Source organism: Phodopus roborovskii, unplaced genomic scaffold (assembly GCF_943737965.1).
Source record: "Phodopus roborovskii unplaced genomic scaffold, PHOROB, whole genome shotgun sequence".
NCBI classification, from domain to species: Eukaryota; Metazoa; Chordata; class Mammalia; order Rodentia; family Cricetidae; genus Phodopus; species Phodopus roborovskii.
Genome location: NW_026126571.1, coordinates 2,300,884 through 2,367,914, shown reverse-complemented (window position 1 = coordinate 2,367,914; position 67,031 = coordinate 2,300,884). Strand labels below are relative to the sequence as shown.

The 67,031-nt window shown below is 46.1% G+C and overlaps 1 protein-coding gene across 1 annotated transcript; it reads left to right on the top strand.

Moving 5' to 3' along the window:
• Window positions 1-12,235: 12,235 nt before the first annotated feature.
• On the top strand, window positions 12,236-66,614 carry M1ap (meiosis 1 associated protein). The gene is made up of 9 exons (XM_051203174.1): window positions 12,236-12,475; window positions 16,825-17,010; window positions 25,148-25,316; window positions 40,069-40,242; window positions 44,292-44,457; window positions 45,084-45,225; window positions 62,860-63,066; window positions 65,072-65,212; window positions 66,393-66,614. The coding sequence occupies exons 1-9, from the start codon at window positions 12,236-12,238 to the stop codon at window positions 66,549-66,551; spliced, it is 1,584 nt and encodes a 527-aa protein (XP_051059131.1). The 3' UTR covers window positions 66,552-66,614.
• The last annotated feature ends 417 nt before the right edge of the window (window positions 66,615-67,031 follow it).

Genomic DNA, 67,031 nt, shown 5'->3' with positions numbered 1-67,031 from the left:
TTAGTATGAGCTTATTATGCAATTTGTATGATTACCGAATAGCACATTTAAATTCAGCAGTTTTAATACATTTAACTTGATATGATGCTTCGAGTTACTTAAATGGCATACAATTACAAAAAGACTTAGCTATACTTAGTTTCCCAATAAAGCTTTTTAAAATTCCCACATGCGTCATAATAAACATAGACGATGGTCTAGTTAAGAGGTTTGAGAGATGGCTCAGTGGTCAAGAAAATTCGCTGTTCTTCCAAAGGACCTGGTTCGCTGCATCCATGTTAAGCAGCTCACAACTGCCTGTAACTCCAGCTCTAAGGGATCCCACATGTCTTCTGGCCTCTGCTACCACGTATGTATATATGACATTTGCTCATACATACACATAGATAACTTAAAAGGAGAGAGAAAGAACTTAGGTTCCAAATAATTTGGGTGTAAACACCTATCAACTTACTAAGGGCTAACCAAATAACTCACAACAAATTTGTGACATCATCTAATTATGAATAATTACTAAGAATTTATAAAAATTACATAATTATTGTGGTGGCTTGTATGAGAAATGTCCCCCATAGGCTCGTGTGTCTGAACACTTTGTTCCCAGTTTGTGGCATCATTTAGGGAGGTTATTGAAGCTGGAGGAGGCACTTTCTAGTGGAGGAAGTATGTCCCTGGGCGTGGGCTTTGGGAATTTACAGCCTCACTCCATGCTGCCCTCTCTGTTTCCTCCACCATTATAGATTCTCCCTTTGGAAACAAGAGCCAAAATAAACTCTCCCGTAAGTCACTTTCAGCCATGGTATTTTATCACAAGAACAAAGAGTGACTAATATAAGTATAAATCAAGAACAACAGGAAACAGAGGCCGGCTGGATGCACCACTACTGCCCATTATAAAACGGCAGGATTTTATTCCACTCGTGGTGTGCACACAATCGGTGTTTTACAAACCAACGTCACATCCCACAGTGACTGGATAACATACCCGGCCATCCAGAAATGCACTGGCCTGTTTTGGTACGCTAGTGTTAATGCCTAACGGCTGAGTTGGGATGATGAGTCAGCAGCAGCCCTTAGTCACCTGTAGAATGGAAGTCTGGGATGGCATTGCCTGTGGTTTGTGAGCAATGGGGACTTGCTTTGTGTTTATTAACTCAAGCCGAAGACTATTTCGGGTCATCATATGCTGTTCTGTCTCCTAAGGAGGCCTTTGTGTTAGTAAGCATTTGCTTTCTACAAAGAAATCTGGAACAAACCCTGACCAACCCTCTAGTCCTGGTCACATTTCTATTGGGCGCACATTTCATGTTGGAAGACAATTGTGCCTGTCATGGATTTCTTCTAGCAGCCTCATTTCTTTTCTATGATCAAGACTTCAATCAGCCCAGTTCTAGATCATGACATTTGTGGGACTGGAGACTTGGCTCAGTGGCTAGGAACGCTTGTTCTTGCAAAGGACCCAGGTTCCGTTTACAGCACCCACGCGAAGGCTCACCGCTTCCTCGGGCACCAGGAATGCCATGTGGTTGGTGCATATCATACATGCAAGTGAGAACATCCATACAGACAAAACAAACTGAAGCTAAAAATAAATAAATAAAAAATTTTAAAAGAGAAGGGAAAAATGATCTTTGTGAATTCGGGAGTTGAATAGTAATATTTGGTGTGTTCATTTCTCTCTCCCAGGGTTGACAGAGTAAGAAGCACACTTCAATTATGCCATCTGTCATCATGAATTCTTTACCTGTACGAACACTTCCAAATATAATTGCTTATGTCCACGGATGCTTCTGACATTTTGATGTATATGTCCATAAGTTTGCACAGAGCTTTACTAATCTTTTCCCTTTTTCCCAGGTCTCATCACCTCATGTCTACCTCTATGTCTTTTGAGGACTGGGTTAGGTTTCAGTCCTTGGCCATCCATCTCATTTGCTTCCTTCATGGTGTCGCTAATGTTACTCCATGGTGTCACTAATGTTACTCCATGGTGTCACTAATGTTACTCTATGGTGTCACTAATGTTACTCCATGTTGTTACTAATGTTACTCCATGGTGTTAGTACCCAAAAGAAAGCAAAAAACTTTAAAAATTGGAGAAAACAAGCATTTGCTTTTGTCTTGAGACACCACAGCCAAAGCTACCCTTATGAAAGGAAGCATTTAACTGGGGGCTTGCCTGACGTTTCAGATGCCTAGTCCGTTGCCATTCTGGGCATGGAGCATGGCAGCATGCAGGTACACTTTGCAGCAGTAGCTGAGAGCAGAGAGCCTAGGCCTGGCTGGGGCTTCTGAAACCTCAAAGCCCACCCACCCCCCAAGTGACACACTTCCTCCCACAAGGCCACACCTCCTCCTAATCCCTCCAAACCCTTTCAAATACTCACTCCCTAAGCATCCTAATATGAGCCTCTGGGGGCCATTGTTATTCAGTCCACCACAGCTTTGATGATCCATTCGGTATTATTAATATCTTGAGCCTTACTTCCTCACAAAAATACTCATACCTCTTATTCCTTCTCAGATTTTAGCACAGTTTGCATAGTTTCTTCTGCTCTTAGTTTTCTTGACGTTAATACTGTCACTCCTCAGCCAATCTAGCCAACATTCAGCCCTCTCCTTCCTTAAACATTTCTTTCTTTATTTTATTATTTTATGTGTTTTGCCTGCATGTATATTGTATACCTGCACTTGCCTGGTACCCAGTGAAACCAGAAGATCCCCCGGAACTGGAGTTACAGACAGTTGTGAGCTGCCATATGGGTGCTGACAATCAAACCCCAGGTCCTCTGGGAGAGCAGCCAGTGCTCCTAACCGCTAGCCATATCTCCATCCCCTCTACTACACCCTCCAAGTTCAACAGTTAGCGGCTTTGGAGAATGACAGTTGGTTGTAGTGGAAAGAGTTCGGAATTATTCAGAGTTAGAATGAACTGGTTAAGGTACCAGTTTTTGTCATTCTACAAGCCTAGAAAAACTATTAATCTTAGCTACTCAAAGTATGGTCTGAGGACCAGCAGCATTGGGTGTTCCTAGAGAACTTACAGTGTTTCAGACCTGCTGGATCAGAGTATGCATGTTAGTGGAGAGGCCCATTACGTAGCTCTTCTGGAGAAAAGAAACTCAGGTTCTGTATATGTAAAGTATGGGTGATACGTGCTGCATTTATTAACTTTCTTGCGAATATCTCATATGCTATGTTTTCACGTGTTTATTCTGGCTGACTCCTCCCATTAGCATATAAACTTTGTAGTAAGGTTATAGGTTTTATTGTTGTTGTTCCATATCTTTCATGTCTAGCACAGAACCTGCATAGAGTAAACTTCTTATTGTTTTGTTTGTTTCTTTTGTTTTTCAAGACAGGGTTTCTCTGAAGTTTTGGGACCTGTCCTAGAACTCCCTCAGTAGACCAGGCTGGCCTCGAACTCACAGAGATCCTCCTGCCTCTGCCTCAGAGCGCTGGGCTCAAAGGCGTGTGCCACCACTGCCCAGCCAGCATTCCTATTTTTGAATGGGTGAATAAGTAAATGCACAATTTGTCAATCCCTGCCATTTCTTCCTGCTGCCATTTATCAACACTGCTATTCAGAATTGCTCTCACTTGGAGTTACTGTGTTGGACGCTCGCGATATAGCATTTCTATTATCGAGGAAAGTTCTATGGGATTGAGCTACTTAAGAGTTTCACGTTTCCTTTCCGGATACTGTGAATTAATATTTCTGCCTGTCACTCTTATCCAACCTGTGAGCAACCCTGAATACTATACAAAATTAAGTTCATACTTCTCAGTGCAAACTTTAGACATTTACAGTTACATACATTCATGTAAACACATCCATACTAGTTATGGATAATGTATATTACATGTATGTACACACACAATATAGGGAGGGCCATTCAAGTCCACTGCATGCGTAGCAGTCAACCGTTCCACGGTGTTTGACTCCTGCGGGACTTGAGGACCAAAGCAATGCCTCAAAGTAATCTGATGAATCTCTGCTGGGCCACGGATAGTAAAGTCTTTTGTTTCCGACTGAGAGTTTTACATCGCCATGGCACGGTAAGAGATTGTTAAGTTTGCAGAGAGGCTGAAATCCAATCCCAGACTCATTTCCATCCTGTCAGCTCAGGATCGGTTGCTTCGGTGTGGGATCAGTTGTTCTGAGTAGAGAATAATTCTGCCCTCCACTTCCTTTTGTCTGTGCATCACCCAGATCAATCCCAATCTAACACATCCCCCTGGAAGTTCCCTTTACAAATCCAGATTTTTTAAGGTCTATATTGTATTCTACAGGTGGGTATTGGGTTTTGGTGATATTTTTAATTTTGGTTTGGTTTGGCAGGCGTTTGTTGTTGTTTGTTTTTTGATTTTGGTTTTTGTTTGTTTTTTCTTTGTTTGTTTTCTGAGACAGGGCTTCTCTGTGTAGCCCTGGCTGACCTGGATGGAACTCACTCTGTAGACCAGGTTGGCCTCAAACTCAGAGATCCAGCCACCTCTGCATCCCGAGTGGTGTGTGCCACCACCCCGGTGTAATACGTTGTTATTTTCAGGCCGTTGCTCTATTTTGATTATTTTTACCTTAGTTTGTGCTGTAATTGATGATTTTGTGTACATTTTTGTCTCCTTTGGGAACTCTCATAGAATTAATTTCTAAAAGCTTGAAGACTCAAGCTAGGGCATGGGACTAGCCAGTGGGAGAGATCTGGGGGGAAAGCAGAGAGGGGGGAAGGAGGGAGGGGAGAGGAGAGGAAAGAGGGGAAGAGAGGAGGGAGGGGGAGGAATTGGCGCTTTATGCCAGGCAGTGTAGCTCACACTTGTAATCCCAACACTCCGGAGGCTGAGGATTGCCTGAGCAGCGTGAGTTCAAGGCCAGCGTGCAGTGCACAGAGACCCAGTCTGGAAAGGTAAGGGCAGGGTTCAGCTGGCTCAGCCGCTAAGAGCACTTGCACAGAGGCCTGGGCTTCTGCACAGCACCCACGCTGTGGGCCAGAGAGGACCCAGCGTCCCCTCCCGGCCTCCAGGAAGGTCAGACACTCAGCACCGTCAAATAAGACTAATAAATGTTTTTTAAAAGGCTAAATGAATGAATGAATGAATGAATAAATAAATAAATAAATAAAAAGGAAGACTTTCCAGACAGACCCTAACTGTGTTACCTTTGACTCCTTAAACTCTTCGCGCCTGCCTCGGCTCCCAGCTAGGACTCCTGCTCATTTTCCTTAGCTATTCGGTAGACACCCATGAACGATGAAATAAAAACAGTTCTGGTCCGTCTGCAGCCCGGCCTAGGACAAATGCAGTGCAGCGGGCTGCAGGGGCGCTCAGCGGGTGAGAGCCCCAGCTCTCCCAGTGTGCTGATTTCAGTTCCCAGTGACCACAGCGAGGCTCACGGCCTCCTGCAGTGAGGTCTGCGCCCTCTTCCGGCCTGCGGGACACATGCACTGTGTGTATAATAAATAAATACATTTAAGCAGCAGCCGGCAGTCAGAGCGTGCCTGTGTGCATAATAAATAAATACATTAAAACAGCCGCGCGTCAGTCAGAGCGTGCACTGTGTGTACAATAAATAAATACATTTAAACAGCTGCATGTCAGTCAGAGCGTGCACTGTGTGTGTAATAAATAAATACATTTAAACAGCCGCGCATCAGTCAGAGCGTGCCTGTGTGCATAATAAATAAATACATTAAAACAGCCGCACGTCAGTCAGAGCGTGCACTGTGTGTACAATAAATAAATACATTTAAACAGCTGCACGTCAGTCAGAGCGTGCACTGTGTGTGTAATAAATAAATACATTTAAACAGCCGCGCGTCAGTCAGAGCGTGCACTGTGTGTACAATAAATAAATACATTTAAACAGCCGGGGGAGTCAGAGCGTGTCTGTCTGTCTGCAGTGAGGCCTCCTGATGGCTCCGACCCAGACTATAGCGAGGGGAGGGACTGTGAGAGGAGGAGCCTCGGGAGGGGCGGTCCTTCCGGGGGAGGAGCCTCGGGAGGGGCGGTCCTTCCGGGGGAGGAGCCTCGGGAGGGGCGGTCCTTCCGGGGGAGGAGCCTCGGGGAAGGGGCGGTCCCTGTGGGGGAGGAGCTCTTGCCCCTGTGGGAGCAAGGGGAGGAGGCAGAGCTTGAGGTAGGGGCGGAGCCTGGCTGAGGTGAGGGCGGGGTCTGGATGAGGTGGGGGCGGGGCCTGGATGAGGTGGGGGCGGGGCCTGGATGAGGTGGGGGCGGGGCCTGCTGAGGTGGGGGCGGGGCCTGCTGAGGTGAGGGCGGGGCCTGCTGAGGTGGGGGCGGGGCCTGGCTGAGGTGGGGGCGGGGCAACAGAGAGGGGTGGGGTCAGGGCGGCCCCAGAGGTCACTGAGGTCATCCCGGCGGGCGAAGGCGCCGAGCTGAGAGCTGCAGGGGTGAGTGTGGGGGTGCGAGCAGTGCGAGCCCAGCCCCCGCCATGAGGGAGGACAGGAGGGAGTGTGTGAGTGTGTGAGTGTGAGTGAGTGTGTGTGAGTGTGAGTGTGTGAGTGTGAGTGTGAGTGAGTGTGTGAGTGTGAGTGAGTGTGTGAGAGTGTGAGTGTGTGTGTGAGAGTGTGTGAGAGTGTGTGTGAGTGTGTGAGTGTGAGTGAGTGTGTGTGAGTGTGAGTGTGTGAGTGTGAGTGTGAGTGAGTGTGAGAGTGTGTGTGAGTGTGTGAGTGTGAGTGAGTGTGTGTGAGTGTGAGTGTGTGAGTGTGAGTGTGAGTGAGTGTGTGAGTGTGAGTGAGTGTGTGAGAGTGTGAGTGTGTGTGTGAGAGTGTGTGAGAGTGTGTGAGAGTGTGTGAGAGTGTGAGAGAGTGTGAGTGTGTGAGTGTGTGTGTGAGAGTGTGTGAGTGTGTGAGTGTGAGTGTGTGTGAGTGTGTGAGAGTGTGAGTGAGTGTGTGAGTGTGAGTGTGTGAGTGTGAGTGTGTGAGTGTGCGTGTGAGTGTGTGAGAGTGTGAGTGTGTGAGTGTGTGTGAGTGTGTGAGTGTGTGAGTGTGTGAGAGAGTGTGAGAGAGTGTGTGAGTGTGTGAGTGTGTGTGAGTGTATGAGAGAGTGTGTGAGAGAGTGTGTGAGTGTGTGAGTGTGAGTGTGTGTGAGTGTGTGAGAGTGTGTGAGAGTGTGAGTGAGTGTGTGAGTGTGTGTGTGAGAGTGTGTGAGTGTGCGTGTGAGAGAGTGTGTGAGTGTGTGAGTGAGTGTGTGTGAGAGTGTGTGAGTGTGTGTGAGTGTATGAGAGAGTGTGTGAGAGAGTGTGTGAGTGTATGAGAGAGTGTGTGAGAGAGTGTGTGAGTGTGTGAGTGTGAGTGTGTGTGAGTGTGTGAGAGTGTGAGTGAGTGTGTGAGTGTGTGTGTGAGAGTGTGTGAGTGTGTGAGTGTGTGAGTGTGTGTGAGTGTGTGAGTGTGTGAGTGAGTGTGTGTGAGAGTGTGTGAGAGTGTGTGAGTGTATGAGAGAGTGTGTGAGTGTGAGTGTGTGAGTGTGTGAGTGTGTGAGTGTGAGCGTGAGAGTGTGAGTGTGTGAGCGTGAGAGTGTGTGAGTGTGTGAGTGTGTGGGTGTGAGTGTGAAAGTGAGTGAGTGTGTGTGAGAGTATAAAAGTGTGTGTGAGTGTGTGTGAAAGTGTGAGTGTGTGTGAGTGTATGTGAGTGTGAGAGTGAGTGAGTGTGTGTGAGTGTGTGAGTGTGAGTGTGTGGGTGTGAGTGAGTGAGTGTGTGTGTGAGAGAGAGAGTGTGAGTGTGTGAGAGAGTGTGTGTGAGAATGTGAGCGTGTGTGAGTGTCTGTCTCTGTCTGAGTGTGTGAGTGTGTGAGAGAGCGTGTCTGTGTCTGTGTGTGATGTGCGTTTCTGTGTGTGATGTATGTGTGTGCATACACGTATGCATGTTCATTTGTGTGCAAACACACTGCTTGCTATGAAGACCAGGGAAGAACGGCAGATGTGGGCTCCTGCGCCCGTGTGTGGCTGAGGGTGGCGGGCCTGGGCTGGCAGGAGAGCTGCGTCTGGCTTCACGCGGCCCCACCGAGTGAGTCATCCCCACCCTCACATCTACACTTTGCGTTTGTCTGCAGTGCTTTCCGTACTTTACAACATTTTACTTGCAATGAAATGAATCACGATCCATTTCCGAATCCAGAGCAAGATAGATGTGTGAGAAGACATATAAATTTTTATCAGAATGGTTTCCCACTGACCTAAAAGAACAAGCTACAACCCGAAACGCAAAGCCATCCTCACCAGTGGGAAAAAACTGAAGGGTGTCTGCATTAGGAGAATGTAGAGTTCATATTCTGCTTGCTATAATTTAAAACACCAGTAACATTGGAAACGTTTTGTTTGCATTTAAAAGAGGAGGAATATCTTCTGGGCATTGGGTGTGATGGCACATTTCTGTAATTCAGTACTTCAAAGGTATTAGACAAGGGTTCAGTGCCAACCTGGGCTATAGAGTGGGATCTGTCTCAAAAACAACAACAAACAAAACTGTTTTTAAACGAAACCTCAGTGGTTTGAACAGTGTCTTGTGCTTTCTTCGCACAGAATAACTTATGGTAGATCACACTTTCTTTCTATGTCTCAGGAAATTGTCAGGCTCCTAAGTTTGGATCTGTTAGGACATTTTCCTGAGAGTCCCTTTAATGGCTGCTTTGGCTAGCGGCACCTTCCACTGGGATGTCTGCAGCCTTTTTGTCATAACTAATTTCCTGTAAAATGCCACACAGAGTAGTCACAAAGAGAAAAAGAAGCAGCACACTCACTTACTTTGCTGTCTGGACTCTGCAGTGACCATTCACCGAGAGACTTTTAAAGGGTCTATATAATTGCTCGATGACCATCAGAATTGATATACATCCATTATTTCCATAATGGCTTGTGTAATTATTGGATTAGTTTTTCCACAGCATCCTGAAATCTGAATTGTTCTCATGGACTAGTGTTAATTTCCAGCCCTGCAGTAGCTGAAACTAATATGTAGTGGAACTATGCAAAGTGAAAACTGCTCTGTCTAAAATGATGTTTTCAAGCTGGACATGGTGGCTCACCTCTGTAACCCAACGTTTGGGAGACTGGGGTGGGAGAAATAATGTGAATTCCAGGTCAACTTAGACTACATAACGAGTTCCAGCCTAGCCTGGACTACAAAGTGAGACTTGCCTCAGATAGATAGATGATAGATAGATAGATGACAGATAGATAGATGATTGATAGATAGATGACAGATAGATAGATGATAGATGATTGATAGATAGATGATAGATTGGTAGATGATAGATAGATAGATAATAGATAGATAGACGATATGATAGATAGAGGATAGATAGATAGATAGATAGATAGATGATAGATGATAGATGATAGAAGATAGATAGATAGATAGATGATAGATAGATAGGAGAATAAAGTGATGTTTTCATGTATATGAAGGAAAATAGACATATGGGGTGGTAAATAACCCTTTTGCGTGCCCATTTTTTCTCTGTCAATATGTGTGTCACCTTCAGAGTATTCCATTTAGAAGTTGACCTTGTACACTTGTACTTGTCCACCTTCGTTTACTCCTCCACCTACAAATACAATGATGTTTGCTCCAGGGGGTTTTGTTTTGGTGTTGGTTGTTTTTATTATGCAACGTCTCACTCTGTATCAGAAGACTAACATAGACCCCAATGCAAATCCCAAGCTGGTCCCAAACACATGATCCCCCTGCCTCTGCCTCCTGATTACAGGTATACTCCGTTAGCCTAGGTTACTCTAGACTTTCTTTTTGAGACTGAGTCAATATTAGATTAGTCTGGCCTAAAGCTCACAATATAACCCAGACAGGCCTCAGCTTTCCTGCCTCAGCCTCACAACTGGTAGGTAGGATTACAGGCGTGAGTCACCATGACCCTCTGCTCTAAGTAAGATATTTTAATCAGATCACTCTATTCCAAGTTACTAAGGGACTTCATTGGGTATGGACATTGGATTTTAACAAAAGTTTTTGTACATCTACAGATCATATAATTTTCTCATTTAATCTTCTAATGTGATAAATTATTATGATTCTGGTACTATTTTAACCTTAGGCTGTCTGGCTTCTGTCTTTCAAGACTAGTTTTTCTTACTCTGTAACCCAGGCTGGCTTCAAACTGGAAGCAATTCTGCCCCACACTCCCAAATGCTGAGGTTAGAGGTGTGCGTAAGCCACCATTCCTAGCTAAGAGTATGCTTCTGAGATAAACACATGCTTCTGATGTGTTGTTTTTATGTTACGTGTATGAGTATTATGCCTGCAGGCATGCCTGTGCACCACCTGAATGTCTGGCACTTGAAAAGACCTAAAGAGGGTGGCAGATGCCCCAGGACTGGTGTCACACACGATTGAAGCTACTGCATAGGTTCTCCGGTTCTCTGGATGAGTACCGAGTGTCCTTAACTTCAGAGCCATCTCTCCAGTCTGTGATGCATTACTCTTTTTACATGTTCCTAGATTTAATATTCTACATCTAAGTTCATGAGGAAAAATTAATCTTACTTCTCTCTCTCTCTGTCTTCTTCTTCTCCTCCTCCTTCTCCGTCTTGACAGGGTTTCTCTGTGTAGCCTTGGAGCCTGTCCTGGCACTCGCTCTGTAGACCAGGCTGGCCTCTGACTCACAGAGATCCGTCTGCCTCTGCCTCCCGAGTGCTGGGAGGCTGGGATTCAAGGCGTGTGCCACTAGCGCCCGGCTTACTTTCTCTTTTATTAACAAAATTTGATTTTTGACAATTTCATACATGTATTCTGGTTACTTTCCACCCTATCATCTTTTCGTATTTTCCTACCACCCTTCCTCCTTAGAAAACTCTTTCCCACGTTTACCAGTTTTTGTTTTGTTTAGTGTCCCACTAGTGTTCAACTAGAATCATCTATGTGACCCCAAGCTTAGCAGTTCATATATAACTGGATGCTGTCTATGCCTCCCCATCTCCCAGAATCTGTTAGCTGCAAACAGTTCAGTAGTAAGTGGTAGGACCCTGGGCGCCCCTCCCCCCTCCCTTCCATAGCTGACTATTAGGAGAGCCAGTAGGCATATCTGCTTTGATTTTGATGTCCCCCGAGACTTAAAGGAACAACATAGATGCCTTATTTAGGATGGAGCCCTTGAACACCCATCCTTTAACCTCAGTATCTTGTGTAAGGTCTTCATATTCACCTCTGTTCACTGCCAGGAATGGACTCCTTTTTTTTTTTTTTTTTTTTTTAAGCTGATAGTAGCCTTCGTCTGCAGGTATAAACATACATATTTGGGAGGTGGTTTAATAGCGTGTTAATTTAACTGAGTAGCAGTGTTAGGCTCCCCACTAGCGACTATGAACTCCACAGTCACGTGGAGTTCATGCACAGTGTATGGCAGTAGCTATGGGTTTCCTCTCACACAGCCTTCCCGGAATCTAATTGGGAAGTGGTTGGTTGCTCCTGGCCCACAACAGTCAAGCCACTATTGCATCAGTGGGCACATCTTTCCAGGAAGGTTAGTTCCATAGTTCCTAAGGTTCCCAGCTGTATAAGACTGTTGATGGCTCCTGCCCCAACAGCCTTCATAGCTCACCTTCCAGCTCTGTGAGTGGTAGCCATCAGGGAGGAACCTTTCCAGCTCAGTTCCAACGTGATTTCTCTATAGCATTTATCCTAGGTGTGTGCAATAGCAGCTACCAACTAGTTATGATGGGGAAGCCAGAGAACGGCAAGAACCTTCATTGTTTTGAGAACCTCCCAGACCAACTCCTATGGAGGCTTCCCAATAATGGCAGGGAAAACAGACATAGAAACAAGTTACAGGGTAGCATAATAAGCAATAAACAAAATTCATGAGGGCAAATAGCTTGCACAAAACTTGATCTGAGGCACAGTGTGCCCATCTATAATCCCTACGCGTGGGAGGTGAAAGAAAAAAGATCAGGCGAGTAAGATCAAACATACTCGGCGGCATAATGACCTCTAGGCTAACTCCTGTATTCTTTGTTACTTCCACTTAGCATCTCTACACGAAAATAAAATATTGAAATCCCTTGGGTGCCTTTAATATGGGGGGATGACCTTGACAAGTTTGATTTAGTACCCAGACTGAATCTTTTTTGGATTTATCCCCTGGGTTTATGTTCTTTGCTTCAAGTACCTGATCCAGTTTTATGAAAGCCAGTTGTTTCTTTTCCTTTTCTTCTAGCTCTAGAAAATATCAATTATTCAAGCGTTGGCTACAGTTCCACGCTGGTTTGACGGCCATGAATCGAAGGAGAACTAACTGTAGAGGGGCCTCTCCTACCTCGAAGATAAGTCATCAGCCTCCGAGGCTTCTCATTGTGCATATCGCTGAGCCTTCCTGGGCCGACATCTGCCCCAACCTCTGTGAGGCCTTACAGAACTTTTTCTCCATAGCCTGCAGCTTGATGGGCCCCAGCCGAATGTCTCTGTTCAGCTTATACACAGTACAAAGCCAACATGAGTGTATCCTCCCATTTGTGGTGAGTCTATCTATACTCATGGAGTCCTGAAAGCAAATGAGATTGCCACAGCAGAGCTCACAGCTGTTAGCAGTTAGCAGTAAAAACCACGTTGGCTCCTCGTTGGACGTGTGAACACTTAGAGCCCTTTCTAAATCTCTTCAGAGGTCTGGTTACTCAGGCACTCTCTCTCTCTCTCCCAAACTTGTCCTGGGGTGAAACTCAAGGCCCTAATTTTCTTTGCTCAGAAAAGCCTAACTGGAAAACAAACCGTTTCCCGTGTGCTCCGCTCCGGTGAAACTTTAATTCCTGTCCACCACTTCAGGTTCTAGAGAAGAGTGACCGAGGCAGGGGCCATTATCTTTGCAAAGGTCCCTCACAAGTCTCTACTCTCCTCCTTCCCCTCAGATACAGTTCAAAATGCCAGGGATGGGGAAGTCTCCCTTTTTGAGTCATCCTTGCTGCCAACTCAATGGGCATGTAGTATGTCTTTAAGATAACCAAAGGCAGGAATTTCACACCGTGTAGCTGATTGCGTGCGTAAAATTGAACTAGAATCCACTCATTTTTTTTTAAATTAATGTCTCATTCTCCTGATTGAAAGTGGGAATTAATATTTCTTTTGGTACTGTAAAGTATGGAAATAATACGCATTTGTTCGAGTTTGCTATCTATGGCTGTGATAAAATACCACGATCCTAAACAACTTGGAGGGGTTGATGCAAAAACTATAAGTCTCATCTTGAAAGGGATTAGATGGTTTATTCTGAAGCCGTTTTGAGTGGCCACAGCAAGGGAACACAAATTTTCAGGTTACTGCATATTCCATGTTCCAATGTGGGAGCAGGTTTATGAAGAAATTCATAAATCAGGTCAAGTTTAAAATATAAACTACATTGTTGGATACATCAGCGCTGCAGTTACAGTGAAATGGGGGTGAAATGGAGGAGGCTTTACTAAAGGCCCAAGATGCCATTGGATGGCATTCTTAGTCTGAGCTGGTAAAAGCTAGAGGTCTGCTAAGCTAATAGACACCAGAGGTTTTAACTCTATTAGTCATAAGACGGTGATTCCAACACGGGTAGCCAAGGAGTGGCTCCAAAGGGCTAGAACTAGCCCACCATAGGGTAATTAATTAGCCTTTGGACTTGCAACATTCCAGTCTCTACGTGCGTGGTCCTGAAGTTCTGATCCATCAGTTGGTCTCAGGAGTTCTGGTTCACAGCAGGAAAGGTGTACTGGACTTACATGTTCAGGACACAGTCCGTCCTGAAGGGACGTCAGGGCAGGAATTCGGGAACTGAGGTAGAGGCCATGGAAGATGCTGCTCTCTGTGTCATTCATGGCTTAGACTGCTTCCTTACACAAGCCAGGGCCAGCTGCCTAGGAATGGCACCATCCACAATGGCTTAGGCCCTTCTGTGTCAACCGTTTGTTTGGGTTTCTCAAGACAGGCTTTCTCTGTGTAGTCTGGCTGTCCTGGGACTAGATGTGTAGAACAGGCTGGTCTCAAAGTCACAGCGATCCACCTGCCTCTGCCCCCTCCCCCACACACACCTCTTCCACATTGCATTCATCAGAAACCCAGGCAAAGCCACAGACCCCAGATGGACCTTTTTGCCTAGAAAAACACAAACAAAGCATGTGACAGGATGTTGTGGAGATAGTTCATTAATTAAAGAGCTTGTCTGCATAAGCTTGAGACTTAAGCTAAGTTCAAGGGCCTGAGTTTGATCCCACGCCTCCAAGTATAAAGCTGGATCTGTTGGCTCAAGAAGATTTTATTCAGGGCCATTGCAGGAGGTACAAGGGCCTTGACGGTGGGTTTGGCTGGGTTGAAGAGCCTGAGCTCAGCTAAGTACGGTATGGGTAAGTGGGGCTCCAACATCTAAATCCCCAGCTAGCGCCTCCCACGATACACACCTTTTTAAAGAAGTGTGGGGAGACACGGTGAGTTGTTTCCTATAGGTTGGCCTCCAAGGATACAAAGCCAGAAGAGTAGACAGTGGTCTGGAAAGGTAAACAGAAACTTCTCAGTATCGGGTACTGTGACAGTTTTTCTTCAGGTGCCTTTATCTCCCAGTACAGGTGGCCATTTTTAAATCAATTGATCCCTTAATCACTCCACTAGGAAAGGCAGGCACTTTCATAGTAGAAACCGTGAACTTGTCAGGAATTTAACTAAGCTGGGAAACAGCTGACCTGCCAGGTGCCAAAGGAACCAACACACCCAGGAAAGGGTTAAAGCTCATGGCCTCCTGCAAGCAGATAATTAAGAGTCTAACCTGGGCACACTCTCTGTTGTTGGTGTGCTAGTGGTAAATTTTTGAGTCTCATTTCTTTCGTTTACTCAAATCAGTCTTACTCTGTCAACCAGCCCGGTCTGGGGCTCACTATCTGGCCTAAGCTGGCCTCAGACTCGTGACAGTTCCCCCCACTTACTCTACGGAGCACTGGGATTTCAGGTGTGAGCCTCCACACCCCGCTTTCCCGTTTTCCTCAGAGTGGTTGGCACAGATGAAGCCACAGTCTCACTGTTGGGTGAGCCCCAGACGGCTTTATCAACATGGGATTAGGGAAAGCAGAGGGAAGACTAGCAGCAGCAAAGAACTCAGTCGGGATAAAGAACAGAGTACTCATGTCCCCGACTCCCTCACAAAGGAGTCTTCACAGAAGCACTTGAGAACATAGCCACAGGCCTCAGGGATGTAGGAATGAAGGTGTCTGAGCTAGGCATGCAAATATCCCAAGAACCGGATGTGCCAGGGCAGCCTGAGCCCTTGGCCACATCCTTCGGAGACTGAGGTGAATTGGCTGTACACCAAATCTAGGCTGGAAACTGCCATTTCGCTTCCACTACCCCCCATGAAACCTTCCAGGTAAGGCCTTTTAACTGCCTATATTCAGTCCTGAAAATCAAAGTCACAGTTGAGACTCCTCATGGGCAACTCAGGAAAAATTAAAAGCCAAAATTTCCTTCCTGTAGAACAGTAAATACAATGCTAGTCAGAAACTCAAGAAAACTATAGGAACGAGGCCACCACATGATGTACACAAACAGTCCAGTCTATAAGGAAATCAGGCCCTTAATTCCATTTCCACCGAAACATAGCGACATCTGACATGGCCTTTCTGCAGAGACACCGCAAAACATGAATGCGGTCTGGGGAACAGTATGCAGGACAAAACCAAGATTACCCCTCGTATTTAATTTTTCAGTAACATCAAATAATTCTGAACCTTTTATAAGGAACAATGGCAGAGCATTTATAATTAAAATATTAGACTTCCTTTTATATCCATTGTGACATGAATATAAATAATTCTAACCCAAATGATTAATTTCCCCCTCAAAGGAGGATTCCAGAAGAATGTCCTTACTGTGAAACTCTTCCTAATTCTTTTACATTTTCCAATAAAGAATTTATTGAAATTATTATCGACAATGAGGTATTAGGGTCCAGAATGCTCTAGTTTAGCTATAATGTTTATTTCCTCATCTTTAGTAGCTAACAGTTGATCATGTCAAAGACTGCGCAGATAAAGGCAAGTCCTAAGAAAGATGGTATAGTAGACTCTAACTGAGAGCATCGGGACAGGGAGAATAAGTCAAGGAAATACAGTAATTCTACCACACAGTGAACTAAGTACTGCTAGAGAGACAATGTAAAGGACTCAGATAAGCATGGAGTTATGGAGATAAAAACCAAAACAGGCCCAAATCTTTCTAGTTGTGACAAAAAATTCGAACAGAAGGAAAGGAAACTAAAATACACAATACAGTGATTTTCCAAAGCTGTAAAACACAAAGTGTTGAGGCTGGAGAGATGGCTCACAAGTTAAGATGGCTCTTTCAGAGGACTCAAGTTCCATGCCAGCATCCTTCAGTTCAGGGAATCTAAGGCTCTTTTTAGTTTTGGGGATTTGGGGGGGGGTGTTGCTTGTTTGTTTGCTTGGTTGGTTGGTTTGGTTTGGTTTTTGAAGACAGGGTTTCTTTGTGTAGCCCTGGAACTCACCCTGTAGACCAGTCTGGCCTTGAACTCAGAACTCCAATGGCCTCTGCCTCCTGAAGAGCTAGGATTAAAGGCACGAGCCACCATTACCGAGTTAGGAGGAAAGCCCCTTACTGGCTAGCTTCCCGTTGCTTGTTCAATCTGATTTCTTACAGGGCTCCAAACTACTGGCCCAGCATTGGCACAGAGCATAGCAGGCCAGGCCCCCTTCATCACTGCCCCACAGACAAGCTCACAGACCAATGGAGACAATTCCTTGATTGAGGGTTCTTCCCAGGTGACTCTAGTCTGTGGGTTTGACAGAAGTTGCCCAGCATACTGGGTTGCTAAAGATTTGTGTCTTTGATTCATCTGCAGCAAGTGAGAGGGAATTTTGTGAGGCTGCAGGCCTGCATCTCAGAGCTGCGCATGTTACAAGTAGAAGGTTGTTACAGACCACATCGTACCTTACTGCCGCTGGCTGTAGAGGATGGGCTCCAACAGTTCAAGCAGTTCAGCAGATACATGACCACAGGTGCTGCTCAGCCCTGCAATTCCCTGGAGGTAAGTGATGCTGGTTCTAGGGCATGGAGCCACTTCCCCATTTCCATGGTTCCATCGTCTCTCTCTCTCTCTGTGTGTGTGTGTGTGTGTGTGTGTGTGTGTGTGTGCGTGCGTGTGTGTGTGTGTTGCATACCCAAGACCTGGAGTTACACCCAACCATACAGGTTCCACGATTGTCTCTTCCATCTCTGGGAGCTTCTGTGAACCCTGCTCACTTGATTCTGTGGGCCATTTTCTTGTGGAGTCCTTGACCCCTCTGGCTCCTACAATCCTTCTCCACCCCCCCCCCCTTCTTCAGGCTTCCTCTGGCTTCACCTAGTGTTTGGCTGTGGGTGTCTGCATCTGCTCCTCTCAGCTGCCTGGGGAGGCCTATCTGACGACAGCTGGGCTGGGCACCAATCTGCAAGCATAGCAGAGTACCATTGGGAATCCTTTCATTGGCCTTTGTGTCCGGGTCTATCCTGGGTCTCTGGGCTGTCCTGCTCCTGGATCCTGGCCATGCTGTGGGCGCCCTCTCATGGCACTGGACGAGTCATTGGCTGGCCGCTCCCACAGCTCTGTGCCACGATTACTCCAGCACATCTTGCAGGCAGGACAAACTGCATGTTGGAGGCTTTGTAGCAGGGTTAACAAAGGTCAAAATTGATGCTACTCTGGTGCCAGGCTTAGACAGTCTTTTTTAATTAAAAAAAAATCTTAAATTAGTTATCAGTGTATGTTATGTGGGTACATTTGTGAGTTGGGATTAAAATAGCCCTTAGTTTTGGTGAACTCTGGGTGCAAACAGATGATTGAAAAATAATAGTGAGGAACTTCTCATTTCCAGTTTCACACGTAAAGAAGTTGGAAGTTGCCACTTTGTCCTAACGATTATTAAAATTCCCTGCTTTCAAAAAAACCAACTTGTGTAATAAGAATGTGTAATAAACCAAGCTTGGGAAATCCAATCATCCAGTACGCAATGAAACACTAATGGGTAGAAACTACCCAAAATTCTGTTCCATGCTGAGGGCTGAAACCAAAACAGAAAGAAAAAAGAGGAAATGCTGACACCTTCTGGCCACTCAGCAAAGCTCAACCCAACTCCACTATCCACTACATTCCCACGGATACACCTTTACAGATTTGAACTGGTGCCTTCACCCTCAAATCCCCCGTCAGTTTGCTACAGAAGACATCACAGGGAAAGGAGGAATTCAAGACCCATCCTCTGAAGGGAGAAACCCTGACCAGTGTCACATAACATATGATATAGATTACGGATTGCATAATACATATGGGGGCATTGACTCGGAGCTTTGCACATGCTGGGCTGCACTCTATCTCCCAGCTGTCACCCATTTTGTCATTTACTGTTTCAGACCTTCGGGTTTGTATGAATATCTCTCAGTGGTCTTGTTTGCCCCCCCCCATTGACCCTGATAACATTCCAGACTTCTTCTCTCTGCCTGTTTTTCTCGGTTGCCCCAACAGTGATCCCTGTCCTCTCTCAGCCAGTCTCCTGGTCTCAGTACCTAATAGTTTAGCGCTCACTGTACTATGCTTGTTCCTTTGTATCCCAATAGTTATTGAAGTTAAGTGGATGGCTGTGTTTTAAATATTGTGATGCCTACATAGTGTAATGGCTTCCACAGTCCCCACTCCAAGAGTAAACTATGAACGGAGTTGTGGGTAGTGCCCAACATCCTGGCACATGGACTAAGGGTTTAGCTACTGAATTATATCACTCACAGTTAACTGTGAAGATACGACTCCTCGGTCCTACTAGTCCTACTCGAGCATTGCAAATACTTCAACTGAAAAAAACTACAGCTGGATTTTAAAAATTCCAAACAATGAAATAACCCTAGGTACACAAGTAACATTGGAGAAATCCAAGAGACATGAAGGAATCAAGGCAGTGTGACCCCTCTGAAAAATGCCAATCCCAGTGATGGGTTCAAAGAAAGTGAATTAGATGAAATCCCATACAAAAAAATCCAAAAGAATAATTATAATAATGTGTAATAAACCAGAGAACACACAGACTCTGCTAAATGAAATCAAGGAGCATGCAAATGAGCAACATACCACAGAGATAGTTCACACCAACGCTTATGGCAGCATTATTCACAATAGCTAATTACAGAGTCAGTCTACATGTCTCAGCAGAAGAATAAATGAAGTGTGGTTATATACACAGTGGAATTTTGTTCAACCAGAAAGAATGCATTACGTCGTTAGCAGAAAAAAAATTGATGTAACAAGAGGTTATCAAATTAAGTGACTTTATCCCCTAATGCTGGGATAAAAGACATATCATCCCAGATGCTGAGATCATCTTTGTGTGAGCTGCTTCTCTGTAGGACTGGATCAATCCTGTGTAGATCTGGGTGGCCTTGAACTCACAGAGATCCGTCTGCCTCTTAACCCTGAGTCCTAGGATTAAAGGTGTGCACCACCACCTCCTAGCTTCTGGCTGCTGGGATTAAAGGTGTGTGCCTGGCTTCTATGGCCTGTGGCTGACTTTGCTTTCTGGATTCTCTGGCAAGCTTTAATAAATCATGAATAATACATCACCACAGGATTTGTGGAGGGTTGAGAACTGAACCCAGGTCCTTGAAAGAACAGCCAGTGCTCCTAACTGCTGAGCTGTCTCTCCAGAACTGATATAATGATTGTTTTTTATTATACAAAGATTTTATAGATAAAAATAAATGGCAACAAAGTTAAAATACTCAAATATATGGCACAATACTATAAACACACCCCACAAGATAAACAGTGGCCACTTTACCTCAGCAAAATCGTATTATTTGTAATATAAATGTACTGTTTATTGAAATTTACTACATCTGAAGTTTACTTATATTTAATTTAAATTGGATTTCAATTCAACATGATAAGAACAAAAGCCATATAGAATTCATGTTTTGCTTCATGGTATACTATTTAAGTAAAGTGCTACCAAAAGCAATTTCTGAACACTAGGAGTCCATGAGGTAATTTTCTCCTTTATTTATTTAAATTTAAGATAGATGACACACTATAGCTGTTCACAAAGTATTCTTTGTAATTGTCCTCGGCACTAAGAAGATAGGTGGTGACTTCTGTCCAAAAACAACCTTGAGGGGACAGTGGGCTATTTTGAAGCTTCTGAGCCAGGGAGCCTCAGACACCACGCGTAGGGCCCAAGATGTGAAATTAGGAGAGTTCTGCTGTCTCAGGATGACGACATGGAGGAAGCTATGCCTCATGAAGCTATGCACAAATGTTGAGCTCCTTCCATGCCGGGCAGCACCTTTGGGACAATTCTGTTATCTGCTTGCCAAATGAGGAAAAGGGTTCAGAAAATAGCAGACCTCCCCATCGTCTTCCTAGCTACAGAAATGACCATTCCCACCACAGCTTAGCTTCTGAAAGCCACCAGTGAGCTCCGAGAGGAGGCCCAGGACAGATTCCCTGCCAGGACCCTCAGTGTAAAACTGTTGAAACTATAAGAGAAAAATTACGGGAAACACCTCAGGATTGAGGCATACACAATGAGTCTCTCAATAGGATTCCAATAATTCAAGCAATCGGACAAAGAATTGCTAAATGGGTTGCATTAAACGTAAAAGCTTTGGCTCTACAAAAGAAACAAGAAGGGTGGAGTTGGCACATCCATTTAACCCCAGCACTAAAGAGGCAAAGGCAGGTGGATCTCCGTGAGCTCCAGGCCAGCCTGGTTTATAGAGTAATTTCCAGGACAACCAAGACAACTAAAGAGAAACTCTGCCTTGCAAAGAAAGAACATAGAGAGTAAAGACAAAATCAGAGAAAACCCTTTCTATTTATCAGACAGGCAGTGAATATCCAGAATATATAAAGAACTTGAGCTGGAAACATGGCTAAATGGTAAAGAGCTCTGGCTGCGCTTCCAGGGAACTGGAGGTTGATTCCCAGCGCCCACATGGTGGCTCATAAGTGATCCGACACCCTTTTCAAGCCTCTGAGGGTTCCAGACACAAAAGTGACACATAAACATGCATGCAGGCAAAACACTCATATACATAAAATAAAGTAATACTGATTTTGAATTGAAAAAAATCATACATAGAAATTTCAAACATGAACCTTTTTAAAATATTAAATGTATCTATACACATATAATTAATTTATTTATTAATTTATTTTAAATACAAGTAATCCAAGCAATAAGCAAATGAGCTGAAAAGACACTTTTCATGAAGGAGTGAGGCTAAAGACCTTAAGAGATGACTCACCAAAACAAAAACAAAAAACATACAAGTAGCAAGTGGGCATATGAAGAGATGATCCGCATGGTATGTCATCACAAATATACAAAGTAAGACAGAAGGAGGCACCACTACCTATAACATGAGTTCTCGTAGGTCTAAATAATAGCAAAATGTACTGTAATCTGAACTGCATCTACTCCTGCTAATTGACAAAGTCTCAATTTTCCTTTTAGAACCAACTCAGAGATCTTTTCCACAAAAGTTTTTAATTTTTTACTCAGCATGTGTGGTAAAAAGATCCATTCTATGATAATAATATCTTCCCTCTGCATTAAAATTCCTATGGGGGTGCTTGGAGGGTGATAGGATAGAATGCAGTTAGGCTTCAGGCCCACATGGTCCACGGGATCCACATGTGCAATCTGTAATTTCCCTTCCACCAAAGCCAATTCTCTCTCAGTTTCGACTGTTAATTTGCTGGGACTCAGGCGGGAGTCCCACCTCTAGCTCAGGCCTGGGCCTGGGCCAGTGCCCTCCAAGTGACTTTTTCATGAATTTGTATCTTAATGGTCTGTGCCAATCTGTCACACAAGTTCTAATAGGTCTTAATAATAAAAGCCTGGAGTCAGATATGGGGGGAAATGTTGAGCGATCAGAGAGATGAAGGAGCAAGTCATAGCCACCGTTACCTTCCAAGCTTCCCAGCAGGAAAGAGAGTGAGTCTCTGTTTCCTCCTGCCTATATTCCTTTCTCTGCCTGGCCATCGTTCTTTCTGTCTGTCCGAACAGACCTGCAGACCTCTACCGTTAGCTGGTGGCAAGCTCCGCCTTCTCATCTTCAGGCACTCTTTATTTGTACAAACAAGATACCACCACAACTGCCCTCCTATCAAAAGAGGCACGGTCCAGAGCACAAGTCACACCAAATGCCCACAGGGATGTAAAACCAAAACTTCCATCTGGTGCCAGCAAGAAGACAATCGGATGTTTCTGCGAAGATTAACTTTGTCAACTTGACAGGATCTGGAACCACTTAAGGGACAACCCTCTAGTCATGTCTGAGAGTTTCCCGACTGGATTAACCGAGAGGAGAAGTCCCCCTAGTGTGGGTGGCACCATTCCATAAACCCAGGCCCGGGACTAGATGAAAAGCAGAGAGCAAGCCGAGCCACGGCAGCCTTCATGGCTCCTCTTCCTGGCTGCGATCGCAGTGTAGCTGGGCACCCCGTTCCCCTGTCTCCATGCCCTCTCCTCTGTGATAGGCTGCGTCCCTTTGAACTGTAAAACAGATCAAATCCTTCCCCTTGTCAGATACGTGCCCTCAGCAATGAGAAAAGTAACTAACGTGGTTTCTTACAAAATGAAACCGAAATTCTACCACACAATCCAACGCTTAGGGCTTTGGTATCTACCCCAAGGAGTTAAAGGTTGTGCCTACACACCAAGATGGTTATAATGAAGCTTCGCTTATACTTTCCAATCTTGGGAGCAACACGGTGTCTTTTGTTTTAAGGATTTTGATTTCTTCTTTTTGGAGACTTTTATGTATGCACTCAATGTATTTTGATGCAATCCACCCCCATGCCCTCCCCTCCAACACCCTCCCAATCCCAATCCCACTTTTGCCTCCTAATTTATTTGCTCTTTTTTTAAGCCCACACTCATCTAGTGCTACCTGTATATGTAAGGATGTAGGGCCATCTACTGGAGCATGGGCAGCCTCTTGGGAGCCAGAAGAAAACTGACTCTCCCTCTCCCAGCAGCCATCAATTATTAACAGCTGGAGGGGGGACTTCACGAGCCACCCCCCTAGCCATGCTGGAATTTTGGTGGCTTGTGTGTGTGTGTGTGTGTGTGTGTGCAGACCTTGTGCATGTAGTCACAGCCACTGAAACACGATGCCTCTCAGTAGCTTAAAGGATAATACCTGGTGGTCCATCCCAACAGTGGAATACTATCCAGCACCTAAACTAAATGAACTATCAAGTTCCAAAAAGGCACGGAAAAGCTTTAAATACACATAACTAAATAAAAGAAGGCAATGAAAAGACTACATTACTTGTTCTACATACACAGGACCCCGGAAAAGGCAAAATTATGGAGACAGTAAAAAAGGTGACTGATGAGCTAAGAGGAGAGTATGTGCCTAGCAAAGACAAGGCCCTGGGTTCAATCCCCAGTGCTGGAATTAAAAACTAGAGTGTAGGGAGAGGGATGGGAAATATCAAAGAGGGAAAACACACGGTATAAAAGCATCGTTAGAGGTTTGTGCGAACTCATAGATGTACTGCAATAAGAGTCTGTCCAAATGAAAACTTCAAGTTGTTATGATTATTTTAATTTACAAGAGTCACTTGTAATAAGGGCAAGGCTATGCATTTGTGGAGGTAATGGGTAAACATCATTGTCCCCCTCTTCTCAATGTTACTATACCTAAAACCATTCTACAACAGTAAAGCCTTCAGAAATCATACTAGGATTGTACTTTCATTCACATCCCTTGGTTATGTTAACTCTTTCCTGCCAGCCTGGGCCACTGCCATGTCATCCCCAAATGAACACTCAGAGACTTATATTAATTATAATACTGTTGGCCAATGACTAGGGCTTCTTATTAGCTAGCGCTATCTTAATTATTAGCCCATGACTATTAATCTTTGGATTTCCACCTGATCTTATCTTACTGGGGTGTGACAGACCTGCACCCCCTTTGCCTGCTACGTGAGGACTGCTCAGCGTCTCCATCGAGAAGAGAACGATTTCCTGTTTGTCCCTGCTTAAGGCCTGATTCTGCCCAGCTACGTCCCTTCCTGCCTGACAAATCAGCCAATCGGTGTTTTATTCATTAACCAATAAAAGGAACATGTACAGAAGACATCCCCATCTTCCCTCTTTGCTAATTAAAACATTTACATACAAAATAACTGCATATACAATTGCCTTCCAGAGTCTCAAAATTCAGGGCAAAACTGATCATTGAAAACATCCATTTTGATGACACAGAAGATCCTAATTATACACAAATGCCTTAGTATTTCTTCAGGCCCATCATACTGGTCAAGGGTTAAGTACATTTAGAGTCAAAAGAATCCGTGCCTCTGGATCTGTGCTGAGAAAACAGAGAAACCATCTGAGAATGTGATACATCCCAGCACACACAGCTGGGGGAGGAACAATGAACAGGCTCTCTAAGATCGAGTACACGCACACGGAGTGAGACCTCAGTACCACACTCACGTAACGCACGCACACGGAGTGAGACCTCAGCACCACACTCATGTAACACATGCACACGGAGTGAGACCTCAGTACCACACTCATGTAACACACGCACACGGAGTGAGACCTCAGTACCACACTCATGTAACACATGCACACGGAGTGAGACCTCAGTACCACACTCATGTAACACACGCACACGGAGTGAGACCTCAGTACCACACTCACGTAACACACGCACACAGAGTGAGACCTCAGTACCACACTCATGTAACACACACGGACCTCAGTTTTCCTTTAGAAGCAAAATATTTTGAGCAGAGAAAACGCTACCAATGTTTAATTTTCTTTTTAACCAAGGATGAATAAGAAAAAAACCAGACCACAAGTGTGGCTTCTCCCTGGTCACTGTTGGCACCGTCTAAGAGCTGTCCAGGGTTACAGATTTGTGATGATTATCTGTCCCATCAGAATCTGTCACGAGAAACTTGATTTGTATCACTTCATAACATGCTGACTGAGGTCAACTGAGTTTTTATTTCTAATTTATATTTAAGCCTCTCTCTCTCTCTTTGTACTAAACACAACAGCTATTACCATAGACTTAAAAAATGTGTCTTTCAGAATAGCTTGTGTGTTCCTCCCTATGGCTATCAAGAAGAGCAGGCATATTCATTATTTTCATGCATTTCACTTTAGATTACTGTCCTGACTTCTCAGCCTGGGAAAGAAGTGATCAGACAGCTGGAAGAAGGGCTGAAAGATATAAACCTACTCAGTGTCAGAAGGCTGCAGGTGGTCGAGGTCACAAAAGACCCCCAGGAACAGACAGACTCACCAACTCCCACCGCAGAATCCAACAATGACGGTGAGGGGTTTGCTTTTTGCTGTTTCACATGCTGGTTTTGTCCTGGCAATCTTCCTGCCTCAAATGCTTTACCCTGGGGCTGGAGAGATAGCTCAGCGCTTGAGATCACTTGTTGCTCTTATAGAGGATTCGGGTTTAGTTCCCAACACCCACGTGTGGCTTGCAACTATCTGTAACTCCAGTTCTTGAGGATCCCGTGATCTTGTCTAGCCTTAGTGGTCACTGGTGGTATGCACATGATACACATGTAGGTAAATCATCCATATAAAACAAAAGATAAAATAAAGAAACCAATTATTTTTTAAAGGAAAAAAAGTGGGCATGATAGCCCGTACCTGTAATTGAAGCATTTGGGAAATGGAGGCAGGTAGGATTAGAACAGATACTACATAGCAGTTTGAGGCCAGCTTAGGCTACATGTGACTGGAGAGGAAAGAGAGAGAAATTTTCAGATTTTGTGACATAAAGCACTTAGAACAGGGCCTGCCACAGATAAATGCCATGTGCTAATATTGATGGTGGGATAATAAAAGCATTTGCTTCTTAGCATGCCTGTTACTCAGCAAACTTCAAACACTAGTGACTCATTATTTCACTAAAATTAAGACATGGCCATTAAAATACTTCTCAGCGTAGAAGCCTCTCCTAATCACACGCCCTATTACAGTACTTCCATTTTTGTACGTTGTCCCCGTCACATTTATGCTGCATAGGTGGAACCTGCTTGCGTAATTTTTTGCTTTTATCCAACATAATGTAAAACCTTTACACAGTTCCCATGGCCCTTCTCTGCCTTTTGTCTAGTTTTCCTTCCTCTCTCACTCCTAAAAGAAAAACGAGAAAGTGTTTGACCACGAAGCATACAAACTCCCACAGGGAAACCAGTGTGTTTTCTCCCATCACGCGTGAGCCAACCCTGTATTGACAGCAGATTCCTAATGACCTTAATCAGCCTAGGGTCTAGGAAATTCTGCTAATTCTAGCGTCCAAGGTCGGCCTTGCAGAAGAGCCATACATCATGCTGCTATCTTCTTTTGGGATGTTTTTGTGTCGTTTCGTTTTTGTTATTAGTATGTGTATTTGCACATACGTGTTTGTGCATGTGGGAGTTGAAGGACAATTGGGAAGTTCCTCTTGAGCTTTCCACCTTGTCTCAAAGCAGGGTGTCGCTGGTCTCTGCTGTTCTGTGTACTCCGGAATAACTGGTGTGCAAGCTTCCAGATGATTCTTTCGTGGCTGCCTCCTAAGCCTGCTGGGCTTACAGGTGCATGCCACATGTTTCTGTGGGTCCCAGGGATCAAACTCAGGTTGCTGGGTCTGAGTGGCAAGTGCTTTTTGCCCATTGAGCTGTTGTACCCCAGAAGTGAAGTCTTTTTAATATTTTTCCTCTTGTTTCCCTATCTGCTGCAGCGCTGGGGATTAAATTCAGTCCCTTGCACCAACACAAGCATTCTACCTCTGGGCTCAATCCCTAGCTCCTTAGAAATAAGAGAAAACTCAGCAGTTGCGAGTGTGTAGTGTGAATGAAAATGGTCTCTCGCAGGCTCATATACTTGGAAGCTTTGTCCCCAGTTGATGAACTGTTGGGAAGGATTGGGAGGTATGGCCTTGGTGGAGGAGGTGTGTCACTAGAAGCAGGCTTTGAGGCTTCAAAAGCCAAGGTCAGGCCTAGCCTGCTTGTCTGTCTGTCTGTCTGTCCGTCTGTCTGTCTCCCCCCCCCCCTTCCCTCTCTCCCTATCCCTCTCTCTACCTGCTTCCTATGTGTCAGCATGTAAAGCTCATAGCTATGCTCCAGTGCTATGCCTGGACTAACCCTCAGACACTGTAAGCAAGTCCTCAATTAAATGTTTTCCTTATAAGAGTTTCCTAGGCCGCGGTGTCTCTTCACAGCAATAAAGCAGTAACTAAGACGGTTGCCTATCACTCAGAGGGGCAGCTCACATCCACCTTTAAATACAGCTCCAGGAGATCCAAGATCTTCTTCTTGCTTCCTCGGGCACCCACATGCACATGGCATCCATTCATACAGACACATATGCATAATAACTTTTTTCAAAAAAGAAAGAAATACCAACAGGGATGCATACTATGGTACTTCTTGGGAGTACCTAAAGCTTCATTGGTGTACCTTAAAGAAGTTAGAGTTGGAACATGATGGTGGATAAAACATTCATTATCGTTACAGTTCAGATCTCCCCAAACTGACCTACTAGTGTGATTCCATTGGAAGTCCTATCAGATTTTTTTTTTTTATTGATTTTGTTCTAACTTGGTTTGGTTATTTTGTTTTTTGAAACAGGGTCCCATCATGTAGTTCTAGTTACCCAGGCTTCCCTGGAAAAATAAGATTTTCCTATTTCAGTCTCATAAATGCTGAGATTACAGCTGTGTGTCACCACACCCAGCTCCCTTTTTTGTTGTTGTTGCTAATCTGATGAGCTAATCCTATGGGAAGTGTGTGTGCACACACTCATGTGCGTGCATGAATTCGAGCTAAGGATGTGCCATGCCAGGTGTAAGGATGATTCGCAAAGTTGTTAAATAAGACACTACCCTTTGCATCACGTGCATGGTGCTCTGGCTGTTACACCCAGTACTGCCAATAAACAAACAAACAAACAAATAAAATACTAGATCGCATCATACTGACGCAGGGATAATTTCTTCTGTCTGAAGCACATTATTGAGCCAAGAAGTAGAAAGTCACATGAAAACTTGATATGCACTGTGGCTGCCATGGAAAAACAATGAAAAAAAGATTAATGTAGTTGTTAAGTCATTCTAGAACTATCAGCATTCCTTACAGGGAAAGGGAGAATTAGATCCCTACTTTACAGAATGTATAACATGTTAAATGGATTGAAAACCTAAACATGAAAGATAAAAACTTCTAGAAGGAACTACATAAGAGAAAATGGTATGATGATCGGTAAGAAGAAGGAAGTGTTTACCAAATGAGATGCAAAGTCTGCTAATGGTGGGAGACAAAATAATCGTCACTATACTAAAGATCAGAATTTCTGTTTGTCAGAAGATGCACGAAAAAAGTGGTCAGAAGAAAAACAGAGCTACAGCTCTAACCCACATAACCAGTAAAAAGTCGCTATCTGGAGTACAGAATTTGAGACGTCATCATAAAGCAGAGCATGCAGAGAATGAACCTCAGCTATGTAGAACAATGTGAATGAATCTTTGGTACTGAGGAGAGGGAGCCCAAGTAACTAAAGGACTACAGGAGATGTCACTTCTTTACAAAGCTCAGGGAAATTAAATAACAGCTTAGAGTAGCAAGCTACTTTTTAACCATAAGGAAGTTCAGTGTGGCAAGTCTTCATCTGAAGATCAGAGAGCAGCACACAGATGTATCCCTGCTATTAATGGCATTCTACTTCTCAAGTTAAACAAAAGAATTCACGACTGTCCAATTACTGTTGAGCTTTTGGAGCTTGCATGAGCACACATAGTATGTCTTCATTTGCATATAATAAACTTTTTATAATAGCCTTCCAAAGAGTGGGTAAGCAATAAATATGCCAAAACTAAAAAGACCACAGTGATCAATATCCTTTGGCATCTAGACAGCATCTGTCCAGGTTGACAACCGCCTGCACTGATTGGGTATATAAGTCTTGAACCAGTTACAAATCAACTTAACGAGGCTGCCAACGAGCCTACATTTCTCAGCCACGTACACAAGCATATCAGGTTCCTTTGCTAAGTGCTCACAAGCCATCTGTTTAAAATTTCCTCCTAGAGTTTACCAGGGATCGATGTCAAGCTCCCTTGGAAAGGTACTCTAGCCATATGTGTTCTCAGGAAACACCAAATGTTAACAATCCAAACAAAGAAGATAAAGATTCATTGCTTCTTAAAAGAAGATTCCAGAAAGACCTAGCCAGGGACTAGGCATCCCCTTCTGTACTTCAAACAGTTGTCAGGCTCCAGCGCCCTAGAGAGTAGACCAAAATGAGCAGCTGCTCATCGAGTTTGTCTTTGATAACTGCATTAAAGTCATTTTCTTGTGGCATTAAGACTAAATTAGAAGCTCTGTTGTGTTTGCAACCTAAAGATTTTTAACACAGACAGACATTTGTTTTATTAACAGAAGTCTCAGAAAAAAAAAAAAAACAGCAACCTCCCTTTTGTAATTAAAGTAATAGGAATTTAGCAGAATATCTGAAGTTATTTTAAAATGAGATTTTTGAAAGTTTGTTCTTGCCAGTTTGAGGAACAATCTACCTACCAGAAGTTACATCCTCTCAACACATACCGCTCAATGAGTTTTCATAGTAGTATACACTTACAAATCATCACCTCAGACAAGGTGCATAGATCCTTCTGTGTATTATTAATACACATTGCAAATAAAACTTAGAGGTATCAGAATGAATATAAAGACATGTTTTATACAACAAATGTATTTTATTTATTTATCTTGATTATTTTATTATCTACAGTATATATTTATTTAAAGATAAACCCCCCCTCAAAGGCAGGAAAGCAGGAGGAAAAAAAGACCAACAAAAACAGAGTTAACAAACAAAAACTAAAATGGTAGACCTAAAACCAGCCATATACATATGGGTCTATCTTTAAACATTTTTTTTTTAATTTGGTGCTAGAGAGATGGCTAAGCAGTTAAGAGCTCTTGCGGCTCTTCCAAAGGACCCAGGTTCCCAACCACCTGGGGTGGTAACAGCCCCTTCTTGCCTCCAAATATGCGCCACCTGAATATATGTAGTACACACAAAGACATACACAAATAAACATAAATATTTTTAGTTTAGCTGGGTGTGGTGGTGCATGCCTTTAATCCCAGCACTCAAGAGGCAGAGGGAGGCAGATTTCTGTGAGATCAAAGTCAACCTGGTTTTACATAGTGCATTCTAGGCCATCCAGGGCTATATAATGAGACCCTGTCCTCCCCCCCAAAAAAAAAAACAGAAAAAGCATTTTAATTCTATTTTATCTATTGTAATTTAGAGATTGATCTTCAAATTCACATTTGAATTCTAAAAAATAATTCACATTTTTTGTGGCTTCTCTGGGGGGAGGTTACATTATATTTTTGTCTTTTTGCAATCTAATTAGAGTTAACATAGTGCCATAGTGCTTAAAATCCATTTTAAACTTTTATAGCCTACTTAAAATTAATACAGCACTATTTCATATAAAATATAGAAAAACTTCACAATTATGGAGGCCCATTTATCCCATTTCCAATGTAGTCTATCATTTACTTGTTTGTTGTTTGTTTGACCCTATTTCTTTGAAACGGGTCTAATTGAACCAGACTGGCCTTGAACTCAATATATACAGCTGATAATGACTTTGAAAAACTTCTGACTGCTCTGCCTGTACCTCTCAAGTTCTGAGTCCTAGGGTTACATACACACTATTGTTTATGCTGTAGTTATTGTGTGTGTTCCATGCTTACAAAGGCCCTAAAAGGGTATCAGATCCCTTGGGACTGGAGTGACAGATGGTTATAAGCTGCCATGTGCATGCTGGGAATTGCTCTTAACTGCTGAGCTGTCTCTCCCAGCTCCTAGTCTTAAATCTTGGGTCCTCCATCTTTACCCATATATTTTTGCCACTTGTAAATCTCCTCATTCATTCCTAGATGGATATCCAAGTTTCCCTTGGATACCAGGTCCTTCCCCTTGAAGGACCTGGTATTTCTTGTAGCATGGGTCTGCCATTTATCTGAAAATGTCTCTTCCTCCTTCACTCTTGAAGCATATTTGTCTCATACATGGAATTATAGATTGCCTGGGCTGTTTTGGTAATTTAAAGATATTTCACTGTCTTCTGGCCTTCCCTGGTTTCTGTCTAAAAGTGACAGCCCTTAAATCATTTCCAGCTATCTGGAAAGGATCATTTTTCTGGCTGCTTTCATGAAACATGTCTTTATGTTAGTTTCAGCAAGCATAGATTTCTTCGCATTTATCCTGTCTGGAGTTCACTAGGCCTCTTGAATCTACGCTTTTTTTTTTTTTTTTAAGATCTGATCATTTATTTGTTACTCATAAAGACTTGCCTACAGCTCTTGACAATCTGTTCTTGGCATTTATCTTTGGTTTCCTTCATTCTCTTGGCCAGAAGTTTAGGATATTCTTAACAGGGCGTTTCTTCAGAGCGGTGTTTTGCCGTCTGTGTTGCAGGACAAGTGTAACAAGACTCTGGACCTTGGGTTCCTCGGTTCCAGGCTCGCCTTCTGTGTTTAAGGGCTTTCTGACAACCTAACAGCAGGCATCATCCTCTTTAGAGAGATTGCACAGCTCCAGGATTCTGCTAGCCCTTTGGGTCCCAACGACTGAAGCACAGCAGTATCCGTCAGCCTGGGAGAGAATATCCTTCTCTCCATCTTTTTTATGATGACCAAATTAAGAACCCAGATTGACTTGTGCTTCCTCTCTCCGGCTCTCGGAGAATGCCAGGTACACTCTGACACCTGGCTTTGTGGGAAAGCCTCGTGTGCCATTCCCAGCACTGATTCAGTCGTAATCAACCCTTCCACCCTTCCCCGGAGCATCAGCAGCTACTTCTATGGCCTCCTGTTTCTCATAGGAAGTTTGGCATCCATCATCCACTTTGATGTGTTTTTCAGTGTGTTTGGGGTGACTGGGAAGGAAATACACAGCTCATCTTCACACCACTGACCACTCAGGAGCCTCCAGGAAAAGGAGCTTGAGTCTATATGCTTTATTTTTCTTTGTAAGACAGGACCTCCCTGTGAAGTCTTGGCTGGCTTAGAACTCAATTTGTTGACCAGACTGGCCCCAAACTCACAGAGACCCACCTGCCTCTGCCCCCCAAGTGCTGAAGATAAAGGTGTATGTCTGCCTTTTTTCATTCTCCCTTCCCGGCCCTCCTCTCCAACCTCGGTGCCTATGAAAACGCTACTTCCCAGTCAGCTTTCAAGCTCTGAACATCCATCAGTTTACACTGAATGCCTTTAAGTTGTGTCATGTGTAAATTAATGTCTGCAGGGGAATAAAAGACTCTTGCTTTTGAAACAGCGTCCCTTTATGGGGTCCTGACATTGGTACCTACCCCAGAGCCACATTCACAGCAATTTTGCCTCAGCCTCCCTAGTATTGCTTGAAGTATCTCCTAAGACGAGTGTTTACCAAGGCAAGTAACACGTTATCTAACTGCTTTTATGTGTTGCTGACATGGGGGAGATGCCTGGGGAAGCCGGAGTGCAGCCTCGGGGGCCATGTGCAGGAATGCCACCCACCTCCCTTGAGACGGGCTCTCTGGTGGGTCTAGAGCTCACCAATTAGACTAACCGGCTGTCCGGTGAGCTCCAGGTACCCTCCTGCCTCTTCCTCGCTGGTGCTTGGATGGCAAGCATGCACGCCACGCATGCATTTTCACACAGGATGCGGGGATTGAACCCGTGTCCTCATGTTCATGAGGCAAAAAATCTTTACCAACCGAGCTATTGCTCCAGCCCCAAATTGTACTTGAGACTTCAGCATATCTCAATCACCGCAAGCAACCTCTTTTACATGGGAACTCCTTTTTTTTTTTAATAAAATAGGACCATTGAGAACTATAGTTAAAATATTTTTTCTTCCAATTTGGATCATATACTTCATTGGAATTTTCAGCACACAAGGGCAAAAAAATAAATGGCAAGGCCCTTAGTGTTTAAGTGCTCACTCGCATCTTTGTAGGCTTTCCGAGAGGCGACTTCTTGATCTTTGCGCCCAGAAGCTGCACGGCGCTTTAAATCCCACAGTGCTTCCAGGCGCCAGCACCTCGTTTTCTACTCAGTGAGCTCCTGGCTTGGGCATCCCTTCCATTCCAGTTAGAGTACTACTTACTTCCCTGTGACACACTTCCTCCAGCAATGCCACACTTCCTAAGCCTCCCCCAAATAATGCCATTAACTGAGGACCAATTACAAACGCCCAACACTATGGTGACATACCATTCTAACCACCATACAGATGTAAGAGTTGGAGTTATAGAGACACCGGCCTGAACTCACGGAGGAACTATTCAGCAGCCTGGCTATAATTCATTCTCTCTGTTCATTGAAGCATTTCCTGAACTCTACTGTATGGCAAGCTCTAGGCTAGTCCTGGAGACACAGGAGCGGACAAGGTACCAGGCATGGTGCACTACACACACACACACACACTCTCTCTCTCTCACACACACACACTCACACACACTCACACTCACACACTCACACACTCGCATACACTCGCACACACTCACACACTCTCACACTCGCACACTCTCACACTCACACACTCTCACACTCGCACACACTCACACTCTCACACACACTCACACACAGGTTTGTCTAGGGCTCCTCCATACTACATCTGTAGTAACCAGAGAAGGAACACTGTCACAAAAACAAATGCAAGCTTAGCTATCACAGAATGATCCTAAGGCTTCTCCTCCTATCACAGAATGACCCTAAGGCTTCTCCTCCTAAAGGACAGTCTCCATTTGTGTCCCCTTAAAGTACACAAACCAAAGAAGAAAGGGTTCTGGGACTAGGGAAATGACTTAGGGATTGTTACTAAGCCTGATGACTTGAGTTTGGCCTCCAAGGCCCACATGGTGGAAGAGAGAAATGCCTCCTGCAAGCTGTCCTCTGACTGCCACACATAGGCACACACGCATGCACCACACATCAAATAAATAGTTTTAAGAGAAGTCTCCAGGGGATAGAAATATGGCTTACTGATTAAAAGTATGTCAAGCCCTTGCAGAGGACAGGAGTTCAATTCCAAGAACCCACACCAAATGACTCATAACTGCACATAATTCCAGACTCAGGGATCTAATGCCCTGGCCTCCACAACATCTTCATTTACTAGCACATAGTAGTAATAACAATAAATCGTGGCTGAAATCTTAAGGCTCACAGAGCCTTTCTGAGGATCTGGTAAAGTTAAGTGCATGCCTGTCCTCTTCCCCTGCCCAACCCAAATGTGTGCAATTCCAGAGGGGTCTCACCCATGATTGCCAAGGGCAAGCCACATCAGGACCGTTGGTAGAACAGAGCTATCTCTAGGCCTTTGTGGAAGTGAGTATGAGCTACAGGGCTGTTCGGGAGTCCCATTTCCCGGAACCACCTAAGGCCTACTAACTTAGACATTTCATGTCACCTAAAACATGTGTAGAGAACCCCACCAAAAATGCACTCAGAGGGCTGCAGAGAAGGCTCAGCTGTTAAGGGCGCTTGCTCTTCCAGAGGTCAGGGTTTGCTTCTCAGCACCCACATGACAGCCCATGGTAGTCTGTACCTGCACACGTATGGAACACTTACAGGCTTTCGGGTATACACACATACCCAGGAAATAAAATATTTTTAAATGATACACTTCAGGGTTGTTTCTGCTGCAGACTACTTGATTTTTCCAGTTTAAAAAGCCCAGTGAAGGCTGTCATGGCTTGTGGCCACTAGGGGACAGAGTAAGCCCACACATAGAATATGAATGTAGACTTCTGGGGACACAATTACTCAGACAGAACACTAGGCTGTGCTTTCAGTCAGAACCCTCATGGGACATGCATGCCCTGCCTTCTAGCCAATGTGGGAGCTGCTCCTCGGCGCCTAAGAACACTATTTCCTTCCCAGGTTTAGCACGTTTAGTTGTATTTATAAGTAATACGGCAATAGCTGCTGGTGTTCTTACATATGATAAGGACCGTGACGAAGAAAAAAAGTTTAAAGGAAAATAAAGAAAAAAATTTTTTTTGTTGTTGTTTTGTTTTTGTCTATGAGAGAAGAGGAAAGGGCTGGGCATGTAGCTCAGTTACTAACATGCTTATCTTACGTACACAAAGCCCTTGGTTTCACCCTCAGCACCACATAAACTGGGAATGGTAATGAAGTTCAAGACTATCTTTGGCTACACAATGGGTTTGAGACCAACTTGGGTCATAGGAGACCCTGTTTCATCTCAGAGGGACAGTCAGATGGGGAGGGAGGAGGAGGAAGGAGGCTGGACCTACTGTATGCTATCATGGTTAACTAGGAGACAGGTTAGTGTCCTTTCCCTTCCCAAGAACACACAACTAACAATATTCAAGGCACAATTCAAGTCCTGGTCTTTCCACTTAATCTCACTGCGCTTCATAAACCCAGGCAGAGAAACCCTTCAGAAGAAATAAGGAGTATGATTAACACTGTAGAAATGCAGCCCACAGACACCCGGTAGGTACTAATTAGGGCAGACAAAGGGGTAATTTAAACATAGCTCCTGGACAAAGTTCTGAGTCAAATGCCCATGGATTAACAGAGCAATAAAAGTCCTAAGGAAGGAAGGAAGTCATGTGACAAGGAGACGAACTTAGCTGAAGCTGAAGAGTCACAGGAAAAGCAAAAGAAGCAAGCAGGCCTTTGCTAAGATTCGGCTCAGGCTGAGAGGCCCTGAGCTGGGGGACAGGGGAGGGTGTGTGTGAAGAGAAGCCTACATTTAAATGGGGGGGGGGATTGTGTTCCCAACACCGAGTGCAAAACGAACTGTACGCCCTGCCCTGCCAACATCACCTACAAATGGAGGGTGGGTCAGGACATGTGAGCAAGTGACGGTAGAATCGAACCTGAGTCCTCTGAAAGAACAGGCCGCGCTCTTAGCAGATGAACGAACCATCTATACCCTGTCCCTGGAAGGACACCACTCCTGAGACAGCAAAAGGAACTCAACCCTGAAGCCCACTCAGCATTGCTGTGGGGACATGAGAATTCCTTCAAAGGGGACAGCTCTGCTGTTACTCTTCCCAGAGTGAGTGCGCAGGCTCAGAACTTAGAAATGGGGGTTGGAGCCCGGGGTGGTAGCACACACGTTTTTAATCCCAGCATTCGGGAGGCAGAGGCAGGTGGATCTCAGGGAGTTCCAGGCCAGCCTGGTCTACAAAGAGAGTTCCAGGATAGGCTCCAAAGCCATAGAGAAACCCTGTCTCAAAAAACCAAACCAAAAGGAAAACAAAAAACAAAGGACATGTTAATAGGAAACCCTTTTGTTTCTAACTCGTAATATGGATGTCTTCTATCCCCGTTTTCCATTGCAGGAGTTTCCAGCCTTTGATCCTTTATACTCACTTCTCTGAGCTCTCATATATATATATTTTTTTTTACTTTATGTGTGTAAGTGTTTTATATGTATGTGTGTTGGTGAAGGCAGAGGGTGGCCAGCTGGCTCCCCCGGAAACTGGGGTTGCAGGCAGTTGTTAGCCAGGGAGGTGCTGGGGTTCGAACCCAGGTTTCCTAGAAAAGCAGCCAGGGCTCTTAACCACTGAGCCACCTCTGCAGACCCTCAGTTCCCTCTCTTTACTTCTTCCCTTGCCCTTGTGTCCCTAATGGCTCTTTTGTGTCACTGAGAGAAAGCTGCTCACCCTTCCCCAAACACAAGGCAAAGTTCAAAAGGTCAGGAAAAAGAGGACAGGAAGCTATGGATCGTTTGCCTATGCCAGCACCAGATCCACGCTGTCGTGTAAGCGTTTCTTTGGCAATATCTTTGCGCTTATCATCGTGGTGATGCTGCTTTTAAAATTCCCCGGGGACAGAGAGCCGTCGGCTCCGGATGGAATGAATGAAGCAGCAATAATGAATGAGCCTGAATAACTTTCTAGCAGAGTTCATTGTGCTGAACAGAAAAGGGGGGTGCGGGTGCTTGCTATCCCTGTCCTTGAATGAGATGTGAAGTCATCTAATGCCCCACGCGGCCTGCGTTGGAGCCAGCATGGTGGACTGAACCTTCTTTGTTTTTGTGGTGAAGAGTCTGCCACCTCTACCAACTTCTCCTCAGGAATGTCGTTCTAGAAATAAACCGTGCGGCATTCATGAGTCATACACAGACGTTAATTCATTGGAGCCGCTGGCTTTTCTTAGGCCCTTTGTATCTCGGCAAGCCCTTCAGGGTTTCTCCTCCATCCCTGTCCCCTCACATCCCTGTGCCTCCTCAACTACTTTTTACTTGACCGTCCCTGACCACGGCCATCTGCAGAACCAGACCCCAGGACCAGAGGTAGATCTGGCTGAATTCAGAAGTACCCTAGCAAAGCCGGTCGACCCACCTACCCAGAGCCGCTGTCACACACCAGCCCAGCCCCTCCTCTTTACGCCAAACAGGCTTGTGAGACAGTGTTCCAGTGACTAACCCTGTAATCTGTCTCGTCACAAGGTAGAGCCTGATACAATAGCTCATCTGTTTCTTTTAGATAGACGTTCAGATTCATTTTAACAGGGGTGATAATTAATGTATATGATTGACAACACAAAACTGATAATGTCTTTTTAATAACTAACCTTCAGCAAAGCTTTTATGTTTTAGAATATTTTAGTTTTTTTTAAAGATTTATTTTAGTCATTTGGGGTGTGTGTGTGTGTGTGTGTGTGTGTGTGTGTGTGTGTGTGTTGCCCAGTGTGAATGCTGGAACTCTGGTCCTTTGCAAGAACAACAAGCATTCTTAAATGCTCAGACCCTTGAGATATTTTATAACAGAAATGCACAAGGTAAAACGAAAAAAAATGTAGCAGTATGAATAAAAAGGCAATGTGTCTCCTACCCCTGCCTATTTCCGCTCCCCAAACAACTAACAGTTGGGTGGAAGCTTTCCAGATTTTTATAAAGTACATACTCACATGTGTACTTATGCAGGTAGTTTTATGTTCATACAGATGGGATCATACCGGCCTTAAACTTCCTTCATGGCTCCCTTCTAGATTCCCATGTTGGTATACTTATATTGAAATTGCTAACGATTACACAGTACACACCAGTTTGAGTGTGTTGTAATCTGTTTGAGCGTTCCTCAGTTGACGGGCATTAGACTTGCTTCCTGTTTGAAGTTTCATTGTTGGTATGGCCGTGCTGTGCCAAATGTCTTTGTATATGTCTCTTGTGTATGCTCCAGAATATGTGTAGGACAGATATTGAAGCATACAGCGGATGTATCAGAAGATAGGTATGCTTAAAGTTTATACTTTTCAAAATTTATAATTAAAAAGTTAGATGCTTGCGATGGTTCATGTTTGTTATCCCAGCAACTGGGAAGCAAAGGTAAGAGGCTTGTGACAGGTTCAAGGCCTGCTCTACACAGTGAATGCTGGGCTAGCCAGAGCTACATAGCAAGACTCTATATTGAAAAAAAAAAAAGTTTAAAAAATTAAATACTTTGCCAGGTGTGGTGGTGCATACCTTTAATCTCAGTAGTTGTGAAGTAGAGGCAGGCAGATCTCTGAGTTCAAAGCCAGCCTGATCTGCATAGGGAGATACAGGACAGTCAGGGATACACAGTTAAACCCTGTATCAAAAACAACAACAATAATTAAACCCTTGGGCTGGAGAGATGGCTCAGAGGTTCCCAGCACACAGGTAGTGCATAACTATCTGTAACTCCAGATCAGGGGAATCTGACACCATGTTCCTTCACACAGACACATAACTAAAAATTAAAAATAAGTGGCTGGAGAAATGACTCAGCAGTTAAGAGTACTCTCCTAAATTCGATTCCCAGCACCCTCAAGACAGCTCACAGCAGCAGTCTATGCCTCCAGTTCCAAGGCATCTGATACCCTCTTCTGTCCTTTGTGGGCGTCAGACATGCTTTGGGTGTACAAACTTACATGCAGACAAAACAGCCAAACACATAGCGATATTTAACATTTTTAGATTTATTTTACATGTACATTTTTCCTATACACATATATGTGCACCACATACATGTCTAGTGCCTGCTGAGGTCCAAAAAGGGCATTGGATCCCTTAGAACCTGAGTTTCAGCCAGTTTTGAGCCACCACGTGAGCTGGGAATCAAACCCAGATCCTTTGTAAAAACAGTGCTTTCAATAGCTGAGCCATCTCTCCAGCCCCAACACATAAACAGTTAATCTATTTGTAAATCACTGTGAAGACTTATTTTTATGTTAAATGATGTGTGTGCATGTGTGAGTGATGGGAGATGTTATTCTGTGTATATGTTTCTCTTATTGGTAGATGAATAAAACGTTATTGGGCCAATGGCCAATGAAACAGGAAGATAGGTGGGCCTAGGAGAGGAGGAGAAGTCAGGGAAAGGGATACAAAAGAACCTGGCTAGCTCAGTCAGTTCAGCATGAGACTCAACCTCAGGGCCATGGGTTCGAGTCCCACGTTGGGCGCCACTTTGTTACGAAGCTTCCCATCCAGTTCTGCAACTGCCTCGCCCCAAACGAACACCCAGAGACTTATATTAATTATAGTACTGTTGGCCAGTGGCTTGGGCTTCTTATTGGCTAGCTCTGTCTTAATTGTTGACCAATAACTACTATCTATGTATTTCTACATGGTCTTTTCTTACTGGAGAACTACTGACTCACGTACTCTCTTCCTGGGCTCACATGTGGACTCCTCTCTGCCTACACCTCCCAGAATTCTCTTCGTCTGGTAGTCCCCCCATCTGTTCTGCCTGGCCACTAGCCACACGGTGTTTTATTCACCAACCAATAAGAGAAACATATACAGAATAACATCTCCCATCATGTGAGTACAGATACCCTCAGAGTTTAGAAGAAAGGTAATCAGATCCCAAGAGCTGGAGCTACAGGCAGTTGTGTCCCAGCTGACATAGTTGCTCGGGATTGAACTCAGGTCCTGTGCAAGAGCAGGTAGTACGTGCTCTTAACAGTCAGTCATCTTCCCAGCCCTGCCCCCACCCCTAAAAATCTTAAATGAATAATACCTCCCCAGAACAAACGAAAACACCTTAGCCACCATTTTCCCTTCTTCTGCAGAGAGTGCCACCCTGGAAACTGACCTTGTCCTTCAGATCCTTGACAATGATGTTGTGACCATGGAGGTCTTCTTCAAAGCCTGGCTGCACAACAGCGAGACGGACCGAGAACACATCCATCTTCTTCTTGCTTCACAGAGCCTTCCACCTTCTTCCAGAACCGGGGATAATCCAAGTACACAACCCTGAAAAGATAGGTTCTGTAGGCTAAGTCTGTCCTTGTCTGGGATTAGAAGTCTAGATGACTCCGCTGAGTCATCGAAACACACATTTGAGGCCTAAGGGTTGGAGGAGGATTGGGTGACGCTGTCTAATGGCAGCATGGGAATACAGAGCAAAGCCTAAAGAGTGACCGTCCCAGCCAGCAAGGGCCAAGTGGTTACAGAGGCCAAGTCCTTCATGCCTCAACGATAAGACATTGGCTGCGCCATAGCAAGAGACGCCAAAGTGTGTGCTGTTCCCAATACTCTCTCTCTTAGCGTGGGAGGTATTGTTAGAACTACAATTCAAGAGTCTTTTACCTTGATAATATCAACACTGCCTGTGATAAGAATAATAACAGCAAGTAAAAATCTCTCAGGGGCCAGAGAGAGATGACTCGGTGACTTCAGAGCACTGGCTGTTCTTGTGGAGGGCCTAGACTCGGTTCCCAGCACCCACATGGCGGCTCACAATCTCCTGTAACTCCAGTTCCAGGGGATCCGACACCTTCTTCAGCCATTGCACTCATGTAATGTGCATACATTATATACTACATAACTTGTACACTAAACATAAAATCCTTTTCTCGCTCAGGCAGCTAGCCAGCACCAGGCATGTCAACAAGGTCCTAGACACTGCTGTGGCTGATGCCAAGTGGACTTATCCGTGTAGGCAGCCACACTGCGTTTAAGAAGGGCAGCTCCCGAGGACCCATTTCATCAGGGAAGGCTACAAAGCGTGTTTGGGTTGGGGTTTGTACCCGTTTTCTCCGAAGGACGGGATCATGGTAGCAACTACGGAGATCACAGAGGGTTAAAAGTGGAACTGGGTATCATGCTTTCCAAGTCCTTTTCCCAGGTTCTGACATGGCATGTGCTTTATACCATCTCTCCAGGCTCCATATGTATGGAACACAGTTGAATGTGTATGGGTGCTTTGCCTGCATGTGTGTCTGCGTGCCATGTGCTTGTGGTGCTCACAGATGCCAGAGGAGGGCATTGGGTCCCATGACGCTGAAGGGACAGATAATGGTGAGCTGCCATGTGGGTGCTGGGAATTGAACCTGGTCCCTCTGGAGGAGCAGCCAGTGCCCTCCCTGCTGAGCCATCCCTCCAGCCCCAGCTAGCAGTATGTCTGAAATCTCTTCTCATAGTGTAACAGCACTCTGCTGTGACTGTTGCTTTTCAGGACGGGGGAAAGCCCTCTGAAAGCATAAATAGAAATGTGGATCCCCCTCTTCCCAGGGACAGCTATCAGATTCTGTTTCTTCCCCTTGGCCTTGGGACCAGCAGGATGGCTCAGTGGGTAAAGGCACTTGCCACTAAGCCTGACTACTGGAGTTCAATCCCAGGCCCCATGTTATGGAAAAAAAGATTCCCAAAGGCTGTTCTCTGGCCTACACATATGTCCCATGGTATGCATGTGCGCACACACACGCACACACACACACACACACACTAAATAAAAAACTTTTCTTTTACAGCACCTAAGGCCTGGAATACCTTTGACGGCTTAACTCGACAGTAATCTGTGTTCCTTTGCCTGTAAAATATCTTCCCAGGACCTCCTCTGTATTGTGCTCCAAGCTGATCTGCAATTCCTCTGCAATTCACCCACTCACCTTCCTCAGTAAAAGCAGCCAGCAACTTTACACAGAGGCTGGCTTGGTTTGTGTGCCTTTTCTCTGCCAAGCTACTATGCTAACTTCTTGCATAATCCCCTTCTGCTTTACACACCGCCACCAGTCGAATGCGGCCACTGAATATGTCATCAGATCAAAGATGCTATCGATTATACCACGTGCCACTATTTTCATGCCGCTAAGAATAGAAACGCTGTCAATCAAACCCGACAGTGCTTACTCGTCACTTGGTAGGATAATTTTATCCTTCCTGGGAGAATTCAAGTGCTAAAATTGTCTGCCTGACCAACAGCGATTGTCCTAGTGTGTGAAAAACTTGTCTACAAGCCAAACACAATACTATGCCTGTGTTTACGCATGAGGAAAGTAAGACAGAGAAATTAAACACTTCTCTAGGGCTTCGGAGAAAAGCAATTCCAAGGCCCCTTCTTCACCTCAGGATCAGAAATCTCTATTTGTACTCTTGACAGTTCTTGCCCAGAGCACGCTCAACAAGCACTGGTCTATCTACCTCCAAGAGTTAGGCCTTTGTCCGTCACTAACCACTCTGGAGCTCAGGCACCCTGAACAAAAGCGATAGCGATCCTCTTCTTTCACTAGTGAGCTGGGGCCCTCAAAGTGCAGAGACTACTGGCGTCTGTTTCCTCTCCACTCGGCTCAGATCAGACTTTCCCCAGCTTCCCTCCATGCCCTCTCCAAGCTTTTATCTCCGGGGCCAGAGTCAGAATATACTTTCTCCAACTGTAGCCGTGCTTCAGAAGTCCACAGAGCTTCAGCATGTCAAGCCAGGGCCTCACTGGAATCCAGACGTCAGGCACAACTGGAACAGCCTGGAGAAATTGTCTCCTCCAGAATGATATAGCCCATGGAGATTATAAAAACCCACAATAAAGAGCAGACTGCAGTTACCTCGTAGGGTGGTTCTTGCTGCAACCAATGAGAACTTCATCCAGATGGAAAAAGCTTCCCAGTCCTAAACCCCAGTAACCAGTAAATGGGAAAGACAGGCAGAGAAGAAATGAAGGGAGGCATGTTCGTAAACAAAGTCCTGAATCTATCACCCAGTCTAGTCTTCCCATGTTAACCTTGACGGTTTTTAATTTGGTTTCTAAATTAGTATATAACATAAACAGATATTTGTTAGACGAAGCCTTCATAGATGTATGTCACTGCAATTTGCTTCTGCTTTTATTTTTGCCTCATGAGGCAGTCTGGTCATTCCACAAACCATCATAACCTACCAACCTCCTCACAAGGATTCAGGGTTCGTATACTTGCAAGATTGCTATCCATATTCAAGCCACATATGTATTTTAATGCTTTGTAGCATCAAGGATTCAGGCTTAGAACAACAGGTCATTTGGCACCTGAAGGTAATTGCTGGACTAGAAACCTAATGAAAAGCCAGGAAAAGTAGCACACACCTGAAATTACAGCTCTCGTGAGGTAGAGGCAGAAAGAGCAGGGGTTCCAGCTACACAACACGTCAGAGGTCAACCTGGGCTACAGGAGAGCCTGTCTCAAAAGGGGGTGGGGCTGGAGCGATGGGTCAGCAGTTAAGAGTGCTGGCAGCTCTTCCAGAGGACCCAGGTTCAATTCCCAGCACCCACATGGCAGCTCACCCCTGTCTGTTACTCCCTCACACAGACATACACACAGGCAAAATACCAATGAACACACACACACACACACACACACACACACACACACACAGGGTGCCAGACATTGAGAATAGTACAACTCCGTGCCAGTCTATACACTCCTCTCGTGTCTAAGGCTGCCGCTGTGCCCCAAGGCCTTGGAGGTCCAATACTCAGGTTCCTTCCAGGCATTAAACATAAGCTATTTCAGGAACTTGTCCCTCCCATAGTCCTGAACAACCCCTAAAAGAGCCCAGAGAAAAACAGCGGCAGTCAGCTGACTCCCTGACTTCTGCTTTCCTGTTCTTCCTTCATCTGACCAGCACAATTGCCAAAGCCGCAGGGAAGCAGCAAAGACAAGATTTCCTTCTGTGGTTACCCAAGCGCCTCTGCATATCCTCCCCGGTTTGAGACCTAACAAGCATTAGCTGCTCCAGAAAGGACTCGTGTCTCTCCTGAACTGAATGACAAACCAACCTCTTGCTATGAGACAGATGCTCAGTGAGCCCAGCCGTAAAGCAAGGGGAAATCATGCCAGGCTCAGAGAATAAGTAAACCGTGGGAGCAATAGCTAGAACACAGGTGGCAGGTCTGCTCTGCCTCCGCAACCGAGCGTGCCTTCTTCTCCCCCCCCCCCCACCTCCTCCTCACCCTTGACTGCCTAGTGGAAGCGAACTTGTCTGTTAGTGACAGCCTGGGGTAACCTGTAACCTGGTCTCTTCTCTGACTCTCCTTTGATAGCGGTATGTCTGAAATGTGACCTCCAAGAGCGGTTTCTCAGCCCATCCCTGCTTCCTGGCACAGCCGACGGTACTCTGAGGATAGATGACCCCAAAGGAGACCTCAGCACACTCTACCAGATGGCTTCCCTGTCATCAGAGTCTCCGTACAAGCTGCAAGTGATCAAGTATGCGCTGAGGAAGCCTCGCCATTCTCCTCTGCCCTTCCTCGTGCCGTGGCCTGGGAGAGCACAGGTTTTGGTTACACCTTAGCCGTCAGGCAGCAGTCAGTGGGCAGACAGCAGTGATAAGTATGTCATGGGGAGAGAGGACGAAGGAGGTCAGCAAGTGTAAGGAAGGCAAGGGGCAGACTAGACCCGCCACTGCAGAGGGCGTGTGAGCAGGAATCGGGAACGTGGCCCTTGAGGGAAAAGCAAGGTGGACACAAGGGTGGTCAGCCAGCCGCTAGCGGGGGAACGAGCCTTTCGAGGGCAAAGCAGGTCAAGGTCCAACTCCATCCCTACCACTCCTCTAGGTGCTGGGAGAGCTGGCTGCTTCGGGGGATCCAGCTCTCAACAACCATGGGAAAGCCCAGCTTTGCTGCTTTCTGGTCCATAGCGCAAGGCCCCGTGCAAAGACTGTTGAGCTCTGAGAGCTGTCAGTGTGGCAGATTCCATGCTTGATACTGATCACAGGCCCTGTAAATTACACACCCTGATCCACAAGCTCCCACAATAGGGCGCCAGATCAGAGCTGTATTCAGATGGGTAGGGTTCGAGGTACAGGATGCCACTAAGAAGTCTTCCTTTTCCAGGGCTCTGAAATCCAGTGGGATCTGTGAGTCCCTGACCTACGGACTCCCCTTCATCCTCAGACCCACGAGCTGCTGGAAGCTGGACTGGGATGAGCTGGAGACAAATCAACAACACTTCCACGCTCTGTGTCACTGCTTGCTGGTGAGTGCCCATCCCCAGGCAAGAGTGCGCAAGTCACAACTAGAGAAAAACAGCACTAACTGCCCCTCCCTAACCCCAGACCTGCCACAACCGCAGGAAAGATGGAGAAACTGGAAATGCTCTGGATTTTACAGTAAACGTGACATTGCTTTGGTTAGATGAACCCAAAGGAAACATTAGTACATTCTGCTCTCCAGGCATCAGTATGTGACAGTATGATCAAGTGAGGTACAAAAGAACCTTCCACTCCACACAAATGCTACTTTGTTTGGTTGGTTGTTTTTGAGACAGAGTTTCTCTGTGTAGCTCTAGCTGTCCTAGAACTCGCTCTGTAGACCAGGGCGGCCTCAAACTCACAGAGATAGCACAGAGATAGCCTGCCTCTGCTTCCTGAGTGCTGCATAAATGCTGGTTTTTTTCATATGTGTTTTATCTGTTTATTTTGTGCACATGTGTGGAGACAGTGCACACATGTCATGGCACATGTGTGGAGACAGTGCACACATGTCATGGCACATGTGTGGAGATGGTGCACACATGTCATGGCACATGTGTGGAGGTGGTGCACACATGTCATGGCACTTGTGTGGAGACGGTGCACACATGTCATGGCACATGTGTGGAGGTGGTGCACACATGTCATGGCACATGTGTGGAGACGGTACACACATGTCATGGCACATGTGTGGAGGTGGTGCACACATGTCATGGCACATGTGTGGAGACGGTACACACATGTCATGGCACATGTGTGGAGGTGGTGCACACATGTCATGGCACATGTGTGGAGGTGGTGCACACATGTCATGGCACATGTGTGGAGACGGTGCACACATGTCATGGCACATGTGTGGAGGTGGTGCACACATGTCATGGCACATGTGTGGAGGTGGTGCACACATGCCATGGCACATGTGTGGAGATGGTGCACACATGTCATGGCACATGTGTGGAGGTGAGAGGACAAGTTTTGGGAGTCAATTCTATCCCTTAGCCATGTGGGTCCTGGAGACTGAACCGGGTTTCAGGTTCAGCAGCAAACGTCTTTACCAACCATGCCATCTCACGGGTCCCAGGCGCTACTCTTACTGATACCATGGCTAGAAAGCCCAGGCATTCAGATCATACCTCCAAGTGTCAGGCAAAAGTCAGTCTTGGGGTAGCAGTTACAAGCACTGATGGAAACGCAGGGGGAGGCTACTCCGTCTGTAGCAGAATGCTTCCTGACATCAGTCAGGACCCTCATTTTACAAGTGACGATGTGTGAAAGACGACTTCCTTTCTGGACTGGAAATCAGCTCAGAGGGCAAACGTGCTTGCCACATACGCCTCAGGAGTCTGAGTTCAAACCCGGGGATCCACAGAGAATAAAAATGGCCTCCACTCATGCACTGTGGCACACGAGCACACACACACACACACACACACACACTGATAATGATAAACATTTTAAAAATCCCCCGGCCTTTCTAACACTGTACTCGTCATCACAGGTCATTTGAAGAAGTCTCTGGTCCCAATCCACGTGTTAAGCCCTTGATATACATTCAATGGTGGCATGGAATATCTGTAGGCATATGTAATCAATTAGAAATGTAATCAATTAGAACTCAGTGAGGGGGGGATGGGGACTGAGGAAAATGCAACATGTCAGTCGTTGGGACAAAAGCAAATTAAAAAGCACGGCACAGAAAACTAATGTGACCTGGTCAGATGGCACAGCAGGCCAAGGCAGGAGAGAAGGAGTGCCCCACGGTCACCCTCTAACTCTACACATGCGCACGCACGCACACGTGCGCGCACACACACACACACACACACACACGCGCGCGCGCGCGCGCATTCAAGCTCACATGCATACACATAATTTTTTTTTTTTTTTTGAGACAGAGTTTCTTTGTGGCTTTGGAAGCTGTCCTGGAACTAGCTCTTGCAGACCAGGCTGGCCTTGAACTCACAGAGATCCGCCTGCCTCTGCCTCCCTCCTTCCTGAGTGCTGGGATTTTAAAGGCATGCTCCATCAATACCCAGTCACATAATTAAAAAAAAAAAAAAAAAGGAAAGAAAAGAAAAGAAAAGAAAAGAAACCAGATGTGGTGGTTCTCACCTTTAATTCCAGTGCTTGGGAAACAGGTGAGTGTCTTTGAGTTCAAGACTAGCCTGGTCTACATTGCAAGTTCTAGGCCAGTCAGAACTACAGAACTACCTTGGGCTGTAATCCACCCCTGTTCTGCACAGGACCTGCACTCATATGCACAGACCCACACACATATATTTAACAATAAAATACATCTTTAAAAAGCAAAGGCTTAAGCCCAGTGATGGTGGTGCATGCCTTTTAATCCCAGCACTTGGGAGGCAGAGACAGGCAGATGGATCTCTGTGAGTTGGAGCCTGATCTACAAAGCTACACAGAGAAACCCTGTTTTGAAAAAACAAAAACAAAAAAACAAGCAAAGGTTTGACCTCGGTGGGCATGAGTGACAGGTCTGAATGATGCCATCGGATGAACGGGCAGCATAGCGTTGTGTCTTTGACTGTCAGAAGCAGACTTCTTTTCCTGTTTCAAAGCTCACACTCCCTTTTGGGGCCCACCCACTGAGTTCCTGTTTCTTGAGGGAAGAGCATTCACCTCCTGCCTTTGCAGAGCACAGACAACAGATCAATCAGTTCAGTGAGTGCCCAGCTGTTCAGTTTACAGTGTACTCCACCCACATCCTCAAAATCTGAGATGCTCTATCACTCAGCAGGGCCCCTCCCACTGCCTCCAGTCCCTTCCTCTTTTAACATACTGGAGATCGAACCCAGGGTCCCACACATGCTGGGCAAACACCCTACCCCTCTCCAGTACCCTCAGCCTTCCTTCCGTCCACCTGCCTACCTGCCTACCTACCTACCTGCCTACCTATCCATCTACCTGCCTACCTATCCATCTACCTGCCTACCTATCCATCTACCTGCCTACCTACCTACCTACCTACCTATCCATCTACCTACCTACCTACCTATCCATCTACCTCTCTACCTACCTACCTACATACCTACCTATCCATCTACCTATCTACCTACCTATCCATCTACCTACCTACCTATCCATCTACCTACCTACCTATCCATCTACCTCTCTACCTACCTACCTACCTATCCATCTACCTACCTACCTATCCATCTACCTCTCTACCTACCTACCTACCTATCCATCTACCTGCCTACCTACCTACCTGCCTACCTATCCATCTACCTGCCTACCTATCCATCTACCTCTCTACCTACCTACCTACCTACCTACCTATCCATCTACCTCTCTATCTACCTACATACCTACCTACCTATCTACCTATCCATCTACCTATCTACCTACCTATCCATCTACCTGCCTACCTATCCATCTACCTATTTACCTATCTACCTACCTATCCATCTACCTATTTACCTATCTACCTACCTATCCATCTACCTACCTACCTATCCATCTACCTCTCTACCTACCTACCTACCTACCTACCTATCTATACCTCTCTACCTACCTACCTACCTATCTATCTACCTACCTACCTATCTACCCACCTACCTACCTATCTATCTACCTATTTGTCTACCTATCTACCTACCTACCTATCTATCTACCCACCTACCTACCTATTTATTGTTCTGAGACAAGTCTCATTTAAGCAGGGAATTGAGCTTAATATACAGCCCAAGCAGGAATTCAAGACCTTCCTGCTTCAGCCTCCTGAACTAGCTAGAATTACAGAACTGAGCCAGCAGGTCCTGTTTTCAATACAATACTTGGTTTTTAAAAGACAGGGCCTTGGGAGGGAGGGAGAGACAACTGGGATCAATATGTAAAATAAGAAAAATTATGTGTGTGTGTGTGTGTATGAGGGTGTGTGTGTGAGTGTGTATATGTGTGTGTGTGCATGTGTATGAGGGAGTGTGTATGTGTATGTGTGTGAGTGCGAGTGTGTGTATGTGTGTGAGTGCGTGTGTATGTGTGTGTGAGTGTGTATGTGGGTGAGTGTGTGTGTATGAGGGAGTGTGTGAGTGTGTGTGAGTGTGTATGTGTGTGTGAGTGTGTGTATGTGTGTGAGTGTGTATGTGTGTGAGTGTGTATGTGGGTGAGTGTGTGTGAGTGTGTATGTGTGTATGTGTGTGTGAGTGTGTATGTGTGTATGTGGGTGAGTGTGTGTATGTGTGTGTATGTATATGTGTGTATGTGTGTGAGTGTATGTGAGTGTGTGTGTGTGTGTGTGTGTGTGTATGAACATCTTTTCCAAGCTGCTGTTTACTTGGTCCTCACTTTGCATACCCTTTCCACTCTGAGGCCAGCACTGTATCACACTGGACCTCAATCAGTGACTTTATTCCTGTGAAAGACAAATCCAGTGTCCCATCCAAATCTGCACATGACTGTGAGAATAAACTGGGAATTTGTGAGCTACTTTTACGTCAGTGCACAGGGCCTCATGTAGCCAAGGTTGACCTCAAAGTTGCAATGTAGCGGAGGATGACCTTCATGCTTTCCGAGTGTTAGTATCAAAGGCAGACACCATCATTCCTTGTCCAGTGGTTTTAGTGCAGGGTCTTTCATTTTCGTTTTTATATTTTGAGACAAGTTCTCTATGGTGTAGCCCTGGCTATCCTGGAACTCAGTGGGTAGATCAGGCTGGTCACGAACTCGCTGAGATGCCTCTGTCTGCTGAATCCCAGGGTTAAGGGAATGCACCACAATGCCCAGCTAGTACGTGATATTTTAGACATTGCATGCAAAGCGTTTGTCTCGGTGTTATTTACAGAGGAGAAAATTAGAGACACTGTGTTTTACGCCCCCTGTGTTCCTGCTGCAGGCTCCTGCATTTCACTGGGCCAGTACCCAGGGCACCCAGGCCTTCACAATTGCTCCTTGTTGGCCTTTACATTTATTCACTTACTTAGGAAGCAGGAGGTTTACATGTCGTGACGCACCCGTGGGAAGCTAGAAGACGGCTTTCCCGGTGGGTTCTCTGCCTTTACCACGTGGGTCACGGGGATGGCATGCTACAGTCTGCTCAGCTTCTGATCTGCCACTTCATCCAATGTCAGTCTCCTAGTGGGTGGGGCGGGTAAATCAGTTGCTAAAAGGCTCTTCGGCCATGCCTTTAGAACGGTACCTCCTCTGAGTGGCATAAACCCTCAATGGCAGTGTGACAGAGGAAGATTTCTCACAGGCTTCAAGTCATTCATTCAAGAGAAACAGTTTTACACTTACTGTGTGGCAAGAGCGACCAGGAGCTCTTCAGTGCTGATCTGTCTCCCCCCAAGCCCTGTGTTTGCATCTTTGGTTTTGTATTTTTACACTTTATTTTTTTCTCTCTCTCTCTCTCTCCAAATCTGGTGACTGCTCGGTCCCCAGCGCGGCTCTCTGCGCCCTCTCCTTCTCACACTCATGTTTCCCCAGCAGCCAGCTTCTGCTTCTGCCGTCTGTCTTTCCGTTAATAGGGGCCCCGTTGTCTAAGTCACCCAGGCTTGAAACCTCAGCCGCTTTCAGCTGCTGTGCCCTTTACAGCTGCGTCACCACAGGCCACATCAGTTTCCCTCTCCTCCACTGGAGATGTCCTTGTTTCCTGTCCCTAGTGCTCGCCTTTTTCATAAACTTCTAACTTCCCTTAACCAGCCTCTCCAGGTCCATTTTACCTTCACGCTGACGCTAAGTTGCCTTTTCTTTTCTTTCGTTTTTTTAATTTTTAGACAGGGTTTCTCTGTATAATTCTGGCTGACTTGGAACTTACAATGTCGATCCAGCTGGCCTTGAACTCACAGAGATCCATCTGCCTTTGCCTGCAAAACCGGTGTGCACCACCATGCCCAGCCTCACATTACCTTCTTAGAGCAGTCCTCTGACTGTCAGTCTTCCCGTGTGCCCACACCCGCTGTTTTAATGCCTTCGCTTGCCTCGCCCTTCCAGCACGTTCTCCCCCTGTACCCTCGTGATATTCACACCCTATTCTGATTCTGCTTTGATGTTGCAGCCATGGGCTCACTACCCTGGATGTTTCCCCTTCCCAGTGTGGTTTATGGCCACACCCATAAGCTAGCCTCGAGTATGGCATCGAGTCTGCCATCCTCAGCTTCAAAATACTTTGTGTCTTAAGCTGGTGGCGTAGATCAGTGAGAGAACCTGCCTGGTGTGCATGACGCCCTCGATTGGATCCCCAGCCCGCCACGCGTGTGTGCGCGCGCACGCACACACACACACACACACACACACACACACACACACACAATCTTACCGCTACTTACGCCATAAAATCCATGTTTCTTAGCCTAGTATTCAAGGTCCAGCTTTATCTCCCATGATTCTCTTCACATACTACACATTACAACCACATGGGTGCAAAGCACTAGACTGCCCACCTTTGATTGCCCTGTGTCCTTGCTGTGCTTTCTCCCATCTCCATGTGTTCAAACCCTGCCCTAACCTGAAGGACTCGGCTCAAACGGTGCCTCGGTGGCAAGCCCTTTCCAGTTGCCTTTTTTATTAGAGTTTGTGTATTCTATTCCTCTCTAGAGAAAAGCACATTGCAAATAGTTTTTTTTTTTTTTTTAAGTGTGATTTGACTTCAAGATTGAGATGTAAATGTAACTTGGCCTAAGAACAGGAATGACACCCTTGCCTTTTCCTGGCGTTTCTAACACTTCCCCACCTTCACCAACCAAGTCCTGGCTTAAAGCAGAAACCCCCTTTTCCTACCTCCATTCTCTTAAAAGACTTCTTGCAGTGTGTTTGTGTGGGATGGGGTTTGTCCCCTGTTCCTCTCTGCCTTTTTCATCTTAGGCAGGCTCTCTCCCTGAAGCTGGAGTTTGTGAATCCTACACCAGGCAGGAAAGCCAGTGGGTCCTCCTGCCTCTGCCTCCCTCGGAGCTTGGGCCACAGACCCTGGTAGAGATGCCCAGAGTGCTGCATGGGTACTAGGATCCAAACTCCAGTCCTCTGGTTGCATGGCAGGCGCTTTTTAATTGCCGAGCCATCTCTCCTGTCCCTATTACTTCTACTTTTGAGTGGCTCAGGACAGTTTTCTAAACTATTCTGGTAAAAATATTCCTAATGCTCAAGAAAAGTTCCCAAGCTGGGCAGTGGAGGAGCACGCCCTTAATCCCAGCTCTTGGGAGGCAGAGGCAGGTGGATCTCTATGAGTTTGAGACCAGCTTGGTCTACAAGAGGTAGTTCTAGGAAAACCAAAACACAAAAACACACACAAGAAGAAGGAGGAGGAGGGAAAAAAAGAAAGAAAAGTTCCCTTTTGAACTTGATGGCCCTCAGGCCCTGCTTCTTTATTTTTTCCTGTTAACTTAACAGCATACTCACATATGCTTCTATTTATGTATTCATAACCCCGAGCACAGTGGTCCTGTGTGGTTTAGTCTCTGCATAGATGACATTCTAAAAACATCATCCAGTGATCCAAAAGTAATTTTAATTAATTAATTTGTGTTCTTAAAGAACACCTAAGAAGGTCGTCTTACAAACACAATGTGTTCCTCGGATCTTTCTCCTCCAGCTGCCAGTGACCTGGGGCTGACCTTAGGCCCTTTACACACAAGCGTGCACACACTCAGACTCTCACCACATCCTCGGGGCCCTGCTCCTCATCTTCCCCCTCCTCCTCAGCCACATATTCTAAATTGCTCTCTGACATGTGACTCAGCCCACTGCCAGCTCCTGTGTGAAATATTCAAGTCCAGTGCTAGCTGCCCCCATGAGCAGCACAGCGGGGGGGGGGGGGGTTGAGAAAGGAGAGAGGCGCGTAGCAGACACAGACACGCTAGTCACTCTTGCTTGTCTCACATCTAACAGAAACTACAAAATGAGAGAGACAGAGAGAGCCTACAAATGTGGAGATTAGAGGGCAACTTGTAAAAGTCGGTTCAAGCATGATAACCTGAGTTTGATCCCTGGGACCTCCATGACGAAGAGAATCTGCACTTGTAATCTGTATACACACTCTCTCTCTCTCTGTGTCACACACACACACGTACACACACACACATGTACACATACACTCACACATACACACACATGCACACACACAAATAATAATAATAATAATGTAATTTTAATCATTTAAGGCTCTTTCTGGCTAATCCTAAATCAGACAATTTGCTCATTATTCCTTTCACCTTTTGATTTTCAAACATGTGGCCCTGACTTGACTTTTTTTAATCCAGCAGTATTTAATGAAAGCCACGCCTGTGTACAAATGTACGGTAGAGGCTTGAGTTGATAGAGGACTCACCCTTCCCTGGTCCAGGCAGATAGAGAACTTGGGGTACTGTGCTGAGTTATGGCTGGGCAGCTGAAGGTCAGCCTATCCTCCAAAGATCTCAACTGCAAGCCGGGTGGACCGGTTATTTCCCTCACCCTGAAAGGTCTCAACCTAAACCATGCCACACAAGTCTACTGACGCACTCTTAGCTTTTCTCAAGGGTTTCTGGCTCCTGACCCCCATAACTCTAGCATGTCACAAATGCTCTGAGTGGAACCCTATCCTACCGCCAGGTCTCCACCAAAGGACCTGTTAGTTTCCCTGTTTCTTTGCAATGTCTCTTAGCAGTGGGAACCCTAGATTCAGAACTCCACTACCACCATCCCCTCCAACTCAGAGTCAACATACGCCCTTAGGGTAAATGACGCCATCATAATTCCCACCTCTGTCTAGAGTCTTCCTTCTCCAGAAACCATTACTATGTCATTAAATCTGTATTCCTTAATCTAGTATCCAAGGTCCAGCTTTGTCTCCCATTATCCCCTTCACATAACATATATTCCCACCAAAGGAATGAAGAGCACTAAATTTCTCCACCTTTTCTCATCTCCATGTGTTCAAATCCGTGACAATTCCTCACTACAAATGGACTCTGTGCCCAATCTAGTTTGTCTGGCTATCCCGGGAAGCAGAAGCAGCCTACACTGACCTCAGAATGAAAAAGTTGCCCTGGCCACAGGATCATGTAGTCCCCTTTGCCATCTGGCTCCATGCACAGCACATTCTCTAATCCGTCCCGTCCGTCCGTCCCGTCCGCCCGTCCGTCCCCTCCCTCCATTAGTTGATTGTGGTTTTTCACTCTCAGGTGAAGGTACAGGTCAGTTTGTTCACTGCTCCCTCTTCATGAGCAGCTCTTCTGGACAAAATCCATGCTGCAATAACCAAATTCTTGCCCATTAGTACGAACGTGCCAGGCTCCTCAACGGCAAATGTTGTGTAACTTTTCCAACTGCATTTTGCACATGCTCTAGGCCTTAGCAATCCTGACTTTTTTTTTTTTTATTTCTGTCTTCCTCAAAGATTATTTGTTTTATTTGGGTATCTTACTTTTATCAAAAAAGGTTTGCCCAGTCCTTTTGAAAGATAGGTATTCCCCAGTGTTGTGTGACACCATTTCTTGGGACACATGAACAAATATCTACTCATCCTAGATAGGAAACTGATAACAGACCAAAATAAGTACAGATGCCACCAAAGTCCAGTTTGGTGAACCAATGAGTTTGGTTGGAATTACTCACAAGAGCATAGGCAAGGAGCAGAAATAACTCAAAAACAACCCACCCCAACACCTGTGAGCTCACAGAATCTGGAAACATGGCCTGCCTATGCCTCTTCCATGCAACTAGACTGGTTTCTGCTCCTTCCAGGCAGCAGCTTCTTCTGGGTCTCTTGTAAGCATCTCTTCTAAGCACCCTTGTCTGAGGGTGTCTCCCAGCAGTCCTTACAGTGAGAGAGAGAGTGTGTGTGTGTGTGTGTGTGTGTGTGTGTGTGTGTGTTTGAGGGAAGGGGCCTAGTGAGTCTGGTCAGTTTCAGGGACTTCTGGAAGGGTTTGAGTTACTTGCTTCTTGAGCTTAATGACTACCCCTGAAGAATGGAGTGTTCCCCTCCCTTAGAATACCCTGCTGCCACACTTCCTTTGTGACATCCTGTATCTTAGGGAGCTTCCCTCCAAAATGGAAGGTTTTACTCTCAGAAAAAAAAAACCACTACATAACATCCACCAATCTCATAAATTTCATTCCTAGGTTAATCCAGACCCCTGGAGTCTGCATTCTTAATAGTATCCTTCAATGTTTTACAGACATATATCTACAAATTACCCAGTTGTTTTTAATTTTACAGCATAAGACACAACTAATAATTAAATACATCTTAATTTTAGGGGAAAAATGAGAGGTCTCCCTACATAACTCTTTCTGGCCTAGAATTCACTAGACCAAGCTGGCCTTGGATTCATAGAGACACACCTGCCTCTTCCTCTTGAATTCTGGAATTAAACATATGCACCATTATGCCCAGCTAATTTCAGAAATTAATAATTTATTATGCTGACTTTGTACCTAACCCAGTTCCAAGTACCTTACAACTATTACTTGGTTTTTGTTGTTGTTGTTGTTTTTGTTTTGTTTTGTTTTGTTTTTTATTGCCCTAACCATCCTATGAAATAACTGAAAGGAAAAGTATCAGCTCAGGACCCCCCTGAGGCCAAGTTCTCAGCGAAGGAGATTTATTTGCCCCAGAGGGACAGAGGGCAGGAATAAGAGACAAACACAGGAGACAGAGGAGGAGGGAGAAGGAGAAGAGGACGGGAAGGAACAAGGGAATGGTGGCAGGGATATTTGTCCCTCGGCACAGACTGCCTCTGGATAGGGAGAAGACAAGACATGGCCATGGGCAAATGGGCAATTATAAAGGTAAACTGGGAAACCCTGTATCAGGGTGAGGTGTCTAATTTTAATGGGGCATGCTAGATAGAGGAGACAAAGGGGATCTTGATTGCTGGACTTTGGCAGTCACCCTCAGGATGAGACAATGACCAAATAAGGGAGTGGACCTTGGTGACTAGCTTTAGGAATGTAATCTAACAGCTTTTAGCAAGGCGGAGAGAATGGGGGAGAAGGGCTCTGCTTGCCAGAGCCACATGCTCCGGAGGGCTGGTGTCCCTTCAATGAGAGCCATCCCTGTCTTGCAGCTGAGGAAGCTAAGTGCTGAGAAATGGTGGAGTCAGGACAACCCAGAAAGCGTGTTTCAGGTCCCCAATTTTAAGTCGCTCTGCAGCTACAGGGAGTTTGTTGTCGTCATGCTAATTGCAGGTAGTCTCTGAAACATATCAGTTACTTGGTCATATCCATCCAAGGCTCCCTTACTGTTTGTCGGGGAGGGGAGACCGTGGGGTATTTGACCCTGGCTTGGTTATTGTCCAAGTCCTAGCTCTCTCCTCTAGCCAGTCTCCTTAACTCATTATTTTGTCTTTGTGTACTGCTGCATTTTTTTTCTAAGTTTGCATAACAATGTCATGAAATTTGGTAGGGAATAAACACACAAGTAAATAAAATTAATTTTTTCCAAGTCTTTATGAGATGAATCCACGCATTGCCAGGAAAATGTTCTTCCGTTTCCCGAAGCCCCGCTGTGAAGCCCCAGTTACGCTGCTAATGACTCACTTTCCAATTCCTCATTTCTCTGACAAAGTCAGGTCTGTGTGAACTAGAAAAAGAAATGAAAACGCCACCTAAGTCTTTCAGTTTCCTACTTAAAATGTCAGCGTCTCTAGAGACACATTCTGACTTTCCAGCCCATGTCTACTCTGATTGGCCACAGAGGTGACAGAATTCCAGCCGGGATGTGTCCGGCAGGAGTCTGAGCACTCAGGCAAGAGGGCTGCTTGGGCTGGGAGTGGGTGGGGAAATGGAAAGTCCTTGGCTGTACAGGCGAAGAGTCAAGACCAAATTCCAAGCTGAGCGTGGGGTGATGGCAGGTCAAGAGCCTTAAAAAGGAAAGAAAAAATCAGATAAGATGAGGGCAGAGCCTAGAAGATGAAGGCTAGCACGGGGTCACTGGGCCTCCTGTGATCCAGCCTGGTCTACTTCTCTTGCGTTGTAGTCTACCTTTCACCCAGCTCCTCTAGTCTCCACCCCAAAGGCAATAGTACGTTGTTATCTGTTCTCCTAATGTCCTGACGTCTTTCCCATGTCCACACATTGTGCCCTTTCCTCTTCCCTCTCCCACCTGACAAAGTGTTATTCACTTTTCCAGGTTCTGCTTAAATGCCTTCACGGTGAAGCTCTTCCCTGCCCCCACTCGTTTATTTACCTGTGCGTTTGTCCTTCCCATCCTTGTGACGGATGCCACCTCTTACTTGGCCTTCACAGCAGCAGTAACAGCATGAATTGCGACAATTGTCACATTGCTGTTTTCTTAAATTGACTTCATAAAGTACGGCTTCCCCTGTGCCAAACTGTTGATATACTTGCTATCGTCGTGGATGCCTCCCCCATGGGGTCATGCCCAGAATCCCAGCCTCCTAAAAGGCCTCTGGTCCTCCGTGCATCTCCAGTACAGTCCTGCAGACAAGAGTTAAGACCAGAGAGGTTTGTTTCTGCGCTCGGTAGCAAAGTGTCTGTCTTAGTTAGGGTTTCTGTTGCCATGAAGAGACAACGTGACCACAGCAACTCTTATAAAAGAAAGCATTTAATTGGGGCTGGCTTCCAGGTTCAGGGGTTTAGTCCCTTGTCATCCTGGCAGGAAGACAAGCTGTAAGAGAAGCAGCTGGGAGTTCTGCTTCTGAGCCCACAGACAGGAGGAAGGGAGAGCCACTGGGCTGGCTTGGGCTTCTGAAACCTCTAAGCCCACCCCCAGCGGCATGCTTTCCCCGATAAGGCCACCCTACTCCAACAAGGTCAGACCGCCTCCAACAAAGCCACAACTCCTAGTCCTTCTCAAGCAGTACCACTCCCTGATGACTAATCATTCAAATGTGTGAGCCTGTGGGGGCCACTCTTGTCCAGGCCTCCACAGCGTGCTAACTTTCGCCACTGTGAGTTAGAATTGTGAGGGGTTTTGCTGTTAATTATTTTCTACTTTCTCCTGTGATTATGATTACCCTCAATTATGTACATGTAGAAGTATGTAGCTTTATTTTCACATATTCACGAATCCCCATATCACGTGGCAGAGACTACTCAGCTGTGATAGACAGGATACAGAGAGAGTGACAGAAAGTGAGACCCAAGGCAAGATCTAACTTCCAAGGACACTCTCCTAGGTGACCAAGTTCCTGCAGCTAAGGTTTCTAGCTTCTCCCACATGGTCCTACCTACTGAGGACCCAGAGTTCTGCACACAGTCCATGGAGCCATTCCTGTCCAAACCACGGCAAGAGTATTGGATGCCATAACAGTTTCTTCCCTCCTCCTGGCTCCTTCTTTGCCGGGATAAGAGAAAAAGGAAATGCTAAAGAAACCTGATTTCCTCCGTGTTTCCTTCCAGTTTCCAAAGGCCCAAGGTGTGCTTAGCTTGTAGTTTCTTTTGCTGGATGAACTATACCAAGGAGGTGCATCTCTCACCACAGGCAAAGCTAACCGGGTGTTTTGTCCCTTCCTGTCCCCTGCGCCTCAGAAACACCTCACTCCGCATCTGGTCATGCTTCACTGTTCGCTCACTGTATTTGTTCCATGGCCATCACGCTGATGACAGACCAAGGCAGTGCTGGCTTGTAGGATTAAAGTGTCTACCTGCTATACCAAATCCTTGCCTGCCCTCCTTGCGGGATTTGTGTCAGTGCTGCCTTTACCCCTGTCAGCCAGAGGTCAGTAGCCATACCCTCTTCCTTCCCTTTGGCATCCATGGTGAATCATTAAGCTCTAACCAGAAGGAAGCCAGAACAAGTGTGAGTAAGTTAGGAGAGGATGACCTTGCTCAGACTGCACTTGGAGTATGTCATGCCATTCAAGCCTGCCCCGTCCACACCTGCTCTGAAGAGAAGGAACACACTTGTAAAGTCTAAGCCACATTCTATGGCAAAATCTCCAGTCATAGTGTAAACATAGACATCTCTTCACAAACTGTATATTAGCTATCGTTCTTGTCGATGTGAGCAAATACCCGACAAGGAGAAACTTGAAGGAAGAGACGTTTACTTGGTTCCCACAGCGTGGTGGAGAAAGTGGAAGCCAAGGCCACTTCCTTGGGCTAGGCCCCACCTCCCCAAACAGCTCCACCAATCGGGGACCACCGCAAATACATGAGCCTATAGGAGACATTTTACACCCATACTGGAATATCTTCCTTCTAGTAAGTTTAGCATCTAACGCATGCTCTTTCCCTTAGACCCAGCCGAAGTATAAACTCAGCAGTTATCTATGGCCATTAAGCACTGTTCCCCTTGAGGACCCCAAAGGCTGCTGGTTTTGAGACGCCCCCAGGTAGTGCTTTTTCTCAGCCTCAGATACCTGTGGGGGCAGTTGGCCACGCCCAGCATAAGCACAATTGCTTGTCCTAACAGGCCAACCGATCACTTAGCTAACATCCTTAGACCTGGGCCCTGGATCTCATGCCATAAACCCCTACCCAGGAGATGCTGGAAATCCGCAGTTCCAAACAGGAGCTTTAAAGTTCAGCTTCCTTCCTCCTCACTTTCTGCAGATGCTTCTGGGAATTGATGACAAATTAACATTGTCATCTAATACAGACATATTTATTTCTCTTCCAGAGCTTCTGACAATTTCTTTATGTCTCAAGCCCGTAAGTTCTGAAACATTCTATAAAATTCTTTCAGCAGCAACAACAAAAATATAAGGAATGGGGGGGGGGGACAAAATAAGTCTTCTCAGTCCTGACCATAGCAGAGACTTTTGAGGCTGCTGTCCTTTGTACATACCAGCTAACAGAGACTTAGACGTTGTCTCAGACCTGCCGACTTTGATTGAGTCCAGTGTTCCAAGGTGTTTTGTGTGCAACACACAGAAATTCTTAACTAGCTCATGGTGTAGCATGTATGACTCCTCTTTAATGATGCGCTCCAAGAAACCACATGCCATGGCCCCTAGCTCATTGCCTATCTCATGCTTAGTCAAGTCTCGGGCAGGTGGTTGACATCATCGGTTTGTTTAGCATTGAGAGGTTTTCTAGGACACGGGACAATCGTTCCTAAATATAGGCCAGTCAGAAGAGTGGGTCACGTGAAGTCTTAGACAAACATCCTTTACAAGCTCCCCCCCCCCACTCTATTATAAATGCCAAGAGGACACAGAGTATATCTAGTACACCTAGTAAGTATTCAATTAAAAAAACATTTATATGTTTTCATCTATCTTCATCCAAGATCTTATTGATGAGGTACCACACTTTCAAAATTATCAGCCCATGACTGCCAACCACAAGAATAATCACAGATTTTCTACTTGGACTTATGAGCGGGTTCCCTGCCCCTTGCCAGAGGCCACCGGACTCCGTGGTGCTCTGTGCTGCATGGTTTGATGGCACTAGTTAAGATGGCAGGAGCGTTCCCTCTTCCCTCCCAGCCTCCAGCAGGAGTTAGATGCCTTCCTGTATCTCTCCCCCTCGCCTCACACAAAGCACTGATGGCCCCTTTCCCGTCGTCTTCCCAATAATGCTAGAACTATAGAACGAGCAAGGGTTTGTTATTCCCTGTCTTGTGTAACTGGGAAACTGTTAAATTTGTGCCAGATGCGATTAATTGTCTCTGCCAGCAAGAGAACATACCTTACCGATGACTATAACCATTCTGACTCCATATTTCTTGGAGATTTGTGGTTTTCCTTGGAAAGGGACCATAGAAAGTTGCCATGTTTCCATCTCTCTCATCAAAAAGAGTGTGCCCAAAAAACCGTGTGTAAATGCTTGTCTCTTCTCCCTGTCTGTGTGCTAACCTCTGCTGTCTCCATGGCACGTGAAGTTCACAGAGACACTGCCCCCAGGGTCCAGCACTTCACTCTGTCCTCTGGACTGGCTAGGTTGATCTCAAGGATCCTGTCCCCACCCACTGTCTTGTACTAAAGCTTCCCCTACACACTTCCTCTTTCTCTTCTTGCTCTCTGCAGGCTGCTGCAGCATCTTCTTAAACCTTCCCTGGGGATTTCAGGGGCATCCCTGACAGTCGCCCTTCCCATCCTAACTGCAGTCAGGGCCACCACCAGCACCAAAAATAAGACTTGATGCCCGGCAACACCATCTATACCCCTCCCTTTCAAGACGGTCGCTAAGAAATAGTGGTGGGAAAATAAAATGTTTACCTAGCATGTGCGAGGCCCTGAATTTAACCAAAGAAATTAAAAAGAAAAAGAAAGGGAGGCTGTGAAAATTACTCAGTCAGACCCAAGTTTGATTCCTAGAACAACTCACATTTGAAAAAACCAACCAACCACACACACACACACACACACACACACACACACACACACACACACACACAGCTCCATGGTGGATCCCTGGGGCTTACCAGGGGCTTACCAGATAGTCAGCTAGCCTACTTGGTGAGTTCCAGGCCAAAGAGAAACCCTGTTTAAGAAAACAGGCACATGAAAAATGATACCTGAAGTTGTCATCTACACAGGGGGGGAGGGTAGAAAGAGAGAAAAAAGAGAGAGGGAGAGAGAGAGGAAAAGAGAGGGAGAGGGGGAGAGAGAGAGAGGGATAAGAAGAGAGGAAGAGAGACAGAGAAAGAGAGAGAGGAGAGAGAGAATTATAATTCTTGGAGCCAGGCTGGAGTGAGTTCTTAGATAATCTTGTCTACACAACAAAAGCTCATCTCTGGGGGGAGGGGAAGAGAAGGTGTGGCTTAATGTTATCATGTTCAATTTCAAAAAAATATATTTAGAAAGAATTATAATTTTAGAAAGAATCATTCTTTTGTTTGTTTTTTGTTTTCTTGAGACAAAGTCTCACATATAGGCCAGGCTGGCCTTGAAGTAGTGGATCCTCCAGCCTCCATGTCCAGAGCACTGGAATTAAAGGGAAATACCCCCACACCCAGCTCTAAAAAAAAGGAAAAGTCTGACATAGAAGAGAAGGTTCATTGAGTAAAGCCACTAGCCATGCAGCCCTGATCACTCAAGTTCAATCCAAACACTCTACTCATTTATTATTTTTATTTTATTTTATTTGTACGGGTGTTTTGCCTGCATGTACAGCCAGGGCCCACTTGGGTGTCTGGTGCCCATGAAAGCTAGGAGGATTGGACCCCTGGAACTGGAATTACATGTGGTTGTAAGCCACCATGTAGATCCTGGAATTGAATCCCAGTCCTCTGGGAGAATAGCCAGAGCCTTTAACTGCTGAGCCGTCTCTCTAGGCCCCTGCTGCCATGCATCTTTAATCCCAACATTACTAAGCAATACAGGGATGGAGGCAGGAGACCTGCCCAGAAGCTTGTGGGTCAGCTAGCCTAGAGTATACATCAGAGACAGAGACAAATGTCCTGCCCTGCCACAACAAGGTGGAAGGCAAAATCAAGTCCCAAAACGTGTCCTCTGACATACACATACCATAGCCCACATGCATGCCTGCGCGTGCGCGTGCGCACGCGCGCGCACACACACACACACACACACATTACATACACATAACATATACAAGAGTACCATTTATCAAGCTCCACGCTTAGTATTTAATATTCTATCTGTAGTGAACCTACTTCAAGTTTAAGAACATTTCCTAGTTTGTGTTTTTCCTGAAACCTTTTTGTGTGTTCTCTAGAGCATATCCTAAACCAGGCTATTAGAAGCTCCTCTCTTCTAAGGACCAAAGTGAATCTTCCGTTGGGGTTGTCCTCAAAACAAGCCAAAGACTGAAGATGTGTGTTCTTGTTGCAGAGAAGAGACTGGCTGCTGTTGGCCAGAGGGGAACCCCAGGTCCCCAGACACCACCAGAATGTCGCCGCCAGCAGCTTCTATGTGATCACGCCATCTCAGTCTCTCACACTGCTGGTGAAGTTGGTGGCCACGAGGGAACTCATGCTCCCGGGGTTCTTCCCCCTACTATCTGAGGGCCCGCCTGAAGACAGCCTGAAGATCATGGAGGCAAGTAAAGCCTGTGGCTCAGTGTCCTGTTGCTGTGCAGAGACACCATGAACAAGGCAACTCTTAGGAAAGAAAGCGTTTGACTGGGGGCTTGCTTACAGTTTGAGGCTTAGTCCGGTGTCAATATGGCAGAGAGCATGGCATGGTGGCGCACATGGCATGGAGCAGTGGCTAAGAGCTACATCCTAACCCTCCAGCAGAGAGACACTGGGCCTGGTGTGGGCTTCTGAAACCTCAAAGTCCACTCCCAGTGGCAAACCTCCTCCAACAAGGCCACGCCCCCTAACCTTTCCAAAGTATTCACCAACGGGGCCTAAGCATGCAAATATATGAGCCTAGGGCAGTCGATCTCATTTATACCACCATGCCATGGGACAAAGAGAATGGAGCTTGAGAAGGGGGGGAGAGAAATAGGGTCATGAGGGAACAGGCAGGGAGCAGACGGGGCTTGTTACGGCCATCAGAAATAAAAGCAAAGACGGAAAACGAAGTGGGAGGAAGTCACGGGCCTGATTAGGGCAGCAAGGTGAAAATTCACTGAGAAGCGAGCCTGAGCTGAGGGATATAAGGTTTGTGAAGGGAGGGTTGAGGGGGAAATGGGCCTTGGCATAGGCAAACAACTGGGAATTGGGGCCATCCACCTTAGAGCGGATCCCACCGACATGGGCACATGTGTAAACATATGCAGGTACAAACCTGATTCACATGAGTGGCATGCAGGTGCTGTGAAGGAAAAGTGTCCCAGAAGGAAAGGCTGGCAGCAGGCAGGACAGGGGTCCAGACAGGAAGTCCAGGACAGGGGTCCAGACAGGAAGTCCAGGACAGGGGTCCAGACAGGAAGTCCAGGTCCAGGTGCTGGATTTGACTTGTTTAGCCTGGAGCGCCCTTGGCATAAGCCAGCCATCGTGGCCCTCCTCCCCTCTCCTCCCCTCTCCTCCCCTCTCCTCCCCTGCCCTGGAGAGGAGACCATGAGGCTTCTCAGAGCAGAGGAAGGGATCAAAGGGCACAGTGGGAGCCACAGGAACAAAGTGATGGCTAGATGGAGATGCCCAATGGGACGATGTGGGTGGATTTTCATGCCAAGGGTTCCCTGTGGTGTTCCGGGACGCGTGTGCCAAGCCTGTAGACAGATGACAACGTGCCTGTGGCCGCACCTGCGCATCTGTGTGACACTATCTCCCTGTAATGTGTGTGTGCCTGCTTGTGCTCTGGGCTCTGCGGGGGGGGGGGGGGGGGGAAAAAGTCTGAAACTCAGATGCAAAGAAGCCGCTGGGCCAGGAGGCAGGGTTCTTCAGCATCCCTCCCTCCTCCTCTCCAGCTCCCCCTCTCTGCTCTCCCTCCCCTCCTCCTGTGTGTACATTCTGTCTGTCCTCCCCTGGCCCCCAGGATGGGCTGGGACGGGGGGGGCGGGGGGGGGGACTACATTCCCTGCTGGCTGGCGGCTGAGGAGCAGAAAGGACAGAACTGGGGATTGTGTGGTCTGCCTGGCAGCCATGGCGATGCTTAGAGGTGGGCAGGGTTGCCACGGGTCCCTCGGCGGGTCTCACTCCAGGGCCAGCGGTTCCTGGCACAGGATGTTGCGGCCGGAAAACCCAACTACTCAGGAATGCTGGGCTCCAATGCCCTCCTTCCCTGCCCCTCACCTCAGGCTGAGGACTCCCTGTTCTTGTATTGAGGACGGGAGTGTCCCTACCCTACACGTAACCGAAGATGCAGCCTCCCTCGCCTCGACACTGGATCCCTTTGTACCTCTCCGGGAGTTCCGGTTTCTCTCAGAACCCAGGGACACTGCCAGGGGCTGGGGTTAGGGGCTTCAGGGTCTGTAACCACCCGGCGGGCTGCGTTCCATCTCCTTCTATTCCTTCGCCTGACACAGCACACCCTCCTAGGGCAGAGCACCAGGACTCATCCACCTCAGCCTCCCCCAGCCTCTCACATACTCAGGTCTCTACAGGACATCTGGTGCTCTGTGACCTGGAAATAAAGTGCCCCCTCCTCTCCTCAGAGCGCACTAGACAGCCTGGAGCTGGGGCCCACCTACAACCCCCTGCACGTTGGGAGCCACCTCTACTCACATCTGAGTAGCACCCATGCCAAGCCTCAGGGACGCCTGTACAGCAGCTGGGAGAGCCGGGGCCTTAGAAAGGTACCTGTCCCTTGTCTCCCCCACACCCCTCCCTCAGTTAGCCTCCCCCACCCTGAGTCCAAGGGAGCCTTCCATCTCCACCCTGCAACAGCACACAACAAAGAGAGTGGCCCCCTCTCCATGGGTGGAAAGGAAAACCAGGCTGAGGAAGGAGAAAGAGCAGCTGAGGTGGGCTCATAGGAAGGGAGGTCATCCCGAGACTGGGCTCATGAGGTAGCAGTAATAGCCCAGACCGACCTTGAACTTGCGGTCTACCTGCCTCAGATACCTGGGGGGAGGGGGGAGATATGGCTCATGCCATCACACCTGTGGCTTAGCTATTCTAACTGTGGTGTTTATAACTCTTAGTCATCTTACTAGCAATCTTGTTAAGCAAACAAGCCACACTGGAACTACAACCCTATCTTTGAGGGAAAAAAAGGGGGGGTGATGGGCTGACAGGGAGGCAGGACTAGAATTGCCTAAGGGAAGGGAAAGGAAGGTCTCTAAAGCAGCAGGCGGGCGCTTGCCAGGCTGTCAACAAGAGCTTCCGATCTGCTCAGTCTTCCCAGCAAGGCAACCAAGGGAGACACAGAGTACAGCAGAGGAGACAGACCTGGACTAGTACCTCAGACAGGCTGCGGAGAACAGGCTTCAAGCCAGAAGCCAGGCGTGGTGGCTCACAGCTGTAATCCCAGCACTCAGGAAGCTAAGGCAGGAGGGTTGCTGTATATTAGAAGCCAACCTAGGCTGCAGTGAGAGCTGTCAAAACAAAGGTGGAGAAGATCAGAGGGAAACTGTGTTTCTAGGAGCGTGGTCTACTAATCAGGGTTTCCTTTGGCTCAGTGGCTTTTCCTGGTTTCCCTGTAAATGAGCGTTTGGGAAAACTTGTATTTTTGTCTCAGCTAAAATTGCAGAAGTACGTTTCTAAACTCCAGAAGTAGAAGCAATGACCAGATGCATAGGAGCAGAGTCCAGCATGAGGGCTTGGTAGGCAAGCCGACAGAGAAGGCACCCACCGGGCAAGGAGATGATTCGGTAGAAGCCACAGCATAGGGAACTTCAGTCAGCACCCTGGGTCTTCAGGGCGTCGCTCCAGGAAAGAGATCTGGGAAGAAATTAGGACCAGAGCCCAGCAGGGAGCAGTGACAGGAACTTGGGGGCTGTCTAGTCTTCAGCGAAAACTGGTTGTTCTTTGCAGGCTGGACAGTCTCAGAGCAACCGAGTGCGAGCCACCATGGTACCCCTGCCAATGGCCCCAGCCTCCGGTACGGCTCCCAAGATGTCAGCAGCCAGCAAAGCTCCCTCGGGAACCTTCCTGCCCTCTGATTCAGAGGAAGAGTATCCTTCGCAGACCTGAGTTCCCAGCGCCAGGACACAACCACACCACACAGACTGAGAGATCTGCATGCATGAGCTCAGGCTAAGAGACAGCCTCTGTCCCCGTACTGCCATTGCCCAGCTCAGGGCTGAAAGCAACACACCCAGGTCTGTCTTTTGTCCAGCGGGACTCTCTTTCTCTTCTGGTTCATTTGATAGTGTTGACACAAATAATTAAATGCCCAGTAAGCCTCTACCATTGTTAGGAGCATTCCTAGGCCAGAATTTCTTCTTCCTGAAGCTCTTTGCAAGAAAGTGGGTGAGGTCAGGTCATCCTTGGGAAAATGCAACTCAAGAATAACGACAAGGTTTTCACAGCTCAAGGAAAATCAAGACATCAGGGCCTGAACCCGCGTCCAGAGAGTTCCCTTCCCAGACCACCCACAGAGGTTCCCTTCAGCTTCTGTCTCTCAGTACCTGTGAGCAAGCGAGTGTAAGTTGAGAGGCAGGATGCTGTTCT

Coding starts and splice junctions, on each gene's coding strand:
- M1ap (XM_051203174.1), top strand. CDS start 12,236: ATGAATCGAAGGAGAACTAACTGTAGAGGGGCCTCTCCTACCTCGAAG. Junction 40,243..44,291: donor CAGAACCGGGGATAATCCAA/GTACACAACCCT, acceptor CTCCTTTGATAG/CGGTATGTCTGAAATGTGAC. Junction 63,067..65,071: donor ACAGCCTGAAGATCATGGAG/GCAAGTAAAGCC, acceptor TCCTCTCCTCAG/AGCGCACTAGACAGCCTGGA.